Source organism: Falco punctatus, assembly GCF_963210335.1.
Source record: "Falco punctatus genome assembly, contig: scaffold_23, whole genome shotgun sequence".
NCBI classification, from domain to species: Eukaryota; Metazoa; Chordata; class Aves; order Falconiformes; family Falconidae; genus Falco; species Falco punctatus.
In genome coordinates, this window is record NW_027660078.1 from 1,432,455 (window position 1) to 1,500,756 (window position 68,302).

Sequence of the window (68,302 nt, forward strand, 5' to 3'; positions counted from 1 at the left end):
TAGGGTTATTTCTTAAGTTTAAGTCTGAGGGTTCTATCTGAGCGTGAATTATTAAGTTTAAGTCTTAGAGTTCATTCTCAGGGTTAAGTCTTAAAGTTACTTCTTAAGGTTGAGACTTAGGGTTAAGTTTCAAGGTTAAGTCCGAATGTTACATCTTAAAGTTAAGTCTTAGGGTTAAATCTCAGTGTTAAGTCTCAAGGTTAGGTCTCAGGGTATAAGTCGTGAGGTTGTGTCTTAATGTTCAGTCTTATTGTTAAGTCTTAAAAGTTATATTTTAGGGTTCCGTCTTAGGGTTAAATTTCAAGGTTAAGTCTTAGGGTTAAGTCTTAAGGTGAAGTCTTATGGATTGAGTCTTAGGGCTAAGTCTAAAGTCTCATTCATAAGTTGAAGTCTTAGACTTAAGTCTTGGGGCTAAGTCTTAGGGTTAAGTCTTAAATCTTAGGTTTAAGTCTCAGTGTTGAGTCTTAGGGATAAGTCTTTGAATTAAGTCTTCAAGTTTTGTCTTAAGGTTTAACCTTAAGTTTAAGTCATAGGGTTAAGTCTTAGGGTTAAGTTTTGAGTGTAAATCTTAAGGTTAAGTCTTAAGGTTAAGTCTTAATGGTACATCTTCAAGTTAAGTCTTAGCATTAAGACTTAGGGTTAAATCCCAGGGTTAAATTTCAAGGTAAAGTCTCAAGGTTAAGTCTCAGGGTTACGTGGTAAGGTTGTGTCTTAGGATTCAGTCTTAGGGTTAAGTTTTGACGTTAAACTTTAGGTTAAGTCTTAGGGTTAAGTCTCAGGTTTAAGTCTCAGGATTATGTCTTAGGGTTAAGTCTTAATGTGAAGTCTTAAATTGAAGTCTTAAGCTTAAGTCTTAGGGTTAAGCCTTAAGGTTAAGTGTCAGGGTTAATTCCTAAAGGTTAAGCCTTAAGTTTACATCTCATCGATTGAGTCTTAGGGTTAAGTCTTCATTTTAAGTCTTAGGGTTAAGTCTTAGAGTACAATCTTGAGGATAAGTCTTATGGTTAAGTCTCAGGGTTAAGTCTTAAGGTTGAGCCTTAAGGTTAAGTCTTAGGGTTAAGCCTTAGAGTTATGTCTTGGGGATAAGTCTTAGGGCTAAGTCTCAGGATTAAGTATCAAGGTTAAAGCTCAAGGATATGTCTCAGGGCTACGTTTTAGGGCTAAGTCTTAAGGTTAAATCTTAGCTTTAAGTCTCAGTTTTAAGTTTTAGGGATAAGTCTTATGGATAAATTTCACGATTAAGTCTCAGGGTTGAGTCTTAAGGTTAAAACTTAACCTTAAGTCTTAGGCTTACGGCTTAGGGTTAAATCGTAACGTTAAATCGTAGCTTTAAGTCTTAGGGTTAAGTCCAAAGTTTAAATCACAAGTTGAAGTCTTAGGGTTAACTCTTTAGAGTTAAGTCTTGGGGTTAAGTCTTAGGGTGAAGTCTTAAAATTTAAGTCCTAAGGTTAACTCTTAGGGTTAAATCTGTAAGGTCAACACTTAAGGTTAACTCTTAGGGTTAAGTTTAGGGTTAAGTCTTAAGGTTACTTCTTAAAGTTAAATATTAAGGTTAAGTCTTAGGGTTATTTCTTAAGTTTAAGTCTGAGGGTTCTATCTGAGCGTGAATTATTAAGTTTAAGTCTTAGAGTTAATTCTCAGGGTTAAGTCTTAAAGTTACTTCTTAAGGTTGAGACTTAGGGTTAAGTTTCAAGGTTAAGTCCGAATGTTACATCTTAAAGTTAAGTCTTAGGGTTAAATCTCAGTGTTAAGTCTCAAGGTTAGGTCTCAGGGTATAAGTCGTGAGGTTGTGTCTTAATGTTCAGTCTTATTGTTAAGTCTTAAAAGTTATATTTTAGGGTTCCGTCTTAGGGTTAAATTTTAAGGTTAAGTCTTAAGGTGAAGTCTTATGGATTGAGTCTTAGGGCTAAGTCTAAAGTCTCATTCATAAGTTGAAGTCTTAGACTTAAGTCTTGGGGCTAAGTCTTAGGGTTAAGTCTTAAATCTTAGGTTTAAGTCTCAGTGTTGAGTCTTAGGGATAAGTCTTTGAATTAAGTCTTCCAGTTTTGTCTTAAGGTTTAACCTTAAGTTTAAGTCATAGGGTTAAGTCTTAGGGTTAAGTTTTGAGTGTAAATCTTAAGGTTAAGTCTTAAGGTTAAGTCTTAATGGTACATCTTCAAGTTAAGTCTTAGCATTAAGACTTAGGGTTAAATCCCAGGGTTAAATTTCAAGGTAAAGTCTCAAGGTTAAGTCTCAGGGTTACGTGGTAAGGTTGTGTCTTAGGATTCAGTCTTAGGGTTAAGTTTTGACGTTAAACTTTAGGTTAAGTCTTAGGGTTAAGTCTCAGGTTTAAGTCTCAGGATTATGTCTTAGGGTTAAGTCTTAATGTGAAGTCTTAAATTGAAGTCTTAAGCTTAAGTCTTAGGGTTAAGCCTTAAGGTTAAGTGTCAGGGTTAATTCCTAAAGGTTAAGTCTTAAGTTTACATCTCATCGATTGAGTCTTAGGGTTAAGTCTTCATTTTAAGTCTTAGGGTTAAGTCTTAGAGTACAATCTTGAGGATAAGTCTCAGGGTTAAGTCTCAGGGTTAAGTCTTAATGTTAAGTCTTAAGGTTGAGCCTTAAGGTTAAGTCTTAGGGTTAAGCCTTAGAGTTATGCCTTGGGGATAAGTCTTAGGGCTAAGTCTCAGGATTAAGTATCAAGGTTAAAGCTCAAGGATATGTCTCAGGGCTACGTTTTAGGGCTAAGTCTTAAGGTTAAATCTTAGCTTTAAGTCTCAGTTTTAAGTTTTAGGGATAAGTCTTATGGATAAATTTCACGATTAAGTCTCAGGGTTGAGTCTTAAGGTTAAAACTTAACCTTAAGTCTTAGGCTTACGGCTTAGGGTTAAATCGTAACGTTAAATCGTAGCTTTAAGTCTTAGGGTTAAGTCCAAAGTTTAAATCACAAGTTGAAGTCTTAGGGTTAACTCTTTAGAGTTAAGTCTTGGGGTTAAGTCTTAGGGTGAAGTCTTAAAATTTAAGTCCTAAGGTTAACTCTTAGGGTTAAATCTGTAAGGTCAACACTTAAGGTTAACTCTTAGGGTTAAGTTTAGGGTTAAGTCTTAAGGTTACTTCTTAAAGTTAAATATTAAGGTTAAGTCTTAGGGTTATTTCTTAAGTTTAAGTCTGAGGGTTCTATCTGAGCGTGAATTATTAAGTTTAAGTCTTAGAGTTCATTCTCAGGGTTAAGTCTTAAAGTTACTTCTTAAGGTTGAGACTTAGGGTTAAGTTTCAAGGTTAAGTCCGAATGTTACATCTTAAAGTTAAGTCTTAGGGTTAAATCTCAGTGTTAAGTCTCAAGGTTAGGTCTCAGGGTATAAGTCGTGAGGTTGTGTCTTAATGTTCAGTCTTATTGTTAAGTCTTAAAAGTTATATTTTAGGGTTCCGTCTTAGGGTTAAATTTTAAGGTTAAGTCTTAAGGTGAAGTCTTATGGATTGAGTCTTAGGGCTAAGTCTAAAGTCTCATTCATAAGTTGAAGTCTTAGACTTAAGTCTTGGGGCTAAGTCTTAGGGTTAAGTCTTAAATCTTAGGTTTAAGTCTCAGTGTTGAGTCTTAGGGATAAGTCTTTGAATTAAGTCTTCCAGTTTTGTCTTAAGGTTTAACCTTAAGTTTAAGTCATAGGGTTAAGTCTGAGGGTTAAGTTTTGAGTGTAAATCTTAAGGTTAAGTCTTAAGGTTAAGTCTTAATGGTACATCTTCAAGTTAAGTCTTAGCATTAAGACTTAGGGTTAAATCCCAGGGTTAAATTTCAAGGTAAAGTCTCAAGGTTAAGTCTCAGGGTTACGTGGTAAGGTTGTGTCTTAGGATTCAGTCTTAGGGTTAAGTTTTGACGTTAAACTTTAGGTTAAGTCTTAGGGTTAAGTCTCAGGTTTAAGTCTCAGGATTATGTCTTAGGGTTAAGTCTTAATGTGAAGTCTTAAATTGAAGTCTTAAGCTTAAGTCTTAGGGTTAAGCCTTAAGGTTAAGTGTCAGGGTTAATTCCTAAAGGTTAAGCCTTAAGTTTACATCTCATCGATTGAGTCTTAGGGTTAAGTCTTCATTTTAAGTCTTAGGGTTAAGTCTTAGAGTACAATCTTGAGGATAAGTCTTATGGTTAAGTCTCAGGGTTAAGTCTTAATGTTAAGTCTTAAGGTTGAGCCTTAAGGTTAAGTCTTAGGGTTAAGCCTTAGAGTTATGTCTTGGGGATAAGTCTTAGGGCTAAGTCTCAGGATTAAGTATCAAGGTTAAAGCTCAAGGATATGTCTCAGGGCTACGTTTTAGGGCTAAGTCTTAAGGTTAAATCTTAGCTTTAAGTCTCAGTTTTAAGTTTTAGGGATAAGTCTTACGGATAAATTTCACGATTAAGTCTCAGGGTTGAGTCTTAAGGTTAAAACTTAACCTTAAGCCTTAGGGTTGAGACTTAATATTAAGTCCTATGGCTAAATCTCAGGGTTAAGTCTCATAGTTAAGTCTTAGGGTTAAGTTTTAAAATTATGTCTTACGTTTAAGTGTTAAACTTAAGTCTTAATGTTAAGTCTTAGGGTTTAAGTCTTAACATTAACTTTTAAATTTAAGTCTTAAGGTTAAGTCTTAACGTTAAGTCCCAAGCTTAAATCTTAAGGTTAAGTCTTAGGGTTAATATTAGGGTTAACTCTCAGGGATAAATCTCAAGGTTGAGCCTTAAGGTTAAGTCTTATGGTTATGTCTTAAGGTTGAGTCTTAGGGTTAAGTCTTAAGGTTAAGTCTTAGTGTTAGGTTTTAGGGTTAAGTCATAGGGTTAAGTCGTAGCGTGAAGACTTACGGTTATGTCTTAACATTCAGACTTAGGGTTAGGTCAAACCTAACATAGGATTAGGTAATGACTAGAAATGCAATAACCGCCATGCAATTGTACATGTTCCAGAAACACGTCTGTTCTGGCTGTTGCAAAGGCCCCAGCAATGTCCATAACTTACAGCCAATTAAATTTTTCTGTAAAAATTGTGTTAGTTTCCAATGAAGAATTTACGGGTCGTATGAAAAATGGTAAACAGCTTCTGAAGTGCTGCTTCTTTGTGTCTTGCGGATGAGTAATCCTGCAGCATTACACTGAGGCCAATAAGGTGCTCCCCTTCCATCTTCCCAAGCTGGGAACTACTCTGTACAGGATAGTATCAAAGTATATGCACATTTTAAAGTTAGGAGAAACACTCTGAGTTATTAACAACTAACGTTTTGCTCATATTACAGCAGTTATCCAGCTAGAGAGCACAAGCGTAAGGTTTAAAAACACTATTTCACAAGAAAATACATCTAAGCATACTTTAATAAGCTGGGCCGGAGAAAGAGGTGCGGAAGTGTCGCCAATCTATTCAGAAAAATTAAACACATATTCAAGTTCTACATACAATCAGAACATAGCAAGAGTTCACCCCTACTGCTGTATGAAAGCCTGCGCTATATCCTCTGAGCGTCACTGAAAGAGCCACCTCCAAGCCAGTGGAATTTGTATTTGTTCAAAACAAAGTCCAAACCTTAAACAGCTGAAGTGTGCCTACGTTGTTAATGGGAAGAAACTAAAGCAACCAACCCCTCTTGAGATCAGTCTATCGCTCAGGATACCTCAGAGGGGGACCCTTGTCAAATGCTCACAACTGCTTAAAAGACGGAGGGTTAAGGAAGCTGTCCATTTTCAGCTCAAAAGAATCTAAAAAAAAATATTTCCGTTTATTTGAGAAGGAAGTGTCACTACAGGAAACATTGTCAGTGTAGTTTATAAATTAATCAGTTAATAGCTCAGCATTTATTAAATGCACACAGGTATAGTTCATGAACGCAGTATGGTTTTTGCGCTGTCTTTCATTTACTTTCATTAGACCCCAAGTTCATGAATTTCTAGGTTAAGTTATCCTAAGAGCTTACAAAGTGATCAGATCCCGTGACCTAGAGGTCGTGTAATGCCTCACACCATTCCAGTGAAGAAAAAGCAGTTATACTTACAGATGGAAACCAAAAAAACACCACAAAGTAATGTTTGTACTATGAGGGCTATTTTGAAATGCATTGTTGCACGTAGCATTCCACCCAAGGGCCAAATGGAGATCTAGGCCATTACCAGTCAAGTATCTCCTCGAGTTACTTATTCATGTCTTAGCAGCAGAACGACAGTGTTTTCTGAGCTGAAGAAAAATGCTGCCCCTTTTCCAAATGTAAATTCAAAGTGGTGGTGTACTGAAGAGTGGCACCAAGTTCAGCGGTGCAAACCTTGAACCTGCAAGCTCTAAAAACGAGCCTACATTATCTGTACAACACACAGTCATACAAGAAATATTCTAGCCTAGTCAGTACGAAATGCAATGCGTTACTAGGCACAAATACCATTATTGACATTAGAACCGCGCAAAAGTTGGCATTGCTCAGTTTTCACTATGCTGAATCAAATACATTGGATTTACAGCATACACTGTGTTTCACTGGAAAATATGTTTCTATATATATATTACAAATATTATATATAAAACATTTATATTTTATATATATAAAAGAATTAGTACAAGGCTATATTTCTTAAGACTTAGGTGCAGCATGTAGAAAAAAGTTTCAGCTTGTGTCTTTACATACCTTTTTTGATGTTCTACTCGCTGGCTCAGTTTGATTTCTAGAAGAAGAAAAAAAGATGATCAGAACTTAAAATAAAGCACTCGTAACCAACATAAAGCCGTGAAAACAGTTTATAAAACCTGAACACCAAAACACTGTGTTCCGGTAGTCTTATGAATATGAAAATTTATTTCTATACTTAAAGTGTGCTCTCCTGGTACATTCAGTGCAACTGAAATAAAACCCCAAATCCCATTCCTTCTTTGTCCCCAATTACTCTAAGATACAGAATACAGCAGTGCAAGAAGAAGTCCTCAGATATTTTCTTTCTGCTCTCTAAGTCTCAAAACTATGAAGACTGTGCTACAGTTTTCTGTTCTTGAATAGTCAGCCATCCAAATATGAAGGCACCTTCAGGCAATCTGTATAGCCCCACTATCACAAACAGGTACCAGATAGAGCACTTTGGTTTCTACACTCCCCTGACAAAACAAGAACAGTTGTCTGTAGAAAAGTGTTTCTTTGTGGAAGCCCAAGCTCTGTGTTCAGGTACCTACCATACTTAGCCTAAAGCGACTACAAATAGCAGTAGAAACATCACCTGAAAGCAGTTCCAAGGATTTTCTGTGGTCGAGGAGGCCTGTGTTAAAAAAATAAGAAAAAAAGCCTGGATTACCTGAATTTGCTTTAAGATCATCTTGAACATGCTACAATATTTTAGGAAACACTTATAACACACAAGCCCTTGCCGAGATTCCACATACTCATTGGTCTGTACCTGCATGCTACTCATGAATCAAACATGCAACCGTCCATCAGTTAACAAACAATTCATACCTCATCCAAAGCGTCCCACGAGCAGGGGCAACCCAAAGGCTGCTGCGCAAGTCCTGCACAAATAGAAAGGCTCATACTTCCTGCCACTGCTACACCACCACCAGGCTCGCAAGTACAGCCACGTACCTCCTGAACATGAGGAAGTGCGAGGAAACGCTTTAGATTACCACACCATGGTTTCTCCATCCACTTGCCTTGAGGAAGATACTACAAGGTGACTAACGCATTTCTGAAGGCCTCTCCACCATGACACCATGCGTTCATCATTCCCAAACACTAACGACTCTACCAGTTGTTTCCACAATGTTTCCAGCTGAAGGAATAGAAAGCTAACCTGCCCGATCCATTTGCAACTTCAGGAGAGCAGCGGCATTCATCCCTTACCCCCACGTGCAGGTATTTCTTGGATCTTTGATGCTAGTGGCACCTAGCCTCTCATTTTAGGGCAGCATTCCAACACCAGGAGAGGGTGCCATCCAACCAGAAATGGAGGCTATATTGACAAGACAGCACTAAGCATCCCCATCTAAATTAACCCCCCAAACCAGGCCATGTTTAGAAGCACAGTGCTGTGGCATCCAGAAAGTCTTGGTAGCGCCTGAAAGCACTGCAACACCTACTGCAGTAATATGCCCAAGGCTTACAGGAGAGCCACATAAATTCAGGGGGTTTTGCTTGCAGATGCTTCATGGGTACTAGGATGCTGCTGTACTGTTTGTTTGAGACACGCTGTAACTCGCCAGTACACTCTATTTATTGAGAACTAACATTAGAAAGACGTGGCAAAACCACAAGTCAGTAATATCTACTAATGGTGGAGGAGAGGTCTGTCTTGAAGAAGCCTTGAAAACATGACCATTCAAACCATGCTGATGTAGCTGATACAGAACTGGACTGTACGAATACATCGATGACAGCGATAATGCTGTAGTCAGGCTTACATTTGAGTATCTGCAATTGCAATCAGATTCTCTGTCCTCCATAAATCTGAGGAATACAGCAGTAATACCTGGAGCACAGAGAGCAGCTTAGGGTGAAATCAGACTTAGAAAGGTAACTACTAACATTTGGGAAAGTGCTCAACTGCTTTCTGAGCTTCAGGTTTGGAAAAGATCAACTGTTCCTTCACCGTCCTGGCACAAAAGGCAATACGCTTTAGGATGTTGTTCTTTTTCTCTTGCCCGACATAGACATTGTCTTGAGGAATCTAATAGGAAGCACTTAAGAATGAAACTTCTTGTTTGCACGGTTTGCCAGCTGGCCACTCTCAGTCTTTCCTCTGGAGACAGCATGCAGCCCACACACACACACACACCCCTTTGGGGTGTAAGAATACCCTGCCCCCCTCCCCCAAACAAAGGAAGCAGTCAAACACGGAGACTCGGACTGCTGGCAGATGGGAACAAATCACCAGTTCACACTGCAATGTGTCTCTCCGTTTACTCTAAAAGCAATACAAGCAAAAGCATACAATAAGGGATCTCTCTGCATAGAGGAAACAGGATGGAGAACTTGACTCTCAGAAAAACCAAGCCCAAGAACAAACCCAATTCAAACATCTGAACAGTTACCACTGTTGGAGCTTGAATGCCACGTCCCAGCGGGCTGAAAAATCTAAGTCTGCTTTGGGACAGATACCTTCAAATCTGCCCTGTCACAACAAAATTTAACAGCAGCTTTAACAAGAAAGATACAACCTGAATGCCTCCGTAAACCAACAGCCTCAAAGAAGGTGAACACACTGAAACCCCTCCCAAAGAACACAACGCGTTATGGCTACTTACCCAAGGTCTGTTTTGCCGGTAGCTTTAACTCCTCTAACAGGGACTCCCCTAACAGTTACCGATGAGTTCCCCGGAATCAGGGCATTATCATCGGCGTATTCTGGAAACAACATCAATACAGAGAAAGCATCAGTCAGTTCGTAAGAGTGATATTAACATGTCGTGACGTAGCACTTCAGGGAATCCCTTTACAGATAGAAAAGCAACATTTTACACACAGCGTCATGCTTTTATCATCTCACGGTACCTTTCCAGAAATCTTCAGGTCTGATAGTCAAACACAAGCAGCAAAATCTTTTCCATTTTTTTGGAATCGTTTTAATGCCAACAGCAAAAAGGTCTCTAAAGTCACTAAAGCAGAGTCTGCTAAAACATGAGGTTCTTTCCTGATCTAACTTTCATTGCTTTTGCTCCTGTTAGCTTACAAAACCCTAGAACATGTCTCTATAATAGCGAGCACGGCAGAGGACATCCCCACCCCACCTCCCACCTTTTCAAACACATCCCAACCATCCATTTTGCCTTCCCACCATCTTCAAAAAGAGTCCACCATCTCTTTTTTTTTTTTCCCCCAGTGATGTGTAAAATCCTGTTTACTTTTAGCTTCTATTAGCATTGCTTCTATTACGAGATTTCCGTGATCACGCGACCCGGAAAAATCTGAACAAGTTGGCCATCTTCACTCAAGGTTCACTGAAAGGTCTTTCCAAGATCATGTCACCATTTAGTCAGGACTCCTGCACCAAGTTATAAAACCCACGACCGTATCTCCACAGGGAAGATCTCCAAGAACCCCCTTTAGGCAGAACATCCTGGCCGAGTTCTTTCCTTCGTCTCTGAAGGTGACTTTAAGCACGTAGATGCTGTTCAATAAAAACGGAAATTCACGGTTATGTATAAAACCCCAAAATCTGGCATACATGTGTATGACACTGAAATGTATTCCTTAGCTTTGCTCTGACAACCGCTGGGGGATTTTTGCATTTTCACTGGGAAAACACCCTTACAGAAGTTCCAGTAAGTATCTGTGTCACAACCTGTACGTCTGCCTCTACCTGCATGTCTATCTCTACCACCGTATGACACGCGATCCCGTAACACCCCCAAGACCCCTAACACCGTGCTGTTAAGTCTCCTCACAGATACTCTCCTGAACCTACTTTACCTATCTGCAGGTAAACAGCGTGTTTAGGTCCAACCACTTGAAAGGCTAGGGCCAAAGTTACAGTTACCGCAGCAGACATGTCATTCTGTTTAAGTTTTAATACATCAAACAGGAAGAGGGAAAAAACCTATCAGTACACATTGTAAAGAAAAGACTGTGGTGGGAATGTCACAGAACCACAGGAAAAAAAGAAAAAAAAAAACAAAACAAAACACCCGATAAAATTTGAATGTTTAAGGAATGGAAACGGTTTCCAAGTCTTTTATTTCTGTCATATCCCAAAGTCTTTAATCACATGCAAGCTTTGCCGGACGGTAGATTACCAAACTGAAACAGCACACTAAGTAATACGAAACCATTACCGTCTCTGAGAATCAAGCACCATTTCTCAGATTCAAAAGAACTTAGGGCTTCTCGAAGAACATTTTTAGGTATATTCACCATAAGTGATCTGCCATAAAACTTCAGTATTGCCCTGACACCGTTTAACACGCAGTACCAGGACAAAAATGCACCGTTTGAAAGAAACAAAGAAATGATGCTCAATAACATCTGAATGAAAATGTCTTTGGTGTAGAAAAGAAGCTGTATTGGCAAGAAATGCCAAGTATACTTTAGACAGAACGCTCGTCTACAAGATGGCTTTCCAGGGTCTGCATAGATTCTCACTCACAGATACACTCTTGATCCCAAACGCTGCTACTGAGCAGTTTCTGCAACAGCCAAGCACCACTTTTCCAATGAGGTGGAGTAAAAGTAGCTGAAGACAAATTTCAGTCACCAAACCCACTTCTTTTCCCCTTCAAATTAGCCATCCACTCCTTTTCTATCACGTTCAGCCTTCTCTGCCGGCTTTCAAAGAAATCTGGCAGGTTTGTGATGACAAGGCATTGTCCCACATTTCCTTATCGTTTTACCTAGAAGGGCTCCCAGAAACCAAACCTCTTCCACGCGCGGTGTCGCACACGGACCCCTGCTGCTGTGCCTGGCTGCGCACACAGCCCTGACGCCAGCTGCCAGCGCACAACCACGGAAGAGCAGCTCTGAGGCCCCAGCACAAGTCACCGCTGCCGGCCGCGGCCCAACCGCCTCACTGGCCACCTGCGCCGCCGCCAGCCGGCCGGTCCCCGCATCCCGCGCCCGCCGCCCCCACGCACCTTCCATGGTCTGGGCGCTGGTGACCTGCAGGTCGCAGTGAGTTGCCTTCAGCCTCTCGCAGCCCATGATCTGGCGCCTGAGGTACTGTCACCCCCAGGCTGCCATTGCCTGCTGTCCCCTCCTGTCACCCCCAGGATGTCACTACCTGGTGACATAAGCTACATAAGATAAAAAAGAAAATAAGAAAAAACAAAAAAAAACTAAATGAAAACCTGCTTTGGTGAACACCAAAACACCCGTGACTTTCTCAGACTCTTCACTACCCCACATGTGAGTCAAGGGACAGGGTCTCCTAAAGGCTCTTTTGCGGGCACTTCCTGAAGACACCCCCATCCCCCACCCCCCCACCCCACCCCGCTTTTCTACAAGTGCACAAAGAGGTTAAGAAGAGTTTCATGTCTAAGTTAACGGAGGCAGTTTCTGAAATTAGCTTAGGTGAAAAAAGCAAGGTGGTGTATTCATGGATTTTCTCCTCTGCAAAGCCATGAAGAAAACATGAACCGCACTCCCAAAGGGAAAGGAGCAAACTGAGGGAGAGCAGCTCATCGGCACCTTTCAGAGCTTCAACAGTCTGGAGAAACGAGAAAAAAACCCATACAAAGATAAAGAGCAGCCAAGATGCACTTTTATAAAATGCACATTGGGGCCTGTTCCAGATCTCAGAATGACTTTCAATATTGCTTTGCACGACTATTAGACCAAGGCCTAAAGTGGCGTGATAGCTTCTGCTTGCTGGGGCACGGTAAGATCACTCAAATGAGCGACAAGGTAACAAGTAAACACCAGAGGCAACAGCGGAGCTTACCGTTTCCCTCCACTGGCGACCAGCTGTGCAGTAAACCAGCTTAACCAGCCTCCCTAAGGATGGCTCTAAAGTCACTGAAAAGGAAAAAAAAGAAGGTAAGTCCTTAGCCTGAAATGTAAAGGCACCATCTTGGCTCCCAGGCAGGTGGCACTGATGGCCCAGCAGGGTCCTGTCCCCACCTTCCAGGAAAGATAAAAAAAGCGCAGGACGTCTTAGTGGGGTGGGTTTGTTGCATCCTTTCCGTTTGCTGAAAGCCTGAGGAAGGATGTATTCCACGGTAGGACCGGTGGCACTTTAGACCTGAGGTTAAAAAAGTGCTGCACTTCAGTGACGCTCCCCAAGCTGCTTTCACCACCAAACAGAAAAAGATTTGCTCTCTCCAGTATGGTGGGAATGATACCATAAAGTCGGTCAGGGAGAAAAACCCTCTAAGACTTGCTTGCAAGTTTCAGAAGGCCGGCATTCTTTATGGCAGTGCTGGGAGCACGGGGGAATGTTTCCTCTGAGCGTGCTCACCCAGTTCCTCGAGGGTACGCACTATGGACAGCAGAGCACTTGCACACTCATAGCGCATTACACATGCATTTTCAGTCAGGCACGGGATGGGTTACAAGTTGCTTGCTTTAATGCAAACGAGCACACACCCTCAGACAGCACTGCTGAGGTTTTTTACTAGCTCCCCGTGCTCCCCAAGCGGGGCCTTGCCCTCTCTCGGGGGGCTATCTGAGTCAGAGGTCACGATCTCCCCCCACAACAATTACCTTTGTCCGAATTCCAACCAACATTCTGCAGATCCCAGCACTCTATCGGCTTGTCTCCTCCTGCGACCACAACGTCCTCACCCGGAGGCTCTTTCTGCATCACCGAAGAGAACGCAGATCTTTTCCCCATCCGTTCTTTGTTCCCCATCCCTCCCAAGGCTGACTCCCTGGATGAGAGGTCCCTTAATTCATCACTTCTAACAGCTTTAGAGAGTCAGCTTGGCCTAACCTTTGTGCGCAGGTGTGTTTAACGTAGAGCTACACACCAAATCAGAGCGTGGCAACTGGGGAGCTCAGACATCTTGTCCCTTTGCCGAGCCAGCAGCTTCCCCTTAGCAGAATCCCTGGACATAAATGTATATACAGTGGAATCTATACAGTGGCATCAAACGTCCCGCCAGACGCCACATCCGTCCCTAAAATCCTTCCCCCCAAACAACCCTGAAAGACTTCCCTTGACACCCTCCTCCACCCCAGGCTGTTCCTGAAATCATCCCCCACCTCCACCTCCCCGCCCTGGGCCTAAAACCTGTTCCCCCAGACCCTGGTGCAGCCCTTCCCCACCCTCGGTCCGTCCCTAAAATCCTTCCCCCAATCCCCCGGTCCTTCCCTAAAGGCCTCCATTAACCCCCCGTCCGTCCCTAAAACCCTTCCCCCAGGCTCACCACTCTGTTCTCTAAATAACACACACACCCTCCACCCTCCCCACCCGCCCCCCCCCCCCAGTTTATCAATACACACACACCCACCTCCCCCCACCCCCCACCCCTACACACCCACTCCCACAAACACACATCCTTGCCCCATCCCCACACACCCCGCTCCATTCCTAAACACCTTCATCGATTCCCACCCGTCCCTCCCTAAACCCCTTCCCCCCGCCCCCTCCCCTGCCCCCGTCCCTCTGTCCCTGGCATGGCCCAACTGCCCAGCACCACCAGACCACTCTGGCCCAAACACCATAAGGCAATGGTTCCCACCTGACAATAGCAAGTCGAGGAACTTTTTTTTTTTTTCCTAAATAGAGAGAGTTTTACTTCGTACGCTGCCGACTACGCCGAATTATGTTTTGCTGGCTGACTGGATACACAGCAAAGCTGAACTCCACATCAAATATAATCAAATCTATCAAGTATATCAAATAATGGAATATATCAAATGCAGTTTCTTATATTGCAATAGAAGAAAATAGCATGCAATATGATAAAAGGAACCAGTAGCAGTTACTGTGAGCGATATGATAGAAGAGCAATAGGAGCAAAGCATCCATTTGTTATCCCAAAGTGTTAACATGACTAAGGAAAGGAGACATCACCAATTCCCACCCCAACAACACCCAGGCCCACCCTTCGGCTGGGAGCCCCCTTGCAGCCAGTGCCAGGAGTCTCTCGGGAACTGGGAAATTCCCCTGGAGAAGGTTCCAGGAAGGAATTCTCTTGCTGCTTCCCACCGTGCTTGGTAGCCATGTGAGGCACAGCACAAGAGTTCTGCTCCCTGCTTTCTCTGGTGAGAAAATTGACACAGCACTTTTGAACTCACACAGAACCAAAAAACATGGCCTGGGAAAGTGCAGGGCTGCTCCCCTGGAGAGGGTTCCAGGAAGGAATTCTCTTGCTGCTTCTCACCCTGCCCTGGCAGCCCTGTCAGGCACTGAGCAAAAGTTCTTCTCCCTGCTTTCTGTGGTAGAGAAAACTGACCTCTTTTCAGTGGCAATAATGCACAGCCCAAATAACTCACCTTGACAAAGTGCAGCACTGCTCCCTGGAGAAGATGCCAGGCAGGAATTCTCTTGCTGCTTCTCACCCTGCCCTGGCAGCCATGTGAGGAACAAAAGAAAATTTCTGCTCCCTGCTTTCTGTGGTCAGAAAACAGAACCATCACATTTGAAATGGTGCAGAACCAAAAAAAGTCAGGTTGTCAAAGTGCAGCACTGCTCCCCTGGAGAAGGTGCCAGGAAGGAATTCTCTGGCTGTTTCTCACCCTGACTTGGAAGCCATGTGAGGCACAGCACAAATGTTCTGCTCCCTAGTATCTGTGTTCTGCAAATTAACCCCTCACATTTGCAATCGTATAGAGCCAAAAAAACCCTCACTGTGGGTAAGTGCAGCACTGCTCCCCTGGAGAAGGTTCCAGGAAGAAACTCACTTGCTGTTTCTTACCGTGCCCTGGCCGCCATGTGAGGCACAGCACAAAAGTGCTGCTCCCTGCTTTCTAAAGTTGGCAAAATTGACCGTTTATAGTTCTACTCATGTAGAGACAGGACTTTCTTACTCAAAAGCAAAACCCAGAAAGCCACGTAGCCGTGGGAAACCCTTTTTCCTTCCGTGTGGCTGGTGACTTCCCATGGCTCTTCCACAAGGCAGGAAAAACAACCATGAATTTGGAAGCCCACGTAAATTCAAGTACACTTAGTCCTCTGACAGTCACTGCTTATGGGCCAGCAGTCCTCTCACCCCTCCACAGATCTGCCTCTTAGTCCTCTAGCAGTCATCCTCCATGGAGGGACCACAAGTCCTCCATACCTACCTACCAACTCACCAGAAATGAGTCAGACCACACCAGAAGTGACACTGCCTGACCTGCAGGAGATATATTAGGCCTGTAACGATGGTTTCAAGACAGAAAAAAACACCACCATCCAACAGCACAGCAGAAAAACAACCAGAAGAAACTTTTTACACAAACCAATGGCCCCCATGCAAACCCTACAAAGGCAAAATAGCTGAGAAAAGGCACTCTCCACAAAAAAAAAAAACAACCACACAGAACACATGATAAAAATGCCATAACCCCAGGAACACAGGGCCAACAAACACAGGTTCTGTCCATAACAGTAACACACTTTGACACTAACTCGCCTGACCTCTGGCATACCATAACCTTGTTGCCCCTAAACCACAGCACATTGTAGCACTAAGGCAACACAAAATGGAACGCAAAGTCCCTGAAGATCTCCGCCAGGGTTTTCAGGTGGTCCCTGACCTCAGCCATCACAACCTTGAAGTGGAAGCCAGATGGAGGCACCAGAACATTACTGGCACCCATCTTCACACCCTGAAACAGTGCCTGGGATAAACACTCCTGGGGACAGAGGCTGAGGCACTCAGAGGCTTTGAGCCAGCCAGCCACCATCACAGGGCTTCAGCTCATCATTTCTGTGTCAGAGCCACCAGGCAGGTGGCCCCATCCTCCCTGAGAGACCGCTCAGGGCACCTGTACCCAGCTCCAGGGGGCTGGATACACAGCCTCGGATCCATGGGGGGAGGGGTGCTTTAATCCTGGGAGCAGGATTTCTGACAGTGCCCCTGGGGAGGAAAGCCTCCTCAGGCCTGGAAGCCTGAGAGACATCCCTGCGCTGCTCCACACGTCACCAAAAGCAGGGGCTGAGGAAGGCTGCTTTGGGGCCCGTCGAGGGAACCAGCTCCCCTGGGCTGCTCTGCAGCCACCAGCTGCCGTTGCTGTCGCGCGGGTCTCAGTGCTGCTCTGCAGTCGGCCGTCACCTCCCCGCGGGACACTCTCCAGCGCAGCACACCTCTGCACTGGCTCTCCCTGGGGACAAAGATCACAAGCGAGGGATGGGCTTGGCTTTGCCCCCAGTCCCAGGCTGCCACCAGAGAGACCTGCCACCCCCGCCCCAGCTGTGCGATGCGGGCACCACGTACAGCTGCAGATGTGGGTCAGGGCAGCTGTGGGCAGGGGGCAAGCCCCGTGGCGGTGCCCCCGGCACTGGCAGCAGGCAGAGCTGGGGAGAGCGAGGGGCAGCCCAGGGCAGCCGGCAGCTGGCGGCGGGGCCCGTCAGGGTGCAGCACCCTCAGCAATGCCCGGCTCCTTGCGCCTCGGCCCCAGGGCTGCAGCGCAGGGCTGGCCCCAGCTGGGGCTGGGCTGGGAACAGGCAGGCAGGGCCCCTGGCAGCCCCGGCACGCACCTGCTCCCTGCATGGGGCAGCCTGCTCCTCTGCAATCGACCCCGTGGCATCCAGAGAAGAGCCCTGCCCTGGGCCTGAGCCATCTCTGCAGGCAGGAGGCCTTCCTCGGCGTCCGTCCCTCAAACCCCTCCCTCCGGCCCCCACGGTCCGTCCCTAAAACACTTCCCCTCTGGCCCCCAGCCCCTGCGAGCGGGGAATCCGCCTCCCCAGCTGTGAGCCCGGGCGGCGCAAGCCCCCCCAGGGCTCACCCTGCCATCCATGTGGTTCCTGGAAGAAACACCATCCCACCATGCCCGCAGGCAAACCGCTATCCCTGTGGACACAATGGGGGCAGCCGGCAGGGGGGTTGGGGGTGGGGGGGTGGGGGTGAGGGGGTGTCACTCTCGGGGCTATCCTAGTGAGCAACACTCAGAGAGGCCAAAAACTGGAGTGCAGGGTTGATGCCGGCATTACAGCTGGCTGCAAGCGAAAGGCACTCAATGGGCATGGGCGCTGCTGGGAGGGAAAGCGCCACGTCAGGACGGTCGGGAATCTCGGCTGGCTGGGAGGGAGCTCCATCGAGCGCTCAGAGTCGAGGCTTGAGATCCTTGCAGCCACGGAGGTTTTTGCACGGAGAGCTGCGCTAAGCAAGGCCCGTTTATCACTTTGGCTGCAACACGAGGGTGCTGCACCCCTGCATGGTGCTTCCCCTGAGCCGACAGAGAACTTTCTCTCCTGGGCTTTGCTCCCTCTGGGACAGCGGCTGTGAGCGAGGCAGGGCTGTCAGATATGCACAGCAGGGGTCGAGGGGCTCAGAACGGATAAACCCCCCGGCCTGCGCCCGGCCCTGCCCCTCTCTTACAGCCGCCATGGCAGTTCCCCTGCAGCTGAATAGAACCATCAACGCTCTGTCTTCAGTGCAGTTTCTTGTACGTAGAAAAAGGGGACAGCACAAAGCGTGAAGCAAAGCCAAGAAGGTGGCACCTGCTTTTAAAAAAGAATACATTCAGTACATCACAAAAAAATGCGGTGGAACTCACTCTTCCAGTTGGGTTAGGCAGGAGGAAAATGGATTTGGAAAGCAAATAAGAATCGCTCACTTCAAGCTATAAGGTGGCTACTAAACACAGACTCTCCCGTGCATGTCCTGCTCATTAGTTCCGTGCTTTGGAAGTGCCTGCGGTTTCCCTGAAGCACCCTCTCTGGGTTACTCTTCCAAAGGGGTTCCGGGGACATCTGCATAGGGAAGCTGCCTGAAGCAATCACCGTTTGTTATCCTGTCAGGTTTCAGCCAGGGCAGATAGCCTGTGCATGCAGGGACTACAAACTGCAGGCATCGCAACTTGTGGACCCCAAGAAAAAGGGGGTACACGATATGAATTTACGGTACAAGGCTGTCACTGAAGCAAGCCATGTGAAGTGGAATATAGTACTTCTAGCAACAGTGAAATAGTGTACATTAAAAGAGTATTCATCTATATACAAAAAAGTCATGAAAACTTATTTTGAGGACATTTCTCAAGATCTTGAGAAATAGACCTCTGTTTACTGGTAAGGGAAGAAGAAGTAAGAAACTAAAAAGTGTCCATCCCAATACACACACCACCACCACAAACACCACCACCCGCCCCCAAATTACCTCAGGTGAACCGCGGCCTTTTGAAAAAGGGCCAGCATCTAAAGCGTATGTAGTGACCTGGAACAACGTTGCTGCATATTTGGGATCCAGATGATGCAGGGCAGCGTGAGGATTGCTAACATGGACAGAACAGCGGGACTTACTTTGCCTCTTTATCTCGGTAGCTAGGTAAATAGCTAAGGATCGAGGCTCTTGTGGCGAGGTGTCTGCTTACCCTTGAGCAAACAGTACTTCAGTAAGTGCAAAACCAAACCTGCAACATTGGGAACGGCAGTTTCCTGCTGACACGCATTTTTTTCCAAAAGGCAGGTGTCTGCTTCCTATCCGGGGCCATCTTTGTGCACGCTAAAAATAGTTCATGCACTTAGTGCAGTGTTCAGAGTTTTGAGAGATGGACAGCAGTGTCTGGATACACCTGGGCTTCTTGACCTTCCTGAATTTTTTCAGGGGTTGATCTCGAAAAGCTTTTCTTCTCTCCTTTTCTCTTCTGGTGTGCTTTCAGCCTCTTCTCCAGAGACCTGTTTTCCCTTTCTGTTTCTTTGCTTTTCATTTTCCTGAAACGAAAGACCCTGCAAACCTTGACATTCCACAGTGTTTATTAGAGAGGTAAAACCACGATCAACTGGAATCAGTTCTCATTTTAAACAAAGGGAGCTCATTTTACCTTCTTTCCTCTGAAAGGCTCATCAGCTGTTCCGGGTCTACCGAGGAGTCGGCTGTGCTCTCGGGGGTGGTTGGAGGCAAAGGTACAAGTGCCTGAACCGGAAAGGTTGAAGTTGAAAGGTGGCAAGACACCTGGAGTAGTAAGCTACCGTTTTCCAAATTGCTACCTTAGCTCCTCAAATAAGATCCCTTTGGTTGCTTTGCATTATCCATATTTTGCACGGTCGCAAGATAGGCTTCAGGAGCTCTGATGAATTGGGATGATGGGCTGCCCCTTCTTGCGGGCTGGGGCACCACAAACTGGAGGGGCCTTGGAGGGTAGGACAGACCCTTGCCAGCTTTGTGCTGCTGGGCTTGCTTCTGCCTTCCTGGGACACGGTTCTGCCGTTATCCCTTGGGCAGCATTATCCCATTCTGGGGCGTGAGCCTTTTATTTTTAAATCTGCGATTTTGTATTTGACTTCTTGTAGGTATTTAGATTGATTAAGCACATTCCAAATGCATCTGAGAAACAACCTTTCTGGTTTTTCTTCTCTATCATTAGAGGGTGGGAAAAGTCAAACAGACAAGAGATCTAATGGCAGGAGGAGGCACAGCAGCTGCTTGGACCTATCAGAAACTACTGTCATACATGAGAAACGTGTCAGTGTTTCTTGGCCTGACATCCCTCTACTATTTCTGATTTCACCACCATACCTGCCCCTGCTTCTTTGTAGAGGATGAACAGAGAGGGTGCTGTGTGCAAGAAGTCTTTTGCCTGGGGCTCTGCATTTGCTTCACCTGCACGGCTCCTTTGATCTTCCAAACGCACCCATGGAACACAAAAGCACGTGCAGCAAAGTGACCTCGTGGAAGTGGACAACACCTAAACCAAAATCCACCAGCAGCACAATAAGGAATTGGACCAGAAGCCCCAGATTTTGAAAACCCTCAGCCCCTCCTCATACCTGTGCACCTGTCCACAGGTGCTGGCACCTCCTCGGCTGATGGAGGGGAGGGGCCGGCCACCTCCTCCCCAAAGATGTCCCCGCAGTTTTCAATCACAAACTGCACCAGCACGTTCCCCTGCACACATCAAAGCCTTGGCCTCAGCGTACGAGTTTTCTCCCTTTGAGCCTCCCAGTTCTCCCTGCCATCCCCCTGGGGAGGGAGGGGAGGGAGCGAGCAGCTGTGTGTTGCACAGCTGGCAGCCCCGCTTGAACCACAGCAGCCTATGAGCAACAGTTAGCTGGTTGATGGTGAGAGTGCTCATCCTTCGTCCTCCATCAGGGTGCGGGCGTCTCCCGTATCACACTGGGACGCACAAAAGCCTCAGCAGTCCGGCTGCTGTTGGAGCTGCTGGAAAAGCTTTTTGGGCGAGCCGACGTATTTGTAGTGGCCAGCGTGGCAGTTTGCTTTATACCGTTGCCCTGAGCGTGGGCATCTGGAGAAACTGCCCATCAGTCAGTGTGCAGGGATGACGGCCGCAGGGGACAGCGAGCTGCAGGTGATGGTCAGCGGCGGCACCGTGTCTGCCTGCGTGTTGTCCCGGCTCTGAGCTAATGGCGCTGCTCCCCAGTGGAGCATCCATCGAGCCTGAGCACAGGCTGTGTCTTAGCCAGAATCCGAGCAGGAGCTGAGGGGACAGTGACACCTCCAGAGGTGCCATCCGGCCCCCACCTCCCTGTGTGACTGTGCTGTGAGTCATAAAGCTCAGCCGTGATGCCCACTGGCAAGGAGTCTGGGCCAAGGGATGATCCCAAAGTCCTCCCCTAGGACGCACCACCAAACAATATCTGCCCAGTCCCCAATTATCACATGGCAGACGTAGTCAGAAGAGAGGAAAGATCATTTTATTGAGGACAGCAGCTGCGGGCTGCGGGGGTGGCGGCTACCCAGGAGCCCCAGGGCTTCAGGCAGGAAAACAGCACCTGCAACAATAAGAGCCAGGAAGCACTGCTAAAGCCACAAAGCCAGGACGAGGCGTGACTTGGTTGCCCTTGCTTTGGGGAACGCTTTACAAAGTGCCTTGCCTCAGCACTCCCGCCCAAAGCACTGGTTCTCTTCATTTACTCCAGCATCCTGAGCAGACAATAAAAGCCTTACACAAGCAGCCTGCCACAGCAAGAAAGGATCTTCCTGACTTGCCGTTCGGTTCTCAAATGTTACGTTACTGCCTGTGGAACAGGGTTTAATAGGCTGTATTCCCAAGGCCTCTGACTCCCCTTTACTGACCTGGGGCCCCGCGTTCGTGCTTTTCCCAAATGACATTCGTTCTAGTGTTTGGTCCACAGTTCCCCATTCTAATATCTAATAGTGCATTCCACCACTTCATACGTTGACTTTTCAATTGCTTCGTCCGTCTTTGGCCGGCCCCCTCGCGGGGAACACGGAAACACAGATCGGGACCCCCCACTCACTTCACAGTTGAACTGTGTCTCTCACACACATCACACTTGCCGGGCAGCCCTCAGCCACACAGGCGGCATGTTACATACAACTCTAGGAATGCTGACAGTTTGCGTTAGCACACAAAGTACGTGTTTCAATGAACAATTGCCAAAAACCAAGTTCTAATTTTTTCTGGCCCTAAGCAGGGGCCCCTCTGCTCTGTTGCCCCTTCTTCCCCCAGTTTCTTACTGGAACTAGTAACTCCAGCTCATCAGTTCCTTGACCATGGCTTCAATCTGTTCCTGAGCCACATGCACATCTTCTGTAGGCCCTTCCAAAGTGATGTTATCCTCTCCTCCAGTGAATTTGATGCGAACCTTGAGGTGAAAGACAATGAATCTCTTAAGAATTTGCCAAGATCCAAGCCAGGCCAATGCCCTTGGTCAGGCCTACACCATCGAACCCTGCCACTAAGAGATGCGCCTCTTCCAAAAAGCCCAAACAAAATCCCCACAAATTTCCAAGTCAGTAACTTAACGATGTCAGCCATATGGCAGTGCCTAGAGCCCAAGGCTCTGGTGCTGTCCCGGTTTCTGCAAGGGCTTTGGAGAAGTTTACTCATCTAGCCTTTATCTAGATACCGTCTAACTCACCAGGGAGAAGCCTTGCTGCACTCAGCATTTCCAGGTATCCTGCTACATCAGTTCTCAAAACAGCACCACATAAAGCTTCCTTGGAAGGGCTCAACCCATGACAATAACATAGGATGAGCAGTGTTTGCAGCAGTAAAAGAGAGGGTTCCCTTGAACAGCAAAGATCTGTGTCATTTCCCCCTGGGTTTACCCACGCTAGAATACACCTCTCTCTCCCGTGACGAGTGATCTGGACTAAACCTTTTTCTACGCCGGGGGTGCTAAGCTAACCAGCTCATCCATACCTTTGGCATCTGCTGAGTTATTTTGGCCAGGTTCTGTCCTTTCTTTCCAATAATGAAACGATGAAGCCAAGAGGGGGCAGAGACCGAGGAGACGGTAAAACTGTTGGCCTGAGAGACAGAAAAACAGAGAAGCTGTTTGATGGACAAACTGGAAGAGGCCTTCCCAACAATTCAGTTCCAATTCCCATGCTGCACCTCCGGTATTGACTTCTAAGCTGCACCTCTAATGGCCCAAGAGAGAGCACCCCCGCTACAGCCGTCAGTGCTCACAAATGTATCTTCATGGGACCTTCAAAGGAGGCCTAGCCCATCTTGTCAGTACCTTTGCATAGACTTCAGTCAATGCTTGCCCCAGTTTTTCAGGCTCGCCTCGCAGTATCAGCGTCTCCGAGCTACTGTCAATGGGTGGGATCTCGACAGAGACTCCAGTCTTCTCCAAGATCTCCTGCAGGGAATTCCCCTTGGGGCCGATGACATACTTGTGCTGGGACTTCTTCACCTCCACTGCAATAGTAGTAGTCTTCTTTTTCTGTAGGGGCAGAGACACTGAGGCGTCAATCACAAGGGGGCGGGGAAGGACAAGAGCGACAGGAAGAGGCACAAGATGCAGTCAGACTCTGCACCCAGCAAAGAGCAAAGCCAAGCTGAGCACAGTGGCTCGGCAGTACCCTAGCACCCCTTGGGCCCCTGCCTACAGAAAGCCTTGTGCTCAAAAATTCACAGGGGAAGTACAAAACTAGCATGCTGTGTCAAGCTCCCTGGGACACGGCATGGAAGAGACCACACGCACACACAGGCATGTCGTTGTCGTCCCCCCCGTCCCCCCGTTGCACAGCAGGGTTCAACTCCCAGCCGTCTCCCAGGCAGTGCTGTGATGCAACACTGTGCAGGCTATAAGCTGATTGTTGAAATCCAGACCGGTACAAATACAGACCTAACCACGAGGAAAAACAGCCCAGCAACCCACAACAAGGATATTCACAGCAGCGTTGGCTGTGGGAAATAAACTGGAGTGACATTCGCTCTTCAGCAACTTCTACTTAGGTAGCAACTTTGATACTGTCAGCTGGCCACCACTGTAGACTTCACACTTCTTTCCTTCCTTAGTAGCACCAGTGTGAACAAGAGCCAGGGGAGCTCTTGGTGGCCTGCTAAGTCCCACGATACAGAAAAGCGAGAAATCTGTCACCTCCCGGATAGTATCAGCCCGGCTCCCACTCTGCCGAGTGAGGAAACGGTAGGATTCGGGGTCATGTACTGCAAGGGCTGCTGAGCCAGATGCAACAGAGGGATGCACAAAAGTAGAACAAGAAGGGAAGAGTGCCTAGGAGCAGGTGCCAGGGGAAGGTGGGAAGCTTTATGGACCATCCGTACCTTCTCCTCATAGATCTTCTTAACTCGAGCCACAGCCTGGGCTAGTTGCTCCTTTTCTCCGGTGAAGACTATCTCGGTCTTGTTGACACTGGGTGGAGGAATGTTGATGCGCGTCCCTGTGTCCTGCATGAGCTCCCTCACCAGCTTGTTGTAAGGGCCAGCAATGAAAGGGTGGTACACTTTCTCCACATCCAGCCGCTCCACGGCACGCTTACCCTGGAAGAGCCCACAACAGACCTTGGTGGGAACTGCCCTCTATATTACAGTCTCTGCCAGGCACAGCTAAGTTCCCAGGGGTGTCCTGCCTGACACTCTGGCCCAAGCAACCTTCTCAGTTGGCGGGCTTGTAGATCTCCACCTCTTTCAATCTACAAATACGGTTGCTGCTGCTGCTCCTTGTTTACGATATTCACCCCTGTGATCTCCTGCCTTATCTCAGCTGGCACCTAAGACGCGTCGCTTCAACTATCAAATGCTTGTTTTGGCTTCAGAGATGGACAAAACGCAGCACAAGAAGTTTCAGGACCTGGCAGCGGTGCTCACACAGCCAGCGAGTGGCACAGCATACGTCTCCGTTCAGGCTAACGTTAGCCACTGACTGTAGCCACGGTGGCTGCAAACTCCGACTACACCACGGAGAAGCAAAATGGCTGAGCAGCCAATGCCATGAGAGAGATCACAGTACTGAGGTACCTGCTCAGCGGAGATAAGCAGGATCTCGTGCCGGGCCTTCTCAATCCCTTCTTTAGTGCCGCTGATCTTGATCTGGTTGCTGGGGTCATCTGGGCGGGGGACCTGCATTTTGGTTGCAGTTTTGAGCTTCAGGTCCTGCAGCTTCTCACCCTTCTTTCCAATGACAAAACGGTGGTGCTCCTTGGGGATGGCAACTGTTGCCGAAGCCTGCAGCAGAAGAACCAAGCATCTGTGAAAAGCCTTGCCTGCACTGGCAGATCCACAGGAACAGAGCCAGGGAAAGCAAGGTAGACGCTGCTCGGTGGTACTGCTCCTCAGAGCAAACACAACGCCTTCCCAGCACACTCTGTCTGAGGGCTGACACTGTACCAGTTGATCTACAGCGCCTCCGTGCCAGGAGTATAGACCCCACCTTTCCCACAAACCCCTTCTGTTTGCACAGGAGCGGTACCCTGAATTGGCAAAGGCCTTCCGACACAGACGAGGAGGTGCCTCTCCTCCAGTGTAAGACACCAGACAACAACTGAGATGACAGCGCACAGCTGGAGTTTATCTGAACTCTGACACCTGCTGCCAAGGCTACAGAGAACAAGACATACAGTATGACTCCTAGGAAAGAGAAATTCAACACCAGAAACCTACTGCAGGAGGCAGGCAGCTAGCAGATGCTCACCGCTACTTAAGTGCTAAGGTGTCTTCAAGTGTAGCACGTGCTGCTCCTGGGACTGCTTCTAGAAGGCCCCACATGCAAAAGGGGTCCTTCTCAATCTACCATTAAAGGGCTGGTCTATACAAGGGCTTCCTGACTTCTTCCCTTCTCACTGAGTTTGTACAGGTCTGGTAGCTGATGACTGCTATCGTGCTCCTGGTCCCTGTGATTAGGTAACCACTAACAGCAATCAGACAATGAACATTCAAGCTATAATGGAAAAATGAAAGATGAAGAAAAGATCACTCGGTGTGACTTTTCAGCTCTGTGTTCCTGTCCTGAAGCCAGCCAAGCCTAAGAGAAGCTGGAATACAGACACACCTTCCCGACCTGGGGCCAGGGCAGTAGGAGGTATATTTGAGAACAGTGGCTCATGGATCTGTGGCGGCACGACCTGAACTGATTTTTCAGATGCACATTGTGGATGTAGGGTTTTGTTCCTTTCTCTTTCCTCTGGCAGGGTATGACACAGGGGCTGAACAGCACTAAGCAGACATGGTATTAACATCGCATTACCTACCTTTGGCATTATACTTTAAAACACACTGCAACACCTGGCTGCGATACATCCTAACAAGAGCTACCACCTTGACTATGAGCTCGAGAACCTTAAGGTAAGAGATCAAAACCGAGAGGACTGAAGCAACCGAAACAACAGGGTTGTGGCTCCTTACCAGTGTGCCTTGAGCTACACAAGGCAGAACCCTGACCCGAAGCTTTTGGCTTTTGGCAGGACTTCCTTTTCTCTACTTTTCTTTCTCCCAGCCTTCCATGTTCTCCTCTGAAGGGCTTCGGGAAAAGCACAGTCCCGTTCTCACACACTACTAGCTTTGTGTGTGAGGCTCCTGCACCCCCTCCAGCACCAGCACCTCAGCACAAAGTCACTGGTTGCAACTCAAATGTTCCGGAGATTGCAGACTCCACGCTTCATGCAACACCACGGCCTGTAATTACCTTGGAACCCTATTTTAAGCCTCATTCCCATTCCAAATTGCCAATTGGGTGCTTTGAAAACGTATGGCAAAGCTGAATTAGTCATGTAACAACACACCTCTTTGGCTTACAAGCACACGGGCCCAAGGGTCTCAAAGCATTTGCGAGTCTTGGGGAAGAGCAAAGATGAAGGCAGAAACAGTTAGATGCCCTCACCTGAGTCTGCAGTCGAGCGACAATCTGCTTCCGAGCCTTCGTGACTGCTTCCGGCTTGCCAGAGACCACGATCGAAAGGCCCTGGTCCTTTGCGAGAGACAGCTCCAGGTGAGCTCCCGTCTTCTGCATGATGTCAAGGCAGATCTTGGCCTGCTTGCTTTCTCCCAATCGATCCATGTCCTTGTATTTCCTCTCCTCCAGTGGCACATGGAACACCTGCTCAGCCACGGGACAGACACAAGCAGGGCACAGCAAGGTGTCAGTGTGCTTTTGATTGTCAGTGCCTCCCTCTGCAATCCTCCCTTCAGGCCTGTTCCAGCTGACTGTGCAACAGGGATGCAGAGCTTTGTCTGGGCAGTTTTCAACACATCCCTCCCCCTCCAGAGCTGTCCTAGCATTCAGCCGCAGTCTTCCTTGTGCCCCAGGGCAAAGGACAGCAAAGAGGCAGTTACTCTGGCACACTAAGGGATTTCATACTCCAGGGAAAGCTTCGCTTCACCTACTTTTTGGAGGGATGAAAAGCAGGGAGATAAGACACCCACTCCCACCAACCTGAGTGATGACAGAAGCCTGTATTGGCCGGATTTTGCTCCAGGGCCCAGCAGGTTCCCAGGCAGCTTCCAAGGATGGTGCTTTCTCAGGGAGCGCAGGGAAGGCTTCCTCGTAGGTGGGAGGACCCTTCTCTTCTTCCGAGTTTAAAGCTGTTACTGGGGTGAAGCAAACAAGGCCAATGAGATGCTCTCCCCACAGAAACGCCCCCATTCATAGGCAGTGCAACTCTATTGAGGCATCATCAAAGAGGGACAACAAAGGACTTGTGCACTACTATTCACCCTGCTACAGTTATGCTTGTGGAGAGCAGCCGAGTCTGGAGCTCAGCTGAGCTCAGCACAGCACAGACTGCAGTAGGTGCCGCTATGGATGCAGGAAGCAACCGTGCAAGTGAATGGTGGCAGCAAACACAGCACATTATCGCCAGCTTTGTTGAGAGGAGCTTCATCAGGGGACAACAGGCCAAGGAGAAAGAAATCAAAGGGACACAGCAAGGCTGTAGGTCAGAAGGGGACAAGACAGACACATGCCCAGGAAGAAGGCAGAGAGAAGCAGAAGCACTCTAGTTGGGGCAGAGTCCAGGGAAAGCCTGTAGCTTATGTTCGACTCAGCTGGGCACTGGGCTGTGCCAGGCGGGCCAGCTCGCAGCTGGAGAATGGGTGCCGAGACCCATCAGTGAGTCAGCCAATACGGTTATACCGACTTTCCCCAGCACCTGGCTGAGCAGAGGAGGAAGTGACAATCCAGCACACTGATCCCACGAGGCTCTCTTGCAGCCCAATGACCCCTGCTTGCACATGCCCTGCCCCACGGCTGACAGCGTTGCTAGCCAGAGCTCTGTGAAGATCTGAGGCTTGCCTCCGCCTGGCCCTGCACTGTGCAGCACCACCGATGTGCTCCTGTTGGTGGAAAGCCAGAGTCTGGCAGGCCGCCAGCCTAGGAATGGCGAACGCCGTGCCTGGACACTTAGGGGGAGCCGGAGGCATGGAGCGAGCTTGGCTAACAGCAAGGAACCTTGCCTGCGCAGTCTCTATTTAGAGGCACATCACAGGAACTCAGCTGTGTCTTCTCACCTTTCACCTGCTGCTGCGTCAAGCCACTGCGGTGTTTGGCAAAGCTCTCCTGGCTCAAAACTGCCACCGAGCTCATCGTCGACTTCCCACGCACACACACAATCCGGGTATGCCACTGGAAGAGACAGAGGAGGCAACACTGTTACCAGCACCACTCAAGATGCACACAAGTCACTCCAGGAAGGAAAATGACGTGTTTCCTGAGCACTTTTCCAGCCGGCCTCTTGAGAAGCGCCTACAGGGCCAGTCTGCTGCCCTGTTCTCTTGCTGAACCACACAGAAACTCAGGGGGGATTTTTCCTGATAGCACAGTGGGCATCAAAACCAGAGCTCCTCGTTAGGAAGGCAGAGGATGTGCAACCTAAGAAGCCTCTTGGAAAGGGGGACACCCCAAGCTGGCTTTACCTCTAGTAGGCCCGCAGCTAAGCCTGTGCTGGGCACGAGGCCGAGGGGCCTGCCGCCATCGTGGTCAAGAAGAGATGTGTGTGACCTCCTAACATACGGGTGGTCCCTCCCCTGTGTGCCCTTTGTCAGCCGGTTGCCAGGGGAACAGCCCGACTCGTTCCCGTAGCAACCGACCAAAGGGCGCATGGGGGCGGGGCCACCCCTGTGTTGGCAGGTCACGCACTTCTCTCTTCTTCACCAGGATGGTGCCCCGGGACCGGCTTTACCTCTCGTAGGCCTGCAGCGAAGCCTGTGCTGGGCACGAGGCCGAGGGGCCGCCTCTTCCCGCCAGCTGTGCGCGCGTGGGAGCGGCGGTCGGGGTCGCTGGCTGTGCGAGGCGCGGGGCGCAGGTGAGGAGACGCGGCGGGAGGGGGGCGGCCAGCGGCCTCGGCGGGGCTCAGGGGTCTGCCTGCGCGGCGCCCGTCTGGAGGGGCGGTGCAGGACAGCCCCTTCCCCGGCTCTCCGGGAACTCTCCGGGAAGCCCCTCTGGGGTGCTGAGCAGGTGCTGGTGCAGTCGAGGGGAGCTGCGGGGTGGGGCACACACACACACCAACCCACCCCCCCCATACCCACAAACACCCACACACCCCGGTCCATCCCTAAAATCCTTCATCAATTCCCACCCGTCCGTCCCTAAACCCCTTCCCCCGCCCCCTCCCCTGCCCCCGTCCCTCTGTCCCTGGCATGGCCCAACTGCCCAGCACCACCAGACCACTCTGGCCCAAACACCATAAGGCAATGGTTCCCACCTGACAATAGCAAGTCGAGGAACATTTTTTTTTCCTAAATAAAGACACTTTTGCTTCATATGCTGCCCACTACACCAAATTATGTCTTGCTGACTGACTGGATACCCAGCAAAGATGAACTCCACATCAAATCGATCAAATACATCAATCATTGAAACATATCCAAGGTAGTTTCTTGTATTATAATAAAGGACAATAGCATGCAATATGATAAAAGGAAACAGTAGTAGCTATTGTGAGCGATATGATAAAGGAGCAATAGGAGCGAAGCACCAAATTGTCACTGCAAAGCCTTAACGAGACTAAGGAAAGGAGACATCACCAATTCCAACCCCAACATCACACAGGACCACCCTTTATCTGGGAGCGCCCTTGCAGCCGGCACCAGCAGTCTCTCGGGAACCGGGAAATTCCCCTGGAGAAGGTGCCAGAAAGGAATCCTCTTGCTGCTTCTCAACCTGCCCTGGCAGACATATGACGCACATCATAAAAGTTCTGCTCCCTGCTTTCTGTGGTGAAAAATTGACCAAAAGCTTTTGCACTCATGCAGAGCCAAAAAAACACATTTTGGGAAAGCGCAGCATGGCTCCCCTGGAGAAGGTGCCAGGAAGGAATTCTCTTGCTGCTTCTCACCCTGCCCTGGCAGACGTGTGAGGCACAGCACAAACATTCTGCTCCCTGCTCTCTGGGGTGAGAAAAATTTACACGGCACATTTGCAATAATACACAGACCCAAGAAGTCACCTTGGAAAGTAAAAATGCAACACTGCTCCCCTGGAGAAGGTGCAAGGAAGGAGTTCTCTTGCTGTTTCTCACCCTCCCCTTGCAGCCATGTAAGGAACAGCACAAAAGTTCTGCTCCCTGCTTTCTGCTCTGAGAAAAAGAAAATTGACCACTCATACATGGAATCATTCACATTCCAAAAGAAGCCACCTTGGGAACGTGCAGCACTGCTCCCCTGGAGGAGGTTCCAGGAATGAATTCTCTTGCTGCTTTTCACCCTGCCCTGGTAGCCCTGTCAGGCACAGAACAAAAGTTCTGCTCCCTGCTTTCTGTGGTGAGAAAATTGACTCAAACCTTTTGCACTCATGCAGAGCCAAACAAAAAAATACGTCTTGAAAAAGTGCAGCACTGCTCCCCTGGAGAAGGTGACAGGGAGGAATTCTCTGGCTGTTTCTCACCCTGACTTGGAAGCCATGTGATGAGGCACAGCACAAAAGTTTGGCTCCCGGCTTCCTGTGGTGAGAAAATTGACCATAAACTTGTGCCCTCACGCAGAACCAGAGCTCACCTTGTGAAAGTGCAGCACTGTTCCCCTGGAGAAGGTGACAGGAAGGAATCCTCTTGCTGGTTCTCACCATGTCCTTGCAGCCTTGTGAGGCACATCAGAAAAGTGCTGCTCCCTGCTTTCTAAAGTCAGCAAAATTGACCGTTCATAGTTGCACTCATGTAGAGACAGGACTTTCTTACTCAAAAGCAAAACCCAGAAAGCCACGTAGCCGTGGGAAACCCTTTTTCCTTCCGTGTGGCTGGTGACTTCCCATGGCTCTTCCACAAGGCAGGAGAAACAACCATGAATTTGGAAGCCCACGTAAATTCAAGTACACTTAGTCCTCTGACAGTCACTGCTTATGGGCCAGCAGTCCTCTCACCCCTCCACAGATCTGCCTCTTAGTCCTCTAGTAGTCATCCTCCATGGAGGGACCACAAGTCCTCCATACCTACCTACCAACTCACCAGAAATGAGTCAGACCACACCAGAAGTGACACTGCCTGACCTGCAGGAGATATATTAGGCCTGTAACGATGGTTTCAAGACAGAAAAAACACCACCATCCAACAGCACAGCAGAAAAACAACCAGAAGAAACTTTGTACACAAACCAATGGCCCCCATCCAAACCCTGCAAAGGCCAAAAAGCTGAGAAAAGGCACTCTCCACAAAAAAAAACCACCACACAGAACACAAGATCACACTACCATTACCCCAGGAACCCAGGTCAGCAAACCCACATTCTGTCCATAACAATAACACGCTTTAACACTTTACTCGCTTAACCAGTGGCATACCATAACCTTGTAATCCTGAGAGACATCCCTGCGCTGCTCCACACGTCACCAAAAGCAGAGGCTGAGGAAGGCTGCTTTGGGGCCCGTCGAGGGAACCAGCTCCCCTGGGCTGCTCTGCGGCCACCGGCTGCCGTTGCTGTCGCGCGGGTCTCAGTGCTGCTCTGCAGTCGGCCGTCACCTCCCCGTAGGACACTCCCCAGCGCAGCACACGTCTGCACTGGCTCTCCCTGGGGACAAAGATCACAAGCGAGGGATGGGCTTGGCTTTGCCCCCAGTCCCAGGCTGCCACCAGAGAGACCTGCCACCCCCGCCCCAGCTGTGCGATGCGGGCACCACGTACAGCTGCAGATGTGGGTCAGGGCAGCTGTGGGCAGGGGGCAAGCCCCGTGGCGGTGCCCCCGGCACTGGCAGCAGGCAGAGCTGGGGAGAGCGAGGGGCAGCCCAGGGCAGCCGGCAGCTGGCGGCGGGGCCCGTCAGGGTGCAGCACCCTCAGCAATGCCCGGCTCCTTGCGCCTCGGCCCCAGGGCTGCAGCGCAGGGCTGGCCCCAGCTGGGGCTGGGCTGGGAACAGGCAGGCAGGGCCCCTGGCAGCCCCGGCACGCACCTGCTCCCTGCATGGGGCAGCCTGCTCCTTTGCAATCGACCCCGTGGCATCCAGAGAAGAGCCCTGCCCTGGGCCTGAGCCATCTCTGCAGGCAGGAGGCCTTCCTCGGCGTCCGTCCCTCAAACCCCTCCCTCCGGCCCCCACGGTCCGTCCCTAAAACACTTCCCCTCTGGCCCCCAGTCCCTGCGAGCGGGGAATCCGCCTCCCCAGCTGTGAGCCCGGGCGGCGCAAGCCCCCCCAGGGCTCACCCTGCCATCCATGTGGTTCCTGGAAGAAACACCATCCCACCATGCCCGCAGGCAAACCGCTATCCCTGTGGACACAATGGGGGCAGCCGGCAGGGGGGTTGGGGGTGGGGGGGTGGGGGTGAGGGGGTGTCACTCTCGGGGCTATCCTAGTGAGCAACACTCAGAGAGGCCAAAAACTGGAGTGCAGGGTTGATGCCGGCATTACAGCCGGCTGCAAGCGAAAGGCACTCAATGGGCATGGGCGCTGCTGGGAGGGAAAGCGCCACGTCAGGACGGTCGGGAATCTCGGCTGGCTGGGAGGGAGCTCCATCGAGCGCTCAGAGTCGAGGCTTGAGATCCTTGCAGCCACGGAGGTTTTTGCACGGAGAGCTGCGCTAAGCAAGGCCCGTTTATCACTTTGGCTGCAACACGAGGGTGCTGCACCCCTGCATGGTGCTTCCCCTGAGCCGACAGAGAACTTTCTCTCCTGGGCTTTGCTCCCTCTGGGACAGCGGCTGTGAGCGAGGCAGGGCTGTCAGATATGCACAGCAGGGGTCGAGGGGCTCAGAACGGATAAACCCCCCGGCCTGCACCCGGCCCTGCCCCTCTCTTACAGCCGCCATGGCAGTTCCCCTGCAGCTGAATAGAACCATCAACGCTCTGTCTTCAGTGGGGTTTCTTGTACATAGAAAAAGGGGACAGCACAAAGCGTGAAGCAAAGCCAAGAAGGTGGCACCTGCTTTTAAAAAAGAATACATTCAGTACATCACAAAAAAATGCGGTGGGACTCACTCTTCCAATTGGGTTAGGCAGGAGGAAAATGGATTTGGAAAGCAAATAAGAATCGCTCACTTCAAGCTATAAGGTGGCTACTAAACACAGACTCTCCCGTGCATGTCCTGCTCATTAGTTCCGTGCTTTGGAAGTGCCTGTGGTTTCCCTGAAGCACCCTCTCTGGGTTACTCTTCCAAAGGGGTTCCGGGGACATCTGCATAGGGAAGCTGCCTGAAGCAATCACCGTTTGTTATCCTGTCAGGTTTCAGCCAGGGCAGATAGCCTGTGCATGCAGGGACTACAAACTTTCTCTGTAACTACAGACTTTTTATGTTAACACACTGATCTTGCAGAGAAGTCATGCACTGTGCAATTAAAAACAGAGAGCAGTGGGAAACTAGGTTTGGCCTTCAAGGCATTTCTGACCTAATTACATTGAACTGTATTTGCTCAGAAGCCCTTAAAAAGTGCTCCAGTTGAAGGCAGTTTCCTGATCAGCTCTGGGTTCAGACTAACTCCTATACACCTACAGCCATCCAACTCTGAAAAGTCACACAAGGACTCCCTAAATCACCCCAGCTTTGAAGTGTTGTTTCCAGTGCCTCCCCCTGGGCCAGAAGCGTTTCCTTGCTGCCCCAAACAGAATTTCAAAGCTTCAGAGACACCCTTTGGAGAGCCTGCCCCACCTCTCAGCACCATGAAGACATAGGCTCTGATGCCCAAAGACACTTCCAAGTCCTGTCCCTGACTTCCCCGCAGAACCCTCCACCTCCAAACTCTCCCCAGCCCCGGAGAAGGGGCAGGGATACCTCGTTGTGCTGGAAGCCGGGACAGCGCGAGGCAATTCAGCATCCTATAGCCGGATGGCCTCAACGTTCGGGGCCAGCAAAGCACCCTGCCCTGCGCACTACTGCAAAAGCAGGCTGAAGGAGGTTGCTGTCCTACAAGAGCTGGAGGGGAAGAAACTGCAGTGAATATCACAGCAGGTACGCTGCCTGCAGCTGTTAGGTGCTACTGCTCAACGCCATCCCAGGTAAGGAGTGCCGACACTTTCCTCAGCCTCACAGACCCCCTGCGAGCCCAGGGACCAGGCCTCACTGATTTAGGGCTCCCACAGATGGGAATTTGCTCTCAGAGGAAATGCAGCCATTGCAATCAACCTTTCCTCCCCAAAACATCAGCTGGAACATGGATGGAACCAGAATGGGAAGCACCGAGCTCCATTACCCTGAAGCCCAGGGGGGACACCCTGATGTCGTGGATGGTTTACTTGTCCTATGCCATTCAAAAAAGCACCAACATCCCTCTGAAGCTGTACATTAGTTTTACCCTTGGGCAGTGTGTGTTACTGAAAGGAATCTTCCCAGCGAACCTCAGCTTCTCCTGATCCTCCTCTTCTTGACTAACAAAAGCCTTCCACTGGAGTGGGCTATGACTTTACTCCGATTGTGGATGACGATGGATTTGTGGTTTGACAGCTTGATGTAGGTCTTCCCAACTGTCAAAGAGTTCCTGTCTAGCCTGATGTTGACATCTTCAGCTGCTCCATGAAGGCTTGCATGAATATCTTCACCTGGAATAAAGCAAAAGGGAGACTTTGCTCATCACCCTTGCTGATGGGAGTACAAGGAACAGAGGAAGCCACAAGGAACAGCAGTGTCACAGCCTTTAGCTATATTAGCAGTTCCACAGATCAATACATTTATCACATCCTGATAGCTGCACGTGTACAGCATAAGGATGTCCTGGACACCACCTTAAGCACCTTATTTCTGGGTGGGCTTGTGAAGATTTATCCCCAAGGCGACACTATCTACAGGGAGACGTTTTCAGTGTGCCCAGGTGGCCTTTGGGTTGCCGTCCCACGCGGGTCACAGGGAATTCTGCATCTGAGTTGTTCAGGTGACTCTGAGGAGGCCCCACCTCGGTCACGGCTCGCCCAGAGTCTCCTGCAAGCACGCCACCAGGGTTGTGTCTCTCCTGATCCCTTGTTGCCAACATGACAAGATGCCTGGGGCACGTAGGCAGAAGAGGGAGGTGAAGAGAAACAGGCAAAGTGACAGCCCACGGCAGGATGGGACGCAGATGAGAACTTCACCATGTTGGAGCAGCAGTGCCCTCACTTGCTGTGGGTCTGTGAATATAGGTCGGAACCAGACTGGTGGGGCACGGCCCACACCAACCTGCCCATCACAGCCCTGCAAGTCCATTTCTTCTGCCTGGAGCCTGTCGGTGCCTATGCCCGAGCGTGCAAGTCTACACCGAGTGTTCCCAAGCTGTCCCACAACCCGAGCGAGCACACCTTTGCTTTCCACCTCAGACCGAAGAGGAGAGAGCCCCTGGCTGCGCACAGCAGCCGATTAACGCCTGGAGTCTTGCTGGAGCACCTGCCAGCCCTTCACCCTCCAGAAGAGACCCCCACCAAAGCGTCCCTCACTGCCAGAGCTTCCAAACCTTCATTCTTCCCAACCAAGCAACTCCCGGGAGTCAACTAAGCTCAAACTTGAGCACCGAGCCTACTCTGCCTGTTGCAGGTGAGGGTCTCCCAGGTGAGAAGCAAACCCCAAACATGAGACATTCTCCATCGAAATGGCACTTCTGTGGAGCGTGTTTAAAGCCTCAGAGCCAGCCCCAGCTGAGAAGGGCAGCGACCCGGCCAGCCCTGGAGAGCATCCCCCTGCCGAGGCAGAGCCTTCTCCTCGCTGCACGGGTTACAGCAAGGCAGCCAGGGGATGGACCTGCCTTTCCAAGGCTGCCACGCAACAGCACGGGGGAGAGCTGGCTGCCTTCTGGGTGGACTCCTTAAACCCTAAGCCAGACACAATGCAGCGAATCACAGTCGTGCCAGAAGAAAGAGCCCCCCCTCTCTTGGAGGGAGGTTGGGGAATGAATCACCCTTCAAACAGATCTCTGCAGCCATTCCTTCACCTCCACACATGGAGAGTTCAGCCTTCGTGCCTGTATAACCTCAACTTCTCTGCTCTTAAGGGAGCCCAGGAGGAGTGGGAGGGATTCGTGGCCAGACATGAGTTATGTTGCGAGAAACAGCAACGTCTCCAATGACTGGACAGCCTGCTTTCTATAACAGACAACTCAGCGTACAAAAATAACCGAGGTTCAGAAGCGTTACAGAGGCAGGCGTGCTTTATAAGCCTTGCCTTCCCCCTCCGCTGAATCCTCGGCATACGTTGGCAAGCAGAGGAAGCAGGACCCAAGAAATGGGAGACATGCACAGTGCTTTGAGCATGTACAACTCAGGTTCATGGAAACATGACATGAAAAATGCTCTACGAGACAACTAACTACTGCAAAATAAACTCCACAAAAACTATCATGATCTCCCTGTCTAGGCCCATGGACAGGTGGGTCTTGAAACAATGGGTATAGTTCTGATCTTAAAAACCAAGCTGAAGCCTTTGAAATGTAATCATTCTTTCTGCCCTTCTACGAAGTACAGAGCAGCTTCTATACAAAGACTGAACAGGGGATTCCTCAACCTAGAAATGATATAGGGGATAGGTAGGTTTATAAAAGTATGAATGGCCTGGGAGAAAGTGAACGAGGAAAAAATTGTCACCATTTGTTATAAAACAGGAACCCGAGGGCCTGAAATAGTATTAGTCAAAATTAGAGAAAAGTAGTACTAGTACTTTTCCAAGGAATATTCCTTCCTTTGGAACATGCTGCCATAGCTGCCTACAGACGCTCATCGCTATAAATCCACAAAGCAACTGGACAAAGGCTTGGAAGGTAAAACCATCAGAAGTGATTAAACAAAGACGTGAATAAAGCCTCCAGCACAGAAAAATGCTGCCTCCAAGGCCCACGAAGGAGAAAGCACATGCACTGCCTGCTTCTACACGCTTTGCTGAGCATCCCCTACTGCTGCTCTCCTGGAGAGCACTTACACTCCCAGCTGCAGGCACCGAGGATGCTTCCGAAGGCTGGAGGGCTTTGCCGGAGCACCTTCTACCACAAAGAGAAGGATCTGGCATTGTGCTGACTGTGTAAACCCACAAACCTCCCGGTACAGACGAGAGCGTGCAGATGCCAGCGAGTCAGGAGGGAGCAGCAGGTCTTTCTGCCAGGCAGATAAACTGACACAGAGCAGAGCTGTCAGGGTTGGCCCAGGGCAGCTGCAGGCTTCATGTCCTGGGTGCCAAATTAGATGTGACATTTATTTAAGACTCTTGGTTGTTTAATATGTAAGTCTGGAGGAAAAAAAAAAAAAAACAAACCACAACAAAACAATCTCTGTACTGTAACAGCAATGTAGCCCTAGGTATTTCACTTGATGGGACAATGTCCATGGGTCTGTGGTTTGGGATGCTTTGCTGCCATGAAAGCACGTTTACTGAAGCCAGACGTACCTGCCCTATCGTTACTTACACAACACGATCTTATTACAGGCTGTCAGTTCTCTCATTCTTGCATTCTTACATGAGCAGGACACAGCTCACTCTGCAACCTGAACAAAGCGACACCTGAACTTGAAATTAAAAGAGAGGCTTCTTATACAGCAGTAGAGCAGATGCTTTTGGCTGTGCACTCCTGAACGATGCTTTTTGAGACAGCAGGAACACCACCGTGTTTTATTCCAGCATCCATCTGCATGGCTATGGACACCGGTATCTTAGCACATCATGGTAACTTTTAACTATCTGAAAGTAAGAAATCCAGCACTGGGCCATCCTCTGTGGGGCCTGTTGTGCAGGAGGAGAGGGAATTTACAGAAGAGCTAAAATATCTTTCCCTTGATCAAAGCAAACCCTTGAACACGATTTCATAACAAATTTCAGGTTTTATGAAGAATGTGTTCCTAGCATTCAACAGCCAGTACCTTCCTCCATCGATTACTGCTCTAAATATTAGGAAGCTGGTAGCCAGATGGATACGGCTGAAGAGAAACAAAACAGCACTCTGCTGCCTTTCATCCTCACCATAATATTCTTCTTCTATCCCTGTAACTCTCTCCTTGCTGAATTTGGATTTTAAGCCTTTTTAGGAGTGCATGACAATCAGGTTCAGAATATTTGGGTAACAGGGAAAGCAAGTTTAAGTTAATTTGCCCAGTTTGTCAGAAAACTATGCCTGGCTCTCACCTCTTCTAAAAGAGGCAGGTCCTGCTGCTTTTTCACTGAAAATACAAGCAAGCAACGAAAGCCAAGCTCTTCACTCAGAAGAGTGTCATTGTACCTCCACATCGACCCTCTGAGCAGCTCTTTTGCTCCTGCTACTATCACGATACCCAACTGCCTCACCACCGCCAGCATATTCTGGTTTTTCAAACAGCATGCAAAGGTCTACTGGTACCACTTCACCGCCAGAGAAGGGAGTCATTTCACCAGGCTAACGATCTCTGGAAAGCGAGAGGAGTCCCCTGCGGCTGGATCCAGCCCTCCCCACCATATGCTTTTTGCTGCACCTCCCATAGAGCTACCTCGATCAGAGTCAGGAGCGCTGCTCTGAGCTGTTTTGCTGTCAGGAAGCTAATGGCATCACCTTCAAAGTGTGCTGGATCTCTGACAAAGGCCACCTGTCAGTCCCCACGTTCGTATTTCCAGCACTAGAGCAAAACACAGGGCACTGACAGTCATTTTTAAGTGTTTCTCTGAGGCAGTGCTCATGAGCTACCTTCAGACATCATTAAAACCATCGCGCTGGTTACTCCAGCCCTAGGAGCAGCTTGTTTATAAACCTCACCATTAAATAACTGCTGCCAACACAGGGGTTTCTGCAGGACCATTGCCCAGGCTACAACAAAGCTCAGGGCACCCTAATCATCACTGCTGCCACAGCTGATGCTGTCAACAGCTAAAGTCCCCAGCAAAGCCCCCTCCGAGCCCATGCAGCCCATCGCAAGGAAAGGATCTGCTACCCCAGGGCATTGCAAGCCACTGTGAGACAACAGATGGGGAGGAAAAGGGAGATGGAGAGCAATGACCAGCCACAGCGTCTACGGGACAGGTCGCAGGCTCTTCAGACGGCTCTCCTGCACTTAGGAGTCACTTTGCTTTCCACCAGGCTCCTTGTTGTGCATCCTCCTGTAATGGATCACCCAAAGTATTTCCCATTACCTCCTCCGCACCGTGCTTAGGAAGGGCTGTTGGCTTTGTTACAGGATGAAATACTCCAGCGCAGGAATATCTGGCAGCCAGCACAGAGGCTTTGTGCTGCCCAGCGTGAAGGAGACTCGCAGAATGGATTGAAAGGACAATGAAACTGTTGGATAACGCAAGACAGCGCTGCCGCATATCCAGGATGCCGTGGGCTATTTTTAATCATTATTGGTACTACAGCCATGGTACGCTGGGGTCCCTGATCAGCTGAAACATTGCTTTTGGCCCACGGGGAAAAACAGAGCAGGAATCTTCATTCTGATTGCCTGGCAAAGGCATGCTTAATACGCCACTTCATAAATCAATCACCCTTCAAGCTACTCCTCTGCTTCTCAGCAAACGCTGATTGATCCACGAGGAAAGGAGACTAATGAATGGTCAGTTCTGCCCCGAAATGCATCCAGGGTTCATGGCACCTAAGAACGTACTAGTGATTTCCATTGATGATAGAAGAGACAAGCTGCAGTCCAGGATGCCCTGCAAAGAGATGAGAACTACATTCTTCCAGAAATCCTTCACAGGCTAAGAACGGGATAGGCGGCGTCACATGGAAGTCTGCTTCTGGGGATGAACAAAACAGCCAAAAGGGGACTTTTAACCTCCAAATAGCCCTCTTAGCACCCACCCCCCAGCCGTGCTCCTGCAGTCAACTCCACAGGTTGCTTTAGCAGCATTTTTGTCAGAAGGGGTGTTACATAGTTTTGGAGATATATAGCCATGGGAAAAAAAAAAAAAAAAGATCAAGCAAATGAAGCACAAACCTAATTTCTCTTCTTCTACCCTCAAAGCGACAGACCATCGGCTTTGAAACACAAGGCCCTAGAGAGGGGCGAAAACCATACTCTGTTTGCAAGAAATGTAACAACCTTATCTAAAACAGTATATATAAAGAAAAATCATTGTTCCAAGCAGTTGTGGAAAACGGGAACAAAGACAGGAAACTGTTGTTAACTGTTAGCTGATCTGACATAAAGGAACACTTTGGAGACCAATTATACTCGCCCATCAATCTAATTGATTTGAACTCTAAAAGCCTATATAACCAATTATTTGTATAAAGTATTAGTTACCAATCCTCAGTCCATTGCAGTGCTGCTGTGATTAAGATGCAAAGTCAACATATAATTGCACAAACTCCTATTTACACCTTTTTTTGCCTACAGTATATGCCACCCTGCACTTGCTTTGAAGCAGACATACAAGAACATAAAAGTCCGACAGAAACTAGCCAATCCTGCTGGGAATTCTCACAAGTGAAGGAAGAAAAGCACAACATGCACTCACGACCCGAGACAAGCAGAAAGGAAAATCCCTTTGCAAAGTTCTTAAATGCCTGGCAGTCCAAGGGAAAGCTAGAGCAGCCTCTTGTAATAACCACGGTGTCAGAGCCTGGCTTACACCTTTGGATAACACAGGAAACAAGATCTTTAAAAACTCACCAAACAAAACAAGTTTGTCTGCGTCTGCTAGCACTAAACACAAATGGAAATAATAACATCAGTTCATGCACTACAGTGAAGCTTTAGAGCCAAGAGAGGCTGCTGCTTAGGGAAGCAGAAGGTTTCCTCACCTCTCAGCACTGGTAAGAAGCCACTACAAGCCTGCCTGGTGTTGAAGGATCGGAGAATTGTGTGGCGATGAAGAGCTACAGACCTGACCAGCAGTGGCACACAGCGGTGGCCACCAGAAGCTATGGGGCTGTTGCCGTGAATATAGCTCGATAGCAACCGAACACAGTGCGACATCAGAGCCCCTGTGAACGCTCACACCAGACCAAGGTTAAAAGCAGAAATGGTTTTGGCATTCCCACCCTGGTATCCTGCACAACACAGGCACAGCTCAGGTCAATATGCAGCGAGGCAGAGGGTTTGCTCAGGCAAGTCCTGAGCCTACTCCACTCCGGCTGGAGTCGGTACAAACCGCGAGGGCTCAGCAACCTGAGTGATCTCAGGAACGTGAAACACAACACAGCAAGGGCTGAACCTCAGCTAAACCCTGCTGCCTATCCACATCCATCAGTGGGTTTGCAGAGAAAAAAGACAAAGAAAAAGGCTTGATCTAGAGGCTAAGTCAAGAGGATTTTCATTTTGTTTTCAAACAAGTTCCTGGAAGCTACTGATGGCAGTGCCAGCCTGGCAAGATGACAGGACCTTCAGTAGAAAGGGGGTTCTTAAAGGAAAGAGAAGAGAGGCATGCAGAGGTGGTTGTCTTCTCCAAAGTCTGCACAAAACCACAGACTAATATCACAGCGAGGTAATGTTTTACTCTTGTGCGTAGCTGAGATGCCCAGAGGTGATGGCACATCCGTGCTGCCGTTACTTGTGAGTACCTGAGATGCCCAGAGGTGATGGCACATCCGTGCTGCCGTTACTTGTTCAGCCTCAAACATCAATAAACACGTAGGGCTGGGATTTAATGAGCTTCCTGCATGTGTACAGTGGCCACTAACACACCGCCAAGCCCTTGCAGAGGTGGCCTCATTTACCAAAGTAAGCTGATTCAGCTAAGTCCAGCATCAATTTCAGCTGAAGAAAGGGATTCAGCACCCCAACACATCGACATTCCCGGCTGGGAACCCCATGCTGATCTGTGCAGGAGCTGAGCAGTCAGTAACGCCCCTGACAATTCCCCTCGGCCCATTTGCAATGCGATGCAGCCCCTACTGCAGTTTCCCACCGTGGCCGAGATGCAGAGGCTGTGCTTGCCCTGCTGCCAGCTGAGCACACCTGGTTCTGTAGTTACCGTCATCTTCACCAAACCCAAATGGCTCTAACACACCACATCAAACTCTCTGTCGTGCCACAGGTGACTGAAGAGCTCCACATCAGCTCCCTAATTAATCGTGGTTCATATGCCTTGATTTTTCCTGTGATCTCATGCCTCATTTCCCCCCATTTGTGATGAAACCTCGGTGTTTTCTCAAGCTGGCGGTTATCACTCACAGCTCCAGAGGCTGCCGCAGCACAGAGAAGCTGCCTGTGGTTGGACCGAGAAGGGCAGAGGCACCTCAGGGCAGTGGCTCAGGCCGTCCTGTGTAGGGCAGAAGACCCAGATCCTCTTCTGACATCCCCTGCCACCCTGAGCACTGCTGCCACACTAAATACAGTGATCCCCAGCCAGTTCTTCCAGATCTACTGTTGGGAGAGGGGTCTGCCGGAGTCAAGAAATTACTCAATACGAGTTATGCATCTTGCTCATCTTTATTGGCTTCTAATACTTCTTGTACAGCCTCAATACACAAGCATGTTCCCAAAGCAAACATAGAATTGGTTATTAGCCCCTAAGCACGCGCTGCTCTCACACCACTAATTATCATGATTAGAACAAGCATTCTATCCATGCAGCTACTTGCGTTAGCTATGTTTTAGCCTTGCGGTTTGCTACTCCCTTTATTCCCATCCCGCTCCCTATCTCCCTTGGCCTTGCACCTGTCTTCCCTGACAGCTGCAGCGTGTTACAGCCACGGCCTGTTAGTACAACAAAGTTACTTGGTCTCAGGATTCAGGAGTAGATCAAGGCCACTTTCTTGTTAACTTCAGCACAACAACTTCAGCACAATTCTAATTCCAGGCCTGGATTGTGCAGATCTTTAGGGATTCTATGGCCACGCTTCTGCAGCCATTCTTCTACAATCTACCCAAGAAATTCTTCTGTTATTATTTTTTATGCTTACGTTGCCCTAAGGAGATCTTGTCTATCGTGCAAGTGTTGGTGCTGGCTTAGAGGAAGGGGAAGATCTGAGGCCAGCTCGTCACGCTTACTGACCAACCCAAACCACACATCCCAGTAGCTCTCCAGTGCTCAGTACCAAACCCCCCTGCAGCAGCCCCCCGCGTGCGGGCAGCCTAAGCAGCAGCTGCCGGCCAGCCTTCGGGACTGGGGGGCTGGCGGGACCCTGCCAGGGAGGAGACGGCTCCGGCAGGGCTTGCTTCTCCACGCTGCAGGCTGGAATCACCACCCCTGACGTGTTCGACAAACACACAGATGTGGTGCTTCGGGACACGGTTGAGCGGTGGGCTTGGCAATCCGGGTTAAGTTGGACTTGGTCATCTTCAAGGTCTTTTCCAGCCTCAATCATTCTATGATTCTACGAGGCTGATGGCATTTGCCCCACGCCTAGCAAGCAGCAATGGGGAGGAAACGGTGCTGGGGACCCCCTGCTGTCAGGGCCAGGCAGAAAGGCTCAGGGAACAAGGCAGCCAGAGCCCTCCCTGACCCAGGGCAAGGCAAGCTCTGCTCCACATCATCTCCAGCTCCCAGCGTGCTGCACTGAAGAAGCCTATTTAGCTGCTCTCTCCTGCCATACAGGAATAACCTGAATCTGGCACAGAGCAAGTTTTGCTGCCCAGGGCTCAGGAGGGGAGACATGACTTCACCCACTTCCTATGGGGACAGGAACTGAGCCAGCGCAGGAAAACTCACTCTGATTAACAACCACGGAGCCAGAATCAGACCCTGCTCGCACTTTCTACCTGCCCTTGAAGCAAGTAATTGAGGGGCCAAGGCTGAACTCCCCCAACTGTGCCCTGGGCGTGCAGAACCACAAAGGATGCTCTGAGCCTGGGTCTGCCATCCACAGCAAACAAGCCAAGATTTGCTTTAGCACAGCTCCTGCTCAGCAGCTGTCAGCCCTCCTGCAAGTTGTGTGGGAAGTTGAGGGAAAACAGGGCATTCATCTGCCAAACACCTAGATGGTTCCTCAGCAGGCTTTTAGCACAAAGGCTGGAGGCTTCCAGCAGGACTAAAACCACCAAGAACTACTCCTGAGCCACACACGTTGCCTCTCTTCTGGGGAAACCGCTTTTTGGGGCTCTGAACCAAGGGGAGACAGAAGAGTAATGGAATAGACAGTCCTGCTTGAGGGCTGCCTCCTCTTGGGTATGCTGTCTTCTAAAATACTCCTATGGGTATGGGTTCTGATCTCCCTCCTCAAAGAGGGTGAGATCCTGCCCCCAGGCTTTTGCTTCTGCATTAGACTCACGGAGCTACTGAAAGAGAGCCATCTGCATCATTACTTTTATTACTGACAGCAATAAAAGCATCTCAATATATAGCGCCTGTCAGCCATGCACAAGCTCAGTGGTGCTTTGCTAATTACTGAAGTTTTCTGTGCTGACAAAGAGATGCCAAGGGATGCAGCAACCGATGGGGAAAAACTGCACAGAGGAATTTCAATACCGCACCACAGATCCCCTGGGCTAGAAGCGTGTTGTAGCACCTTGCCACAAGGGCCAGTGGGCACTGCAGGCACCCACATACAGGCACAGGATCTGGTCCTACACCTTGAAGACCACCCATCATACTATACTAGGTACTCTTTGGAGACAGGAATCTAATGTGAGTCAGCATTTAGGGAGCTCTGAGTAGAGAAGCAATTCTCCTTTCACAACTCCAAGCATCTCTCCAGCACTTTCTGTCTCTGGCAGCCTTCTTCACCTGCATGGAGCACCTGCCGTAGACGTTATTGTTTCTGGATGGCATTGGACTGGTGGATTTGCTTTGCACCTCTGGCACACCTCTGGGAACCCGTCATGCATCTCCTCAGCCACGTGTCCCTGAGCAAAGCTCACCTTCCCACACCAAGCTGGTGCTACGCTGCCAGGTTGCAATAAATGTTGTTACTGCAGCAAACTGGGTTTGGTGTACAATCAGCAGCACTCAGGGCAAGCAGCTTGGGCATCATCTCACTTGAGCAGGACTTGACAGCTGAAAGAATATCGAAACTTTATGAATACTGACTTGGTTGAGACTAGGACTTACCTCCATAAACTTATTTTCCCACATCCACACAGTCCACACAGGGTGGGCTGAACGTCATCTGGGAAAGGCCAAGTGACCGACAGGACTTTCAGTGGAATTGAAACCTTTTCCAAACCTGTACGAGTGCTTCGCACGCAGGTTTCAGAAACCCTTTCAAGTACCATAATCTGATGTTAAGGTGCTGGGCAGGGATATGCTGGAGCCCAGAACATCCCAAGTCACCCTCATTTCAGTACGAGCTGGGATTTTTCACACCCAGACACATGTACACAGGTGAAAAGGAGGAGTTTAGGCATGTAAAGCACTGAAGGACAAGTTTTCATTGTAAATCATTACGCTCGTAGCAGCAAACATTTTCTCCACACTCATCCATAAATTTGTAGCAACAGAACCGCTACCACACACACAGTCTATCCAGGGGACAGTACCTGTGCTCCTAAGCAGCCCAAAGGACACAATGTAAATCAACCAAATCATACGCTAAGGGAAAAATTGTGACTTGTTCACATGGAAGAGCTCCATGCTTGCTTAAGCAATGCTAGGGACAGATCTGACCCAGCTTCAGCAGAAATTTAAGCAATGTTCACCTGATTCTGCGTAAGTCACCCTAAGAAGGGTGTGATCCATTGAGAACTACTGCTGCCTGCGAGCAAGTCAGTACCGATACACAGCAAAGCGAGGGAAACGCCTCCCAACACCTTAAACTGCTGTTTTGCTCTTAGCACTTCTGTTTCTTAATAAACACTCTGTTGGTGGCTCCGAAAGAGCAACCCAGCTGCTTTCTGTACGCACGTCGCAGGGAGCCTGCCGTGGTGCCGGACACATTAGCCAGGGCTCGCCGCGCGAGGTCAGGGAACGCTGTCTGGTGCTCTGCACTACTCCTGCAATAAGCTCTGCACCACACCTCGAAAGACTGATTGATTACACGTTTCTGCTTCACTTTAGCAATTAATCTCAGCAGCCTTTCACTTACCTGTGTGCTTCAAAGCTAGAGAGATAATCCCTTCATTATCCCCTTGCTCTCCTTCGCAATTCGTAGTTTATTTCAAAATAACTGCCACATTGTACTGGCAGGCAGGAATGAAATCCCAGGGAGCTGCCCATGTTCCTGGGAAATCACCCATCTCAGAGCCAGCAGAGAGTTTATCTCCGTGGCCTACCCACACAAATCACTTTTGCAAAGATTGACTATGGAGGAACCAGCTGTTTCAGTAAGAACAAGACTCTCAGGTTTTTCAAAGCAAGCCACAAAGATCCTGGCCCTAATTATTTACTCACTCTGTTCCGTCACAAAGTATAAACCCTACGGCCCTAATCTCCACTGTTACTGCTCATCTGCCCCAGAGAAATTCTAGCCCTCTCAATTTCATCCTATAGATTCTGTATAGGCATACAAATAAGGCACTTTTTTGTGCTTCCCTAGCTGATATTTCATTTATTCTTCCTAGAAACTGTTACCCAAAACAATAAGCTCCTCTGAGTGAGCATAAACCATTCTCCGTGAATATGTCAATAACTGGAAAACATTAGACAAAGCTGAAATAAGTCGTAAGGCTACATAAGCGTTTGGAAGATACAGGAGCATTTGTAACTTCCACAAACCCAAGACAACTAAAATGCTCTTTGCCGGGCTAAAGCAGCACACAGTATCACCTCGGTTAGGACACCACGCTTCCAAGGACCAACGCTGAGGAAGAGGGACAAACCAAACCTCCCTCTCAGGCGAGAGGAAACACACGCCAAGTGCCTTCATGCAACTGAGGAAGCGTCTCGTTCGGCACCACAACGTACCCCTGCTGAGCCAAGGCCGACAGAAGCATTTTAACATGACGCCTTTTCCTAAAGATATTCCCCACTTACTCTTGAGTGAAGCTTAAAGCTGATGGTGTTTCTGTGGCCTGATCTTGGCTTCTGCTAGCCTAATATAAATTTTACACCTATCTCAGGAGGCAGCGAGCTCTTCCTCCCAAATCCCAAGAGCCCTCAAGTCCTGGCGGCATTAGTCCTGATGTCGTGAGCTGTGGGATGCAGGTGGGTAGAGGGCAAAAAGAAAGAACAAGGGTCTGCGGCAAAACAACGTAGAAGCAGTGCAGGGGACAGATGTGTAAGAGACAGTGGCATTGCAGCGAGTCTGACAGAGGCACGCATTCCCACGTCGCGCTTCAAACATAGCACCGCCAAGGAATGAAGCTTCACACGTGCATATGCACACCGTAACGGAGAATCAAGGTTCCTCCCGCCTCCGAATCAGCAACTCCCAGCAAAACCGGATTCCAAAAAACCTCATTCCTGCTTGAGGGGATGCACTTTAAAAGCCCCCCTAAACACCAACTATTTGTCCCTTTTCTTTGAGGCAAAGCCGGGACAGGGGAGATACACCTGGAGAGGGAGTTAAGGTGACCAGGACAACAGGGAATGATGGTAGATGACAGTCATGGGGGGGCTGGGTGGAGAGCACCGAGCCAATACCAGCATCCCCCAGGGAGAAGCCGGCACACAGCCACACAGAACAAGGGCACACTCAGCCTTTGCCCCTTACCTGCTCACTTGAAGCACCAAAACATACTGAGGTTTTGAAATACAAGGTTTTAGAAGTAGTCTGCAAAGCAAGCTTCACATTTTTCTGCTTTGAAAGGTCTCTGTTTTGAAGGATGCAGAGACTGGGCACCATGCAGTGCCCAGACCTTACCTGTGTCGTAGTGTACTGTCAGGGACCTGGAATAATCACCAGTCTTCTGTGGGTGGAAGTCCACTGTTACTTGCATGGCATCGCCAATCCCAAGAGTCCCAGCAGAGCGATCAACAGAGAAAGGGCTGCAACACAGAGAGGCACATCAGGATTACTGTGGGACATTTGGGGACTACGCTCCTTCTGCCGTCTAGCTCACTCCAGCTCACCTGTATCAGCAAGGGGCCAAGAAACCACAGTCAGCAGCAGAAAAAGAGAACATACAGGGCCAGGAACTGAGCCACCGACCCAACTCCTGAAGAGTTCCAGCCTAAGCTATAAAGATCCTAAGCTATAAAATGACCTCATCTCCCCCATACCCTGCATCCAGTTCTCTGCAGCAAGGCTCAAGAGTCTGACTGCTAGCGGTACGATCGGAGGAGGGTTTTTGAAGGGCACAGAGATGGCAAGAGTTATTTGCATGCACAACTTGACACTGAGTTCCTCAGGAATCCGTCTTTTCCTGCCACCTATAAACCTCAAGAGATGCAAATGTCAAGGTGATACCTGTCCCAGTGAGATTGCAGCCTGGAAATCAGACAGGGAGAACAGAAGTTTATTCTTGAAGAACAGAAAATAATTAAACTCCAATTGGCAGAAATTTTTTTTTTTTTTTTTTTTTTTTTTTTTTTTTTTTTTACCTTGAAAGCATCCTGGTTTTGCCTAAGAAAGGGCACATTTTATCAGCATTTCAATGAAAGCTGCTCTAAGCCAAGAAAAATCTGTAGGAGTGCAAAGGCACATTAGAGTGATACAGAAACAAGAAAACAAGACACAAAAGGAGTACCCATTTACAGCCTGAACAATTAAATCTCTAGCTAAATGAAGCACCATTACCAGGAGCATTTCAAGGCACCTTTAACAGGAGGTTTTCGGTGTATTCACAAGCAATGCAGTCTGGGGCTCTGGGTTGTGATCCAGGCTTGGTAACTGTTTGCTTGGCCTACTAGAGAAATTCTGTGCAATGCGTTGGAAATAATGATGAAAAGGTGTTGGTGTACTTTGGATTTAACAAGAGCAGTTATGATTTGTGGCCAGGTAAACAGCTCTCAGCTGACAGACACATAATTCAGTCCTTTAATGCTCAGGGGAAAGTCAGATGCAACATGTTTCTGCACAACAGCAGCTGGGCTTTGTGGCTCTTGTACAGCCTCACTTAGAAAGCAAAAGTTATTTGGTTTAGCGCTTTGCCGGTGGTCAATTAACCTTAAAAATATGTTCTGCAGAGTTTCCCAGTGATTGGGGAATGCAGCCCACAAAAATAATGTGAAAAACTGGAGCCATGTGCAAGCTGAGCTTCGTTCATGTAAGCAGTGACAGCTGATGAAATTGCTGGAGTTCCTGCTCATTAAGGAGATATTGCTGCAATTAGGGGCCTGACCTGCTCCCATTACAACTAGCAAGAACACCACCAGTGACTAATGGGGAAGCACTGGGCCTGCAGTGTTCACGTGCTGGACCTGAGACTTTTGAGAGGGAGGAGGAAAGCCAAGGTGCCGCCAGCCTCAGAACCGGACTGCTCTCCATGGCCCTGCACCTGCACTGGGGGTTGTGCCTGGTTATAATGGGCAGGGCTCTGCTGGTGCTTGGCTGGCATCACTGCCTGCTGGGGGAAAGGCACAGAAAAATTCCCCCCACCTCTTTTATTTTGTTTTTTTTACCAGAAACATTGCCGGAACAGAAAAGTTGCTGGTTAAGGGCCACACTTCAGCACTACCTCCCATCCCATCCCCTTCCTACTCCATCCCCTTGTCTGCATACCCCTGCCCTCAGATAGCTGGGATGGGAATGACACTCCCGAGGATGACTTCAGGGGATGCCCGAGAAAGTAGATACCTTCACATCTTCAAATTACCAGAGAAGAGGATCCCACCGAGGTCAGGACTCATTCTCAGGACTGAGAAACAGAGCGCAAGTCAGACGCTGCACCTCCTGCCTCCCACCCCACGCTGTACCCACAGGACAACTTGGTTCCTGCTGTAACAGGAGCTTGTTATCCCTCACGTAGACCTGGTTCTCCAAGACCCAGAGGGATGTAAGCTCCATGCTTAACCTGAACTCTGAACTTCAGTGCACGTCACTAAGCTGTTCCCTGCAGCCTACAGATAAGAGATGCTAAGGAAACGTCCCTGACACACTAATAGCCACATGAAAGCCACTGCCAAGAGATGAAGCTGGCAGGCTAAACTTTGGCCTTTTAGCCATTAATTGTGAGCTGCTCTTTAGGATAATTCTTGTCCTGTTAGATCTACCCTTGTAATGAATAACTACTGCTCCTGAAAAGACAGGAAAGATAAGGTTTGGAGGTTTTTTAACAGCTTCTCTTCTGACATCCTTTTTAACTATGCCCATTTGTACGTTTGCTTTGTTGTACAACATCTAAACTGTCACAGGTCCAGATCTCCCAGCGGTGCCTTGCAATCCCCAGCTTGTATAAACTCATCTAGCTGCACCAATCTGAGGGAGACCTTCCCGCCAGAACCTGCTGAGATCATGCCCGTAATTGCCCTTCAGAAAGGGAACACCACCAGATTAGTAAGCAATTTCGTTGTGATCTGTCTTGGTGTTTACATCTTGCTTGCTTTCACCAGGCATCAGCTCCCCATCTTGACAAAGCTGGGCAAAAGTTAAATCCCATGAGGATACCACGGGCAAAATACTCCTGACAAGTCAGAAACACAACTGACAAGTGAACAACGCTGACAATTCTGTGGCTCAGGATTTCCCGACTACCGTGCTGCCTTTTCTCCTGCAACCATACGTTTAGTCAGTGCAGTGTGCAAGGAGGCTGCAACATACTTCGTCCCATGGTATGGTTCTCTTCTACAGCCACAACCCCTTTAGTCCACTGGTGCCTTAATTTGCATTATAAAATCATCTGAGTTTGTGAGAATTGATTTCATTAAAAGCTGCCTCCCACCCCAAAACCGACAGTAAAATTACTGGTTTGAATTGCTTCATCTGTCAACTAAGACCTATTGCAGGAAAAAAAACCAAAGATCATTTAATCTTGGCATACATAATTTTTTGGTAATGGTATAAAAGCCAAAGTCGAGCACTGTAACCATTCCAGTAAACACAGTCTGTTAGGTCAAAGCATCCAAGACTCCATCTCCATACTGAAAAAATCCTGCACAGAGCCAGCATCTGACAAGCTCTCTCTTTCCCTCTTTCCTTGCACATAGGCTCTGTTGTCACATCCCTGTACATCCCATGGTAACTCTCCAATCCCACGCCTCCATGTAGTATAATGGGTACTGCAGGGAGGGATGCAAGGCGGCTCCTAGCACTGTGCCATGTAGGATCATTTCCTGAGCTTCCAGAGCTTGATGGGACATTCCTAAATGGAGCTTCTCAGACAGATCCTCTCTAACCCCGTAGCACAGCACAGCACAATGTAACATCAGGAAAAGGCAGTGCTGCACTGAGATCTGCTTCCAGGCAAGCTTGGGGGAGTACAGTCGAGATACCGGACTGCTGGGCTGCTATTCAGGGGACACAGCAGAACTGCATGCAGCCGAGGGATGGGAAATGCAAACACCTGTATTTGGGGTGGAAGAATCCCTGGCAGTACAGGCTGGTGGGCACGAAAACCTTTCTACGGAAAGGGAGCTTAGGGGCTGCAGCACAGGACATACAGGGAGATGCTGGGATAAAGGGCTTTGCACAGCCTGGAGGAGGAAAGACGAAGGTTGGTATCACTTGGTCTTACTTTTCGTGTTGTGTGCACACCTGGTCAAACTTTGACACTTGCTTTGAGCACTGTGTTTGCTCAGATGATCTCCAGAGGTCTCTTCCAAAGTTATTCTATGATTTTATCCTCTCCAGCAGCCCAATTCCATTTCACATGTTCCCCAAATTTCCAATATTTCCTATACACCTGTGCATATATATAGGCAGATGGTAGACAGACAGGCATTAGAGGAACCTTTAAGAAAGTTCCCAATGAGGAATTCATTATGACATTTTGCTGAACACTTAAAGCCAAAAAAAAAAAAAAAAAAGACCGAGCAAAAAGACAGGAACCTCAGAGTATTTAAAAAGAAATCTGAAGGAAAGTGGGGGTGACCTAATTAGAATAAAAAAATAAAACGCTGCTTATATTCAAAGATCATCAGTTTGAAATTTCAAACTGGCTTTCAAAAGTTCGTAACGAAATGGAAGAGATGCCTTTGGCTGACATGGGAAATCTTACCAGCTTTTGATCTCTGCACACATGCAATCCAGTTATTCAGAATTGTACTTTCTTGTGTAGTTTGAAATAAAGCTTTCGTAACGCTTCCCATCCCTTTGTTGCAAATCAGGACTGAAACATTCAATTGCTGAACTTCAGCATAAAAATCGTATCAAGCAGGATTCAACATACGCTGGATCACTCAACAGAACAGTTGGCAAGGACGTTGCCAAGAGATGCCAGACACGACTGGGTACTTGTTTTGGTGGTGACGACTAGATCTGGAAATCCCAGAGGGAAGCTGTACAGGGATTTACAAGGTCCTGCCTACATATTTCCACAGTGACAAGCAGCAGCCTGCTTGAATAGCATCCTGGAAGCCTGCTTCCATAGCCTTGCCAGGCTTTGGTAGGAGCCTCTTGGACCTTCACGCTTCCCAGGAGCAAGAGCAAAGAGCCTTCTCTTGACCCCTGTTTTCCTGGGGAAGAAACTGAAGCAACTCAGGTGCACTAAGGCAGACGGCACGTCTTTGCTGCGTTCTGGACCTCAGCTCCTGCATCAAGACCTCTGGGACCAAGCAACTCGGAGCTAACTACCAGCCAGCTGAACTGGTTTCCTTGCAGGTGCAGTGTCCAAAATGCATTACCTTCTCCAGTTCAGCAAACTGGAAAAACAGTGACTGTCTTCTGAGACCAACAGGAACAGTACAGGCTGTCCACGACACAGCACACATCGGGCGCTTGACCAGGAGACTGCCGAAATACCACGTGCTTGTGGCCTCCCAAGGAACGCGTATATTTGGCCAACAGGGCCACATACCCATTTCAGAAGGTACTGAAGATCAAGGAGCTTGCCGGTAGCTACTACAAAGTGCTAGAGCACTTTCCAGGAGATCTGAGAGAGACAAAGCTCTACAAGAGGCTCCCACTCCACATACCAGGTATTTGCTGCACCTTTTGCCTGTGCGCCCATTGGCATTCTGCTTTGGGGCTAAAGTTCAGTTTTGAAGCTGCTGCCAGCTCATCTCCACTTAAGAGCTCATTCTAATGAAGAATATTGGATCCCAGGGACCAGATCAAACCTACTGGAAAACCAGGTTCTGGACCCCACAGGGTCTTTGTCAGGGTCTCAATACCAATTGCTTTGATCTATCATCTCTGATTGCACTTGCTACTCTAGACAAACTGCTGATAAAGCTGCTGATAAATTCTTAAATGTCTCTTCCACCAGCTCAGAGCTTGCCCATTTCTTAACACTGCCCTTGGTCTGCAGGAACTGAGCTCCTAGAGCTGTCGTCTGCCCCGCAGGATCTTCCACAGCCCAAGGGCAGTCCAGCTGCCTTCTTACAATTGCTCTTTCAGTCTAACAGAATCAGCCTTGCACGACTGTGCTCTGAAGACACCGTTGCACTATAAAACTCCACTCTGCAGCTTGCAGAGTTTAAGCAGAGGTTGCGCCATGCTTCAAACACTATAATCAACAGCAAAACCCACGTGCCCTGCCCATCTCCAGCCACGGCAGCAGCACGGCAGCTCACATGCTCTGGTTCCTTTTTGTCGCTGTTTCCTATTATCACAGAACAGTGTTTTGCACAAAAAGAGATGAGCTCCCTACCTCTGCGTGCTGATGCAGTAGCGGGCCACCCGGTTACCAACGTTGCGAACCAGCAGCGTTTTCTGGGTGCTGTACTTGACGGGACAGGCTGAGAAGTTCACCTGGTCGGGGAAGTCCAGGATAGCTCGGGCACCTATAGCTCGGATAGGCACAACAAACTTCTCCCTTTCTGTGATGCAGATGAGCTCGTGGAAATAAACCTGCAGGGAAAGAAACAATCTCAGCACAATGCTTTTAGCACCATTCCCACGGCAGAAGGAAAACTGCTGTTTTCTAGGACTGTAGCAGTATCATTCAGTAACGCAATAGTACCTTTTACCTTCATGAGCTTTCATTCCAGTAGCATGACTTGCACAGGGTCGTTAACTTGCAAAGAAACAAGCTCACTGATTCACCCGCTTTCGCAGCAAGCTGGCAGCACCACAATTACCTGATGCTTTGATTCTGAGACACCAGAACAGTCTCTTCGTGCAAGGGATCACAGCACTAATGGAACCTGCTTCAATCGCCACCGCAGACTATTGGAAGCACCACTGAGAACCCAGCTGTGCCACAGCACTAACTCCAGTGCCAGCAACGCGGTGACCTCGTTGAAGCTTGGCAGGGGATGCTCAGGTACACTTTCAAAAGGACTTCACCACATACGTGAGCAACGGTCAGTCGCTGGGGAAATACTTCACAAGCTGGTGACGTACGGAATTAGACAATTGCGGCAGCGTCAGGGCAGTGTAGGGTACGGGTGTATTTCCTGCCCCTTCTCACAGCGTTATAGGGCCAAGGCTGGGGACACGCACCCTTCAAAAGCCACCTGGTCCATCTCCCCACACCAGAGCTGGCTCAGCTCCAGACCCAAACTGTTTTTGCAAGAGGTTTCACAAGTACTTAAAAGCACTAACAGTTCCACCCCTGCCCTCAGCAGCCTATGCCAGCTCTGCGCTAGAGTTAAAGGGTGTTAGTTCTTCCTGTGTCTGAACTCCGTTTCCCTTTACATCTCGCCCAGCCTCAGGGGACACAGGAGACAGCTCTGGCTGATGCCTTAATCACACCCCTCTGTAAGGTCTGTTCTAGAGGAGTAAGTGACGGCGTGCCTGGTTAGCACACCCACCCCACGCAGGCGGCATCGGGAGCTGCACACGGGGGACACTCAGACACCCCACCAGAGCAAAGCCGGCTGTGCATTGCCAGCCACTGCCTTCTGCAGAACAGAGCCAGGCAATCCCCCTCATCCCGGCTGTCTGGTGTTTAGCAGCAGGAAGGCAAATCAAATTACCAAAATCATGTTACTGTAGAGATGAGCAGAGCAGTCTCCAGATGTATGGCATGGTGTCGCTGCGCTGGAACTATCACCTTGCCCCCACTGAAATCAGTGGTCAAACTGCTGCCATAGGGCCAGGAGCCATTACCCCCAGCAGCGCTCTTGTTGATGAGCTGATAAAAGCTCTGCTTCTCATCACTCACCGGCTGCCCTGATGTTTTCCTCAGTGCTTTTAATTAATTTGATATTTTTGTCATTGTTGAAGCAGCAAGCACTTTGATTTAGGAATTGCATACAGCAGCAAACTCCCTTCAGCAGAACTGATCCAGACTCCTCCACGGCTGGGATTTCTGCTCCCATCCCCATCCCCTCCTGGAAGGGCCCTAAGGCAGCCAGCCCAGGCACAGACACGTACCTATTGCTCTAACACAGGCGCTGACAGCCAGCGCCTCGCCCGCCACCCAGCACCTCGCCTACCACCTGCTCAGCTGGGGTTTAAGGTTGTCAACACAGATGCTGCCCCATCCAAGACAAAAAGAATAATCTCTTTTTCTAGACATGTCAAATATTCACCCTAGAAACTGCACAAGGGCTTTTGCTTTTCCTATTTGGAAGGTAAAATACTAGGAAGGGAACTGCAGCAAGCAACCTGCATGATTTAATACCGCATTTCAGGAAAGCGTTTCACCTTCAGCAAGTCATTCTGAATTGGCAATTTTGTACTCAATCTTGCAGCTAAGCCCTCTAAAGTAAAAGCTATGGGCAGCCCATATGAATTTAAAGCACCTGTTATCTGGGTACTTCACGTCCTGCACTGTTTCGATCCTCAGAAACTCATTAGCAAATGAAGAATGTTATTTGCTTTTGTTGTTGTTGTTGTTCTTTTGGCCACACTACTGTAACAAAGGCATTGCAAAGCCAATTGAAAGCTACCTGCCTTATTAAGTCTTGGCATGCCATATTTACTTAGCTCCCTCTTTCAGGTGCCAGGTAGGCAGGGGAGGATGCAAGTTCAGATCAGCAGGAGGATAAAGAAAAAAGGAACTTCAACAACTGGAGCTACTTGAAGGAAGTAAAAGGAAGTAATTGTCAAGTCGTTGTCATTGCTAAGGAGCAAATGGATCAACAGCAATGCAATTAAGAGCCCAAGAAATAATTCCCCCCCAAAAGCAAGCACTGGCAGCCTTCCCAGCTCCCTTGCTGGTGAGGGGCACTGGGACCACCTGCACAGCAATGCACACGGGATTTCTCCATGGACCTGAGGGCAAGGCTAAAGCAGCAAGGATTTGGTTTCACAGAGACAACCACGACCTTGAGAGAGAAAGATGCCTCTCGCCATTCCTGCAGATGCACATTATGCTCCAAGCCCCCTCTCCAGGGACACCGTGGGACATGGCATCCCGTTCAAGGCTTGACTCAGCCCTTCAGAGCGGGCTGACCCTTCAGCCACGCTCTACCACCCCACCAAAGTGGGACCTTGCACCAGGCTGAATGCAGCGTCAGCCCAAACAGGGGAAAGCCAAGGCAGAGGGGTGCTAGGCAGAAGCTGGCTGTTTGTGCCGCTGTGAACCCATGGTCCCTTAAGCTTTTGAAAGCTGAATTGCCCTCCCTTGGGGGTAAGAGGTTGCAAAGTCTCTACTGCAGCACTGCCTCGTGTTACCAGGGCGCTAACTCTGCTACGCACTTGCTTGCAGCCTAGGGGCACAGTTGAGACCAGTGCAAAATGTTGTTCTGCTTTGCAACTGCAAACCCTTAGCAGACTGTTTAAGACCAGGTTTCTAAATAAACGTGCCTGGATGACAGAGGGGTTGCATCCCATCTATGCTTTAAAGTTTGTTGTGTTTAGACACAGCTTCAGGCTATAGGTTCTCATGCAAATACGACTTCATCCTTCATACAACTCCCCTCTCAATTTCAAGGAAGATCCAGACAGTTGTACGATGGTTCCCCTTCTCGTGCTCCCCTGTGACAAGCAGTAAATTACAAGCTCTGGCCTTCCCGGTATCACCACTGGCATCTGAACTGGCACCCACTGAGACTGAAGCAGCTGCTCGTCTTCGGTGTTGTTTCAGGCTCTTTGTAAACTCAGGCTAACAGTAATTACTGTCACAGCAATATCAACCCTAACTGCCCAGAACCCCAAACTCAGATGTCAGTTTCCCTGCATAACCTATCCCAAAGGCTTCACTGAACTCCTTGCAGCAGCCAACCTGCACAGAAAAGATCCTTGTAGCATGAGGTAACACGGCAAGCCAAGCAGGGAAAGCTCCCGCTGAAACCCTGATATCAGAAAGGCTGGAAAATAAGGGCCATCACAAGACAGGAGAGACCGGAGGATGAAGATCTGTTTGCAGCAGAGGGGGTGCCCCTGCGCCTGCCCCCCTCACCTGCCGGTTCGCAGGAGTCTTTGAAATGAGTCACTTGGCTTCACGTTCATGTGGCGCCGGGCCATTTGCCTTGGTCTTCTGCCCCTTTCCTCCTCACAAGAGTCATCTTAAAAGTATTTGTGGAATAGTTTCTGTGCACAACAAAACATCTAACAGGGCTGGGCTGACTTTTAAAGGACTTCATTTCAGTAATGCAATAACTCGCTGTCCTGTCGTATTTCAGAGTAATCAATGAGCATTAATTCAGTCTCCACCGAGCATCAGTAATGAATTTCACAAACCTCACAGACTGAACTTCCATTGCCTGAAAACAGTGTACTGCTACAGTGAAAAGAGCAAGAGGACAACACAGAATAAGCTGTGCTATGTTTTTATGTGCTTCTTACTTCCTTCTTCCTTTACAATAAACTATTAATAAGCCTGTAGGACGCACAAATGGAAGTATTTCTGTCTGTTGTTTATCTGCCAGTCAGTGCCACAATGGTTTCCAATTCAGCAGAGGCCGTCAGACCATAATGCAAGAACACACGGGAACGTGGGCTGGCACGAGAACACCCACGCTGTACAACTGGAGCCATAAAACAGAAACGTGCAAATCAGAAGCAGCAAGAGTAACAAATTGGAAATGTTGCCCAGCAGAAAAATTAGCAGTTCATTTATAACACAAGTGCACATAAACCAAGAGGCACACCAGCTATTTCTTTTCTGACAGTCCAATCACGTGGCACATTCCCAAATGACTGCGAGACAGTAGGAAACTGCTCATTTTCCATGAAAGGGCTACGTGGCATTTCAGCCACTAACAACTCACATGGCCCGATTACTTAGGGCTTAGCCACAATTTTACTCCTTTCAATCAGGAGTGACTTCACTGAAGTCAGACTTACTCCAGGGAAGAATAGATTCAAAGCAAGAGAATTATACAAACCAACTCCCCATCAGGAAGACCCGCATCCCAGTTCACTGCGTTACTCACAGTCCCTGTGGATCATGCAGCATCAGGGATGTAGAGGTTGTTCAAAGGCAGCACTCCTGAGCCTTCCACAACTAGCACAGATACTCTGCAGGCAAGCAACTGCAAGCCCAGCGCAGGTGGCTTTACAGAACCATTTCCCAAAGCCTGCCTCTTGGCCAAGGGCTTTGCAAGGTGCTCTGCACATCCTGACCATGCTACTGATGCATTTCTAGCTGAGCGACAGCACTGCGGGACTTTGCTGACTCACACTCCATCAAGTACGACACAAAAAGTCTGATTTGTACAACATTCTGGTTCTGCTGTATAATCCCCATGCGCTCCTACCAAGCAGCCCACATCCCTCCCCCAATGCCCTGCAAGGAGCGCAAAACCCAGTTCGGCAGAAACCGCCAGGGTGTCGCTGCAGCTGTGCAGAGGACCTTGCTGGCACAGCTCCCTAATGGCACACACTCACCAGTTCAAGGGCAAGACAAGGGACAAAGTACTGGACATGAGTGCTCCTGGGGGTTCTCTCACCCTACTTCTATTTGGGGTGATGTTCATCTGTTGCTCTGCTGCTTCTCTCTAGTTGAAGAGCAGCAATTTGCCCTTCATGGGAACCAATTTACTTCCACACCCAAAACGAATGCTAATTCATACTAATAAATCGCATTTTAAAGGAAGCAGCGTCCTCTGCAAAGCCTACCTCGGTGAGATTAAGCTCTTATGTCACTTGGGCAGTATGGAGAACTGCCCTAGGCCAACATCATTTTTACCTTCCATACGAATGACGTAAAACCATTTCTCAGTCCCTCCCCAAAGCAACAGATCATTTCACAAGCTCAGGGAGCCAGGGACCGCAGGGCATTTCCTCTCTAGTTTGCTACAGCCACGCTGTTTGAGGATAGGACAGGGCATTAAACTAAATCTAAGCAGCGAACGCAAGATGAGAGAACAGCTGTGCCCAAAGGGATCCTGCGCCTCTGGCCTGGTGCGGAAACGCCAGCTGGCTCAGAGCGACCCCCTCACCTTGCATCACCCACAAAGTCACACAAAGAACTGTGCCAAGAGGCAGCAGAGTGCTGGTGCAAAGAATCAGCCTGTCTGTCTGTGTTCCCCTGTAGGACAAGGCCTCAAGGACAAGAGTCCAAGTACTGATAGCCTGATGAATAGAGACTTGTTAGAACTTGCAGGGCACAAGCCCTGGGAACCAAGGAACAAGCTAACTGCAGACCCCTGAGCCGTTACAGCTGAGGAGGCAGCCAGGCGGACAGAGAAACAAGTAGACAGATAAGGGAACGGATGGCGCCGATATGTAACTTTGTTAATCAAGAAAGCCGCGTAGAAAGAAACCTCCTAATTTGGGAATAGAAACTGTTGCTATGTCAAGGTAAACTAATAAGTTCCTATTGTTCTACCGGTGTGCCTTAAATGTCAACCAATCAGTGTTTTTTACGCTTAAGATTTAACCAATCAGTGTCTAATATGTAGAAGGTAGAAACGTATAATTGTAAGAAAATCACTAATAAACCAACAACTTGCTTGCATCAAGCTGTGTCCCGTCTCTTCATTCGCCGCAAATTGGTGACCCCGACATGATCCGGTGAAGGATCTGATGTGGAGGGACTCTCGAATCGCCTATCTGAGTGACATGCAGCGAATCCCACAGAACTTTGAATGATCCACTGAAAGGAAGCGGGAGCTGGCCTGAAATCCCTCCGGAGTTGAGAGGTGAGCTGTGGGAAATCCGTAACGGGGAATCAGGCTTCGTCCCCGGAAAGAGACGTTTATGAGCTTATGAAAGGTCTCCCTAACAAACATGAGAAAAGTATTTCTGGGCATGACCTTAAAGCAATGCTTAAGTGGGTGCAAGTAAATATGCCTGCAGTGACCGCAACTACAATTTTTATGCGGGAACTTTGGGACGACACAGGGGTGAAATTGTGGGATTCTGCGACAAAAGGCAATACTGAGTCCCACCGTCTGCTCTCTTCATGGAGAGTTATTTTTGAGACTCTGAAAGCACAAAAAGAAAAGGCAGAGGAAGGAGAGGAGGAGGAGTCGCAAGCTCCTATAGCCCTGTCCTTATCAGCCTCTAAATCACAGTGCTCTAAACCCCTGGGTGTCAATGCAGTGGGGTATCCGCCAGAAGAAGACCCCTTTGACCCGGGACCGGTAGAGCCTGAACAAGAACCTGATTTCTACCCTCCTGATCTATGTGATGTGTGGGCAAAAATAAAGAAACAAGCCTTAAAGGAGGGGGATCTAGAAATGGCTATAACTATAGTTGCTCCGGTCTTGTATTCTCAGGGTCGGGCAGGGGGAGCACGATGGGAGGCTCTTTCTTTTTCGGTTGTTAAAGAACTGCGCCGCACGGTTATGGAACGTGGTATTTCTTCTCCCTGTTTTATAAGTCTGTTATCTTGTGTTTGATGCTTATGTCATGACTCCTCATGATTTGAAATCTTTAGCACGATTGCTGCTAACCCCGACTCAGTACACGTTATGGGAGTCGCACTGGAGAGGGGGACTGCAAGCACTCCTGCTCACGTACGTTAACCATAATGATGCTGCATCAGCTGCGCTGGCAATAGAGCATCTTACGGGCACCGGTGCACATGCTGATCCGGTAGCGCCGGCTCAACACTGCCCCCGTGCGGCTCTCGAGGCAATTAGAGAAGAGGCGAAAAAGGCTTTTTTCCAGGTCCCTGACGTACAAAAGCCACAAAAAGCTTTTACTAACATCACTCAGGAGTCTCGAGAACCTTATATGCAGTTTATTGATAGACTAAAACAGGCTTTGGAACGTCAAGTAGATAATGCGGAAGCTCGGGATATATTGTTAACAAAACTAGCTGTTGAAAATGCTAATGTTGATTGTAAAAGGCTACTGAAGTCTCTTCCCAACCCGAACCCCGCTCTGGTGGAAATGGTGGAAGCATGTAACCGAATCGGTACGGTTGACCACAAGTTTGAAGCTATGGCTGCTGCTTTTGCAGCGATGCGTGGTGTGGGGAATTGCTATGGTTGTGGTAAGCCTGGTCATCTAAAGAGAAATTGTCTTGCTCGGGCTGCGGGGAATAAACAACAACCTCCTGGTCCTGGAGTTTGTCCGATATGTCGGAAAGGGCGTGATTATGCTAATCGATGTCGATCTAAGTATGACTTCCAGGGACAACCGATACAGGGAAACCGACCGTGGAGCGCGGGGCAGCTAATCACTAATAAACCGACAACTTGCTTTCATCAAGCTGCATCCCATCTCTTCATTCGCCGCACTGACCAACTTTTTGTTTGGCTTCAACCACCGCTGGAAACCTGAGTGATTTCCCTCCCATTATGAAGGCAAGATCCATGGTGGATGAAGATCCAGAATCATTCATGCTGGAAGGGACCTCAGGAGGTGTCCAGGCCTACATGCTGCTCAGAGAGCGATCAGTTATGGGGTTGAAGCAAGTAGCTCAGGCTTTCCTTCAAGTGGGGCTTGAAAAGCTCCAAGGATGGACATGTCACAAGCTCTGTGGGACATCTGCTCCACTGCTTGACTGTCTTCATGGGGAAGGACATTGTCTTCCCTTGCTTCAGCTGATGCCCATTGGCCCTCACAGTCCCATCAAGCACAACAGGCAAGAACCTGGCTGCCTTTTCTTGCTGATATGGCCCAAGAAGATATGGGAAGGCTGTTATTAGGTGTCCCCAAAGCCCCCTCTTCTCCTGGCTTTGCACCTTTCAAACAAATAAGGCCAATGGCATCCTGGGCTGCATTAGGAAGAGCACTGCCCAAGGGTTGGTGGAGGTGATCTTTCCTCTCTACTCAGCCCTGCTACAATTTGTCTTGCTGACTTGCCCTTGATTTCTACTTTACCAACGTCACCCATACTTGACTCAAACGTGCCATCCACATTTTCACCACTCCTGCCTTGTCTTTTTGTTCAAAACAAGTCCAGGAGAGCTTTTGCACTATGTTGATCAGAGATCATCTTCCACCTTCCCTTCAACAAAGGCCTTCAAGTAAAGGTCCCTTTCTCTAGTGCTCTAAAGGAGATATCGTTCTCCTTCTAACCTTCATCAGGAGCTTGAGAGAATCTGAGCAAACGACCTTTGTACATGGAGGAGTTAGTGATGAGTGTCACAGAAAAGCTGAGCAGGCCTGTGCTGTGCTCCACGTACCTCTTGGCCTTCAGGCTGGGCTGTGCTGAGTGTGCCCCTGGGTTGCAGAACAAGCCATACTGGAAGAAGAAATCTGCAGGAAGCTGCTGGTGAATGGCCAACCGCACGCCCTTACCTTTGTCTGGGACTGCAGTTACCAACTCCCAAGTGAACATCTCCTCTTAGAACACGAGAAGTGATGACTAGAATGGGTTTCCCTGGCAGAAAGCACTTCAAGAGCTGACAGGAGCGGTGTGGGATAACCCTTCTGCAGGCAGGATCTGCACCACTTGCTGCACCACCCTCCCAACGCTGGAAACTCCGTGTTCCCGGCCTCGGAAGGGACGGAATACAGCTGACACGGTTGTCTCTGTGTGTAGAGAGTTTGCTCTAACCAAGGCCATTTGAAATGACACTTTGTCTCAGAGTCCAAGTGCCTTTCTTACTGCAGCCATAACCAGCTGGGCTGCTGATGGCCCATCCCCCAAGGGAACTGGACACTCCAGGGACCTCAAACTTGCCTTCATGGCCACGTGCCTCCAAGTGGCCTATGAGCTTCTCAGATGTAATGGGTGTCACAATGATAGCCCAGATCATCAGCCTGCGTGTGGCCTCGGTTACTCCTTGGTTAGCGGCTCCTGAATGGGAGAAGGCAGTGACAAAGAGATGCGCAGCAATGGAAGAGATGGCCAAGGACCCTGCAGGTGCCATGAAGGCTCTGCAGGAAGAAGTGTGAGAAATAGCCCCTATAGCTTTTCAAAATGGAATGGCATTAGATATGAAGCTGGCGGCTGAAGGCAGAGTCTGTGCTGTTGTTGATACCAGTTGTTGTGTATATGTAGATCAAAGTGGGAGAATTTCTACAGATATATGTGTTAAAAAAAATAAAAGAACACATCCCAATATTGCTCATGAGTTCCAGAAATTTCACGCCTTCTATGAAATTGAAGACATTTGGAATACGCTGACGTCCTGGTTTCCTGGTTTACAGCTCTGGGTTAAGAAGTTCATCTCTAGATGCCTTTCTCCTCTTTCTCTGTGACCACTCCAATCCATTTTACCTATGTAGCTTCTGCTTTAAGGTTCAGAGAGGAAAAGTTGGACTGTCTTTCAGTAGTGTCTGTAATTTTCCCTATGGGCAACTCTTCAGTTGTGGCAATAGACCTCATGGGGATTTGCTTGAACTAGCAATAATACAGCTGAGAAATGTATTTTTTATTTATTAATTTCTATCCCAGTCCCCTCACCGCCACCACCATCCACCATTCACCATTAGCAATCCCTCTTTTAGTTCTGGTTACACCCCATACTCTAAGGAAATCAGGCAATATTTACTGCCAAGAATTTGCTACATTCAGCTCTAATAGTGAGGCTGGAGAGGTGAGGAGCAAGGCTGTCCACACAGTGTTTAGCTCCAGGGACTGATTTTCCTACCTGTCCGCACCTCCTCAGGAGACACTCTGCATCAATAGCAATTGGGAAAGCCTTCTATCATTTCTCCAAAGTGCTCATTACCTGCCTTTCCCTTTCACTGTACGGCTGAAACTTATCTCATTAAGTGTAGGAGCCAAACTTGAAGACCAGATGTCCCTGATGGAGGAGACAGGGCTTGTCAGGGCGTTCTTCCTCAGCATGAGCCCAGGGTGTCTGTGGTGCTGTGGACTTCAGGTGTTCAGAGGAGACTCAAGAAACCTCTCAAGAACACCAAGTCAGGAGCAAAGCCCACAGTCCCTGGAAGCGTTAACAGGCCCCGCTGAGGCCCATGGCTGAGAAAGCCTCCCCATGGCCTTGTTAGAGCCCATCCTTGGAGGCTGTGAGTGCAGGTAGGCAAAGGCGCTGTGCAGGCAGCTCTGCTGCTGAGCAAAGCCTTGGCTTGCTTGATGAAGCAGAAAGGCCAAGCCATGACCTGCAGCCTGTGGAAGGTCGGTGTAGCCCCTCACAGAGGGCTCAGGGCTCTTGCTGCGGACCATGGAAGGTGGGCATCCAATGCCGAATGGGATTGCTGTGGGAGATGGTGTTAAAGGCTTCCCTAATATCCAGGTAGACAGCACCCACATTGTTTCCCTCACCCACTAGACAGGTCACCTTGTCACAGCAGGAGATCAGGTTCATCAAGCAGGACCCGCCTTTCATAAACCCATCATGGCTGGTCCTGACATCCTGGTTTTCCTGTGCCTCCTGTGTGATGGCGCTCAGGACAATCTGCTACACAACGTTCCCTGGCGCTAAGATCAGGTTGACAGGCCTGTAGTTACCCAGATCCTCCTTCTTACACTTCTTGTAGGTAGGCACCACTCTGAAAAACCTTCAGTGTTCTGGGACCTCTCAGTTAGACAGAACTTTTGATAGTCATCGCTGTGGTGAAACAGTTGAGGAAAAAAGCAATGATTTTCACAGTATTCCTGTATCATGAGATTTCCATAGCCAAGGACACTTTCCAAAGCACTTTGTCCTTCCTGGATATAAGGTTCACCTGCACCACAGGTCTTCTGTGGCTGCAGAGAATTCACTGGTAGCAATGCCCTCTGCTGCCAGCACTGCACAGTCCAGCCCTGCATGTCTCTGGTCCCAAGAACAGCATGGATTGCTCTCCTTAAGGGCATCTCATTTCACCTTTACAGTGCCAACTGCCAACCACCCCAACATGATCTGCAGGAAAACTTCTGCTTGTGTGTGACCTTGGGTACCTGTAGAGGTATTTTTAAAGTACCGAGAAGACATGTTGCCATTGTCCGGGTTAGACAACCCAGGCCTGTTAGTTGAAGCTGCAGAGCAACTTTAAATTGTCCTGGGAACAAGCAGTGTGAGAAAGAAAACAAGCTATGCACGGACAAGAAGCCAGGTGCAGAAGTCCTGGGAACCGCGAAATCAGCACGCTCTCATCGGCACACTCTGATCAGGCGCCTGCAGCATGCGCACCGATCAGTGACACAGACACCCACGTGGCCAGAGACTTTTATCCAATCACCTGTGTGTAAAGTCGGGTGGGCGGTCGGTTTAAGTTATAAATATGACCTGTTTATTTAATAAACTGAGCACGACATGTAGCCATATTGATGTGATTGTCGTGACTTGGCCGACTCTCCACGGGGGACCCTCTTTGTCTTCCCACTGAAAAAACACCCCAGTTACTTGTAATATTATTTAAATGCAGTCATTTTAGTACTGGGGAACACTGCAACAGACTGACAGCATGATAGTCTTAACAGTCCTATCTTGTAGAAATCTTTCTAATTTCTCAGGATGTATTTGGCAGTATTTCTTAGTGTAATAATATCATCTTCAACCTCAGCTTTTGAAAAGGTTTTGGGGAAAAAAAAAAACACACCTGCAACAAAAATAGAAAATTCCAACATGTTTTATGGCAACAGTTTTAAATGAAACTGTTTCAGCATTAAAATTCCATTAGAAGTGGGACAAAACCTCCCAGCATAAAGACAATTATCTAGAGATTCAATTACTGAAACTGCTTGCAATCAGCTTACTTCAGTGGAATATTCTTTTTTCAAGCTTACAAGAAAAAAACATTCTTGAAATGAATCAGAAGTCAACACCAAAGTTTCTCTACATCACAAAGCAATAAGGCAATTTAATATGGTATTAACACATGAAACAGAGGTTAACTATGCTTTTCAAAGATCACTTAAAACAGAACTGAGAAAAATGGGCTGATGATATGTTCTTAGGCTTATGTTCTAAAATTGTCATGTTCCATAGTTTCAGATGAGTCAGCTGAGTAGGAAAGTTGGTTGTCTGGTACTATGCTCGTGCTTCCAGACCTAATCCCATCCATAATTAAAAATAGAGATTATTTGCCAAAATTTGTCAAATCTGAAAACAGTTTTGAGTTTCGTCTTATCTGACTTATTAGCAAAAGCATCTAGGTCCTTCTTTCCTTCCTAATTAAGATGACATGGATAGAAATATTCAATGTTCACTTATGTTGATTCAGAACAAATTAAAATGTAGTAGTATGAGACTCTGCCTTAGCTGTGTTACAAGAGGTCTGGAGCTCAAAGATTTGTACTGCTATACATCAATAAGAAAATAATATCCATCCTTCTGTACTAGCTGATTATTTCTTTAACTAGAAAAAAAAAGTAAGAAAAATCACTTTTCTTCCAAAATGTTAATTCTCTAGGGAATGTTTTTCAACTGTTCTTTGTTACCTTCCTAACAAAACTGAAACTAATTACAGCAACACTTCTTACCACTCACAGATCTAACATGCATATAATCATGGTAAGAACAGTTATTTTCCAGCTTTATAGTATATATGTACATTCCTCTTATGCATTTAGAGGTGGACTTTTTCAGCCCAGGAAGGGTGACTGTACGTAGCGTGTCTGGCCTTCTGCAAATTACAGGCTTGATAATGTAAACTGGTCACTTCCTCAACTAACTGGTAGCTGAACAAAAGCACACATCGATTTAAATTTTCCAGGTGATGAAAAATTCTCCACTTAACCTGGTAAAACCTTCCAGGGATTAAGTGCTGCCTTTACTAACAGTAGTATGTCCTTGGATGGTAGTCAGGGTCAGCACACTGCATGGAAATGCAGCTGTCCTTGCCCTGACATACAGTAGACAAGCTAACAATAACATTTTTGTTCAGCTCTGCAGAATCAGTTTGCAAAATGTGTAATTTAGATCGTTCAGTTGGTAGGGGTTTTTACTATATATATATGTATAAGCAAGGGAAACATAGAAAACTAGGAGGTTATTACAAAAGGTGGGAATGGAGATTAAGCACTGGCAGGAGAAGAGGATTATGAATTTCTGGCAAAGGCCCACCTTCTCGTGTGTAAAATAGGCACATCTCTGGTGTCCCGCAGCAGGGAAGGAGGAAGAAAGCTAGCTGCAGAGAAAGGCACAGCTGTGAGAGAGGCAGACACCAGGGAGTAACTGCCATGGTACATGGCAAATAGGGGCGTGCGGGCTAACAGCAATTTGAGTTCACATGGGTGAAAAAGAAGGAAAGCACTGAGTCCATAACACAAATTAGTAATAAGCTATTTATTCTTGCAGCTCCCATCACCTTTGGCTAATAACAATCTTTGACAGCAAAGTAACGATTAAAGTCCTCAGGACCAAATTTAACCCACTGACCATGAAGTGGCAAATGAATCCGCTCTTGTGGCTGAAGTCAAGAATGGCCAGTGGTACCAAAGGGACCGATGTTTCTGTGCGTTAGTTCTAGGGAATCATGCTCTGCATTTCAGTGATGGACTACGTATTGCTGGCTCTGCCCTGATTTACGGATGATACACTAAAAACCTCACCTGTCCCACCATCAGGTAGTCATGGTCTTCTGGCACTCTCGCTGCACAGGGAGAGAGAAACCCAAATTCATTTCACTGAAGTAATGCAAAAGACAACCTCAGGAATGCCGAGAAGAATTTTTTGTGAAGTGGACATCTTTCTGGATTTTTCAGATTTGCATTCAGTATGCTTTACTTAAGTTTTAGCTGTTTACACTGAGCAACATAATTCTTAATAAATTATTACCGAGGGGGAAAAAAATGCAAAGCCTCTTGGGAAGACGACAGCATGAGCTTACTAGAATCGCAGGCCATTAATTCCTTGGGTAAAGCAACATCCTTCTGCGGTGCTGGATTTAGCTTTGATGACAACATTGACAACATTTCTGCTTCTGGTTTAATTTGAAGTGTGAAACTCTGTTAGCAACCCCGCCCAAACATCATTTTCCTCACTTCAGCTATGCGGAAGAGCAGAGGGATATTACTTTCAGTTTAAAAATAGGAACAGTTTCCCATCAGTTTATTCAATTTTGCCCCCTTTCTGGAACTTACTGCGCTTTTGCGTGCCTTGGTGGTTAGGGGCTGTGCTGTAAACCAAAGCAATAAGGACGACTTTAGTTAAAGAAGAGGTTTGGGTTTGTACCTTCTTGCTAAGAAATCTTACGACAACTCCAAGATAATGTATTTGAGGTCACGAAACACACGGGTGCTCAGTCTTCTCACTACTGTCTTGCTTTGAGGGCAGCCAAGACAGAGGAATGTCATTTTCTTCCGCCGCTGCTGGTGACCTGTGGGCAAGATGCAAGCAGAGAGAGAGATCACCGCACTCTTCCTTCCCCAGCTCCCTGCTCTTCTTTGCCTGTTGGTTCATAGCAGATTCCTGTT

The 68,302-nt window shown here is 48.4% G+C and overlaps 1 protein-coding gene across 1 annotated transcript; it reads right to left on the reverse strand.

Moving 5' to 3' along the window:
- Nucleotides 1–22,164: 22,164 nt before the first annotated feature.
- On the reverse strand, nucleotides 22,165–26,671 carry LOC308058026 (vigilin-like). Its single transcript, XM_080412036.1, has 5 exons — nucleotides 26,525–26,671; nucleotides 24,667–24,873; nucleotides 23,974–24,189; nucleotides 22,922–23,128; nucleotides 22,165–22,707 (listed from the first exon to the last, which is right to left on the reverse strand). Exons 1-5 carry the CDS (start codon nucleotides 26,651–26,653, stop codon nucleotides 22,576–22,578), a joined length of 891 nt encoding a protein of 296 aa, XP_080268162.1. The 5' UTR covers nucleotides 26,654–26,671; the 3' UTR covers nucleotides 22,165–22,575.
- Between the last annotated feature and the right edge of the window lie 41,631 nt (nucleotides 26,672–68,302).

What these genes read in the sequence shown, in the direction of transcription:
- LOC308058026 (XM_080412036.1), bottom strand. Translation starts at nt 26,653, where the DNA reads ATGCAGAAGACGGGAGCTCACCTGGAGCTGTCTCTCGCAAAGGACCAG. An exon ending in TCGCTCGACTGCAGACTCAG is followed by an intron (nt 24,874 to 26,524) that starts GTGAGGGCATCT and finishes CTTCTGCTGCAG; the next exon opens with GCTTCGGCAACAGTTGCCAT. An exon ending in TGCTTATCTCCGCTGAGCAG is followed by an intron (nt 24,190 to 24,666) that starts GTACCTCAGTAC and finishes GGGCTCTTCCAG; the next exon opens with GGTAAGCGTGCCGTGGAGCG.